This window comes from Balaenoptera physalus (genome assembly GCF_965194825.1).
Source record: "Balaenoptera physalus genome assembly, chromosome: 4".
NCBI classification, from domain to species: Eukaryota; Metazoa; Chordata; class Mammalia; order Artiodactyla; family Balaenopteridae; genus Balaenoptera; species Balaenoptera physalus.
The window spans coordinates 82,092,070-82,164,158 of NC_138891.1; the positions used below are offsets into that span (position 1 = coordinate 82,092,070).

At 37.5% G+C, this 72,089-nt stretch overlaps 1 long non-coding RNA gene and 1 pseudogene across 2 annotated transcripts; one reads left to right on the forward strand and one right to left on the reverse strand.

The window, feature by feature from the left end:
• Positions 1 to 26,519: 26,519 nt before the first annotated feature.
• On the reverse strand, positions 26,520 to 36,386 carry LOC309659898. The gene is made up of 2 exons (XR_014263034.1): positions 29,973 to 36,386; positions 26,520 to 29,642 (listed from the first exon to the last, which is right to left on the reverse strand). It is a non-coding gene; the product is annotated as an uncharacterized lncRNA (long non-coding RNA).
• A 1,667-nt stretch (positions 36,387 to 38,053) lies between these two features.
• LOC309659864 (heterogeneous nuclear ribonucleoproteins A2/B1 pseudogene) lies at positions 38,054 to 49,644 on the forward strand (annotated as a pseudogene). Its single transcript has one exon. The product of its transcript is annotated as a heterogeneous nuclear ribonucleoproteins A2/B1 pseudogene (transcript).
• Positions 49,645 to 72,089: the final 22,445 nt, after the last annotated feature.

A 72,089-nucleotide genomic window follows, 5' to 3' on the forward strand; every position in this document is an offset into this window, starting at 1 on the left:
GCCACATTTGTAAGCACAATGGACTCCCTTCTTTTCCCCCTCAGAGCTTACTTCTTTAAGCTGTTCACTTCTGTCTTAATGAAGGTTGAGCCTGATGGATGGAGCCCAGATCACCTGCCTGCACTTTAACTGCAAAGGAAGCAGGTAAGGTAAGTTTTCCAGGTCCTATTTTGGAGGAGAGCTTGTAATATTAGGAGTTCCCCAAATTTATTCATATTTTATGAAATATTCTGATCAGCCAGAAAATATGGCAAATGTTTACTGTACTCTCTTTCATACTTCTTGTTTAAATAGGATATGGGTTTAAGGTAGTGTTCCATGCTAATGGTGAAAGGAATAAGAAAAAAATGAAGAGAGAAGTTACCACAGATCTGGTCCTAACTGATTTAGATTCATGGGCAAAAATGGATATAAAACAGAGGGAAAAAGATCATAAAAGCCCTTTGAAGATGGGACTGTTTGTGTTTTGTTTTGTTTTTGTTTGTTCAGTTTTTTGTTTGTTTTTTTACCATTATCTTCTTAACCTAAATAAACTAAGTACTTTGTACATGATGGGTATTAAATTAATACTTTTTTCTAAGATGAGTAAACCACATTGGCACATGGAAAGGAGAATAGAACTAAATGCAACTTCTGGTTGTGAAAAAAAAGTGCAGTGGAAAAGTGTTATAAAAAGTGCTCACCCCTGGTCTGGGAGGATCCCACATGCCGCAGAGCAACTAAGCCCGTGCGCCACAATTACTGAGCCTGCGCGTCTGGAGCCTGTGCTCCGCAACAAGAGAGGCCGCGACAGTGAGAGGCCCGCGCACCGCGATGAAGAGTGGCCCCCACTCGCCGCAACTCGAGAAAGCCCTTGCACAGAAACGAAGACCCAACACAGCCAAAAATAAATAAATTAATTAAAAAAAAAAAAAAAGTGCTCACTTTATAATATGAATTTTATATGTTCTATTTAAATGAAAATGTTCTCAGTCGAATGATATTTACAATGTGTTTTAATTTAAGACTGTTATTTACACATAACTTTTCCAAATATACAGTTATTCCTGGCAGAAAGCAATATCTACTTTATCATATTACTCCTTCTACTGGGATATGTTACATTTGATTTCACCATATGAGTGTAAGAAAGCTAAGTCATGAGACACTTGGGAGAGTCAGGATAATTTAGTTCTATCACACCTGCCAGAAATGTAGGGTGGGGTTAAAGAATAAAAAGGAAAATTAAAGATAATTGAGAAGATAGATAATAATACCTATAATAGTATGTATTTATATTGGTATAATTGTATGTTCTTTGCATAATTGTACTGTTTGGACATTTTTGCTGACTTATTGTGGTAACTATAAAGGTGCCCCTCTCAGGTATCCCTTCAAGGGAACCTGCTATGGGTTGCATAGCTGAGAGACAGCCACTAGCTGCTGGGTCATCAGATTGACCATGGACCATGGGCACTTCTGTGCTGCTCCCAACCAGTGACTAAGCATGGCTAAGGGAATAGAATCAGGCTATTCCTGCCCCCTATGAGATTACTCTAATCAGAAACTTTGGCTTAGAGATTCCCTGTTAGCCTGGCTGAAACTTTCTCAGAACTGCATTGTGGTCTGAGGACATTTTTTTACAATCCTTCCTTCCCTCTCTTTTTTCCACAGGTGTCAGACCTGTGAGCTCTCTCCCAACCTACTTTATCCCTCATAGGCATTCTTTTTCCTCCAATCAATCTCTTGCTTTCCTAGTCCCAACTTAGTGTCCTGTCTTCTGCTCTTAGAACATCTGAAATGACACAGTTACATTAACAAACTACCCATCTCTTTTCAATTAAAATGTAAAAATAAAAACAATACCACTAGAAGATTACTAGTTGGATTAAAGTTTTGACTCAAGTAACCACACCTTTAAAAAGCCTAGCATTTAGGCCTACCAGGGCACCAGAATTGATGTAAACCTCTTTCACCTGGTTTATCATAAATACTGACAGTGTAAATAGGAGGAAATAACTAACACAAGGAGTTCTCATTAGCCCTGCAAGCTCATAAATAGAGTAAAATGTCATATATACTTCCAGCAGTAAAAAGGTAAGTGATTTATTTTATGAAAATTAGTGCCTTGCTCCTTATGGGTAGTTTTTATATGATGTTTATGTGAGCTAGGTTTTTTTAAGAGAACAGTGTAAGGAGTGATGAGGATGGTCCAAGCCATGGGTGACAATCTGGAAGCTGGAGGGCTAAATTGGGTCAGCGGATATGAGAGGTTATATAGGAGCTCTCTATTTTCTGCTCAGTTTTTCTATAAAACTAAAATCGCTTCAAAAATAAAGTTTCTTAATTTAAAAAAAGCTAATGATTATGAATATTCTTAGAAAGAGCCAGCCAGGTTAGAGACACTGAACCCATGCTATCCCTTGTGCCTTACATGAGCTTCTTCACATATTTACTGCCCGGATGTGAAGGTATTATAATGTTTCTTAAAATGGGCCTTCAATGAATGAAGTCAGTTAGAGTGGAAGATTTTGATGGACGATGTTTCTTTCAAGCTTGGATACACAGGTTGGGTGCAAATTTTGGAAGGCCATGAAAGCTAGACCAAGGAGGAAAGTTGAGTTTTGTTTGCTTGCTTGCTTGCTTTTTGGTTATCAGTGGGTCAAGTATTTTGAGCAGAAGAATGATATTCAAATGCCAACAACAAACACACACACACAAAGAATAAAACATTACTGGAATGAAATGCACAGTTGTAAAGCAATTTTCAAATGGTTTTTAGATTTGTTGTGTACAAAATTAGTAGAAAAAAGTAGTAATGGAAAAAAAAATAAGATGGATTTTATAATATGTTTGGCTGTATCTGAGTCATAATAGCCTTTAAATTCAAGACTGATGGATGGATCAAGAGGTAATGTAATCATTCAAATGAGAAAGGAGAATTAGGTTGGTTAGTCTCAAGTCATCTAGAAACTACTAGACAACTAGAAATTAACATCTTCCCTCTACTGAAAACCAGTCTTCCTGTTTAAGGAGTTATTAGAGGGCTATGAATCACAAAGATTTCATGTTTCAGTTCTGCGATCAGTCTTCTGTCTTCAAGTGTTGGAAACCATCATTAACCTTTGCTCTGGTGACTATTAAGTAAGCGGGGGCTGTTCTGAGGCTGTCAGGAGAGTCAGCGTGAGGATGACTTTTAGACAAGCATCAGTACTCTCTGCCCCATCCACACAGACTGACTTTGACTCTCTCAGTGACAGCCCAGAGGACAGCAGTGTTCACTGTAGCTCCAGGTGCTAGTTCTTGCTCTGTTCCTTAAAGTTCACTACAGAGAAAGAGGCATGTAAAAGTCACAAAATGAAAAGGAGGAGAAAGGCAGTGCAAAGTTTGTGGAAAAGGGCAGATGGGAAATCCTCCCAAAGATGAATTTGTTATGAGAATCAGATTTATAGGTGAAGTCAGTAAAAGCCCACAAGGGGAATATGTAGTAAGAACATTGATAATAAACTCATTAGGAAAGTCTCCAAAGAACATCTGAGCAGCGATTCAAATTCTAAGGATGCATAGGTATGATATTAGCTTCAGAGATGGAGCAATATGTAGGGCATTTGGGGAGTTACCAAGGGAAATTAGAAGACAGCTACTGAAAGGAAATTGCTGTAGGTAAACCAAGGATTGAGAATATGCACACATGGTCTTGAGATTAAAAACTAGCACTGCAATCTATTGGATCTGGTGTGATGCAGTCTTTGTAATTTCCTTTATCCCAATACCTAAATCAATTTGGCACTGACAACTGTGTGCTAGTCACAGATATTTGTAGAGTAGCTTCAGATTTCAAGCATCTATGCTAATGTTTCTTTTTGTTGATGAGAGAGTTAATTGCATAGGGAAGTAGGAAGCTGGAAGAAAACAAGCATATTAACTAATACCAGGATATGGTTATCATTTTTCTTGTCTGTTTGTACATTATTTGTGGACAAGACTGTAAAATAAAGAAGCTGTAGAGAAAATCCTCAGTCTTCTCAGTTTTGTAATTTCTCTTAAGCCTCTGCCTAGTTTAACCTTATGTTCACCTAACTTTCTTATCTCATCATTCATTTTTCTAGTTTTTGTTCCTATGTTAAAATCTGTTTTCTTTAATTTTTTTCCGGAAGCTTATACTCCACACCACCTTCAAGCATTCTTATCCCTCTGCCTTGCCTCTTTTTCCTTAGTTCAACTTCCCTTCCAAACAGGGAATTCTTATTTAATTTGAAAATATTAGTAAAAATGAGCATGAAAGGGAAAAGTGGAAATGCAATTCCAGGACTACATATTTTTTCCACTTTAATTGGCTTCACTTAATACTCTACTGTTTTCACTAGGATCTTAGTTGCATGTGCTCTAGAATATGGTAACCATTCTCATAACATTTCCTTTAAGACAAGCTACTCATGGCAATTTGCCAAAAACTCACCTTAAAATGTTTGGCTAGAGAATGCATGTGGGGCTTCCCTGGTGGTGCAGTGGTTAAGAATCTGCCTGCCAATGCGGGGACATGGGTTCGAGCCCTGGCCCGGGAAGATCCCACATGCTGCAGAGCAACTAAGCCCCTGCACCACAGCTACTGAGCCTGCACTTTAGAGCCTGTGAGCCACAACTACTGAGCCCGTGTGCTGCAACTTCTGAAGCTCGTGCGCCTAGAACCCGTACTCCGCAACAAGAGAAACCACTGCAATGAGAAGCCCGCGCACCATGACGAAGAGTAATCCCCACTTGCCACAACTAGAGAAAGCCCACATGCAGCAACAAAGACCCAACGCAGCCAAAAAAAAGTTAAAAAATAAAAAATAAAAAAGAATGCATGTGGAAATAACTCCCAGCCCCCTCCCACTTTCTTGTGCACAATAAGGCAAAGTTTATGTGTGTTAGTAATCACATGTAGTGTTTGTGTCATGTTTTCTCTCCACTGAGCCAAGCACATTAAGTGTTTCAAATGCATTCTCATTTTTTAGAACTGTAGTAGACGAAATTCTGAAGATGTGCCTCCAAAATTCTCATCCCCGAGTTATTAAAAAAATGAATCTAGGTACTGCTGTGAAGAGGCTTTGGAGATGGAATTAAGGTTACTAATCAACTGACTTTAACACAAAGATTATCTGGCTAAGATAATGCAATCCTGTGGGCCTTAAAACAGATGAGACAAGTAGAAGAGTCAGTCGGAGAGATGTGGCAGACTAGGAAAACAGACGAGGTACAAGGCAAAGGGGGAAATCAGAGAGAATCAAAGCACAGGAAAGATTCTATTCACTGTTGCTGGCTTTAAGGATACAGAAAGGGAGCCATGAGCTAAGGGAGGTAAGCAGCCTGCAGAAGCTGAAAATGACCCCTGACCAAAGGATAGCATGGGGACCTCCCTGCTACAACAATGTGGAACTGAATTCAGCCAACAATCTGAATGAGCTTGAAAAGAAATCTATCTGCAGAATACCCAGAAAAGAACACCTTGATTTTGGCCTTATGAAGCCTGGATCAGCTACACTGTGCCTGGACTTCTGACCTATAGAAACTGTGAAAAGTGAATCCGTGTTGTTGTTTTTTTTTTTTTAAATAAATTTATTTATTTATTTATTTATTTTTGGCGGAGTTGGGTCTTTGTTGCTGAGCTCGGGCTTTCTCTAGTTGCAGCGAGTGGGGGCTACTCTTCATTGCGGTGCGCGGGCTTCTTATTGCGGTGGCTTCTTTTGTTGCGGAGCACAGGCTCTAGGCCCGCGAGCTTAAGTAGTTGTGGCGCGCAGGCTCAGTAGTTGTGCCTCACGGGCTCTAGAGCACAGGCTCAGTAGTTGTGGCGCACGGACTTAGTTGCTCCGCGGCATGTGGGATCTTCCCAGACCAGGGCTTGAACCCGTGTCCCCTGCATTGGCAGGCAGATTCTTAACCACTGCGCCACCAGGGAAGCCCCCGTGTTGTTTTAATTGTTTGCGGTAATTTGTTACAGCGGCAAGACAGAATGAGATGAGTCCGACAAGCAGAACGTTTTTATTGAACAACTATTTTATCCCAAGTATTGGTGCTAGTTGTTAGACAAAAGACAAAGACAGTCTTTGCCCTTTCTGTGCTTTTATTCTAGTGCGTGGGACTATATATACGTACGTATATATGCATACACATATATATTTGTGTATATATCATGTCATTAGCTAGTGATGATGTGTTTGGTGAGTGCTGAAAAGGGAGAAAGGTATGAAACAGAATAACGTGAGTGGTAGTTCTTTATGGATGGCTTGTGCAAGCTCTTATATTGTGCTCCCATTTTCATCTGAGAAACATGGTATGTCTGATTAATTTTTTGAGTTATGTCTAAAATGTCTCAATTAACTTTGTAAACGTATGCATATATTTAAAATACTTCATCATAGATCGGAGAATGGAAAGCTCTTTTTATTTCCTAAAGATCATGCCACACTGAGATGTCCTCGTCAAGCAGAGTTTTAAAATGTGGAATGTTGCTCTGATCAGGGCATTCATAGAAACACTAAACTTCAGGTTATAGTTCCAAATTCATTTTAGTTGGTGACACCCTCTCCTGTAATTTCTGGAATTAACCAATTCAAAATCATTTTTCTTATTGATAAAAGTAATATATATTCATATATTTAATTATGTATATGAAAATATGAATTCATTCTATATATTTATTTGAATTTAATACTTCAGAAATTTAAAATTTTTGGTTGAAAATCTTTTCTTCATACAGTCAAATGAAAGATAATTTCTATTCTTCTCCCCACTCATCATATATATACACACACACACACACACACACACACACACACACACACACACACACATATGGAGACAATCGTCGGATTCTGAAATGAGCCCATAACTTCAAAAGTGTTAAGATCTTATGTAAAATCTCTTTATTTAACTCTTCCAATTTTAGGCAACGTAAACTTTCTTCAACATATTTTTCTCCGAAAACTAGCTCCTACCGGCAGGCTCTAGACTTAGTTACCACTAGTGCCTTTGCTAGTAACAACTTCAGTATTACAACACCCCCCAGTCAGAAATTGTGCTCTGGAAAGAAAAATAAGGTGATCTGAAACATGCAAAAATGAACATCTTAAAGCAAATCCTTCAACCAACCTCTAGCACTTAAAAGTTTAAATATTAGTGTCATTCTATTTGTGTGGCTTGGGGTAAAGTTGATGATGGTGTTGATTAAAATGCAGATATATCGTATAGCAAGGATAAATAACTCACTATGAACAATGGTTCATTACCTTTGCTTAATTTATGGGGTTACTTATGAAATTTAGAACAGGTAAGTTTTCAAAAAAATTAATTCAACTATAATTACCTAAACTGCACAAATCTTAAGTGGAGAGCTCAACTAATTATTACATTTATATGCACCCATGTAACACCAAGCAATAAATATACTGAACGTTTCTAGCATACCAGGAAACTCTTACGTGTGAGTTTTGCTTCAGAACAGGTATGTTTAAATGTAAATTGGGAGGAGGTGGTTGAGAAAAATGAGGACAGTCTTGGGCAGGGATTTCTGGGTACCCAGGTATGAACCTAGGGGCAGGACAGGAATAAAGACGCAGACATAGAGAATGGACTTGAGGACATGGGGAGGGGGAAGGGTAAGCTGGGAAGAAGTGAGAGAGTGTCATGGACATATATACACTACCAAATGTAAAATAGATAGCTAGCGGGAAGTAGCTGCATAGCACAGGGAGATCAACTCAGTGCTTTGTGACCACCTAGAGGGGTGGGATAGGGAGGATGGGAGGGAGACGCAAGAGGGAAGAGATTTGGGGATATATGTATATGTGTAACTGATTCACTTTGTTATAAAGCAGAAACTAACACATCATTGTAAAGAAATTATACTCCAATAAAGATGTTAAAAAAAAAAAAAGAATCTCAGATGGAGAAAGAAGGAATTAAAGACAATTGCTGCCCACTTCTGTACTCCACAGTGATATGGGAAGTCTGAAATAACAGAGGTGGAAACATTTTGCAAACATCGCATAGTGTGCTATTGAAAGATACAAGACATCTCCAACTTGCAAATAGGTTGTATCCCAAAATCTCATCTATAAATTCATCCCTGGAAACTTGGAAGCTACTTCTTTATAGAAGGAATGTTATGAATGTCATAAATGATATTCGGGATCCCAGGTTACTTATATAAACCTATATTAAGCATAATGTATCTGAAACATTGCACATTTAAAATAAAAAATCCACAACACACATAATTAAACAAAACAGAAAAAATGAATAATTATTCTTATTTATCTTGATGTTGCTTCTTTAGAAAAGCCTGGCTTAATTAGTGGAGATATGTGACATTAAGTTATTTAGGTTTTGATAGGATTTTAGGGGCATTTTCAGATACTTTAGATGATGTTTTTTTCCTTTATTTTCTTTTTCTATTTTTACTCTGAAAATATCCCTTCTCATTACCCTGATACAGGTGAATCACTAACCCTAGGCCTTTATTAATCTACCATTTACAACCAATAATGAGTGCATTAGGCAGGGAATTTAGTAAAAGGAGAAATGGTATCAATATTTTCTTCCTCCTTATTCAAAGTCTCGTTCCTCTTCTGGAGAAGAATTTGGAAGATGGATTGGGAATTATACCTCAAAGCCCTGCAACTACACAGGGCTTCATTGATCATCAAGGGTCCCAGTGTTGTGCTCAGAAAGATACCAGTGCATTTGTGCTAAGGTTATGGTTCCCACAGCTTACTCACAGCCATGACTGAACACAGTTAAGGTACTCATGGTCCTGGAAGACAAGGAACAGCTCTGCTCTGATGCCTGACTTTGGCTAGAGGACTCCCTGATGGCATTCCTCAATCTGCTTAAAACTGCAGGGCAATAAAGTAGCACCGAGGTCAAACCACATTTACTTCCAGGCTATTTTTACTGGACCCTTCACAGGAGATTGGGATAGCATTTTGGCTATAACAGTTTCCTCCCTGTCTCGGGTCTTTCTCACAGCCGATACCTGTTCCAGGATTTGTCAGTTTCTCTCAGACCAGTAATGGATTGCCAAGCATCATGAATGTCTTGTCCCATGACCAGGCTCAGCATGGATACCAGCATCCCATAACAGGTACGAGAGAAGACTGGAGTATCTTAGCTTTCATTCCTGCAGTGAATGTGACTGGATCAGGGATTTCAAAGACGGGAGCGTGGATGGCCTGTCTCATTCCCAACTCCCTAACAATTTGTTGTACCTCCTCTATAGATTTCCAGGGTCTCCAATGCCCAGGAAGTTCCCCCTCATTGGGCCAAACTCCCCGCAGGCTAGAATAACCCAATCTGCAAGGGAGTGAGTCAACTGAATCTCCCTTACTCACCTCCCAGGGCCATTCAGGTGCTGCTGGAGGGCAGGGTGTGTGGTGATTTTCTCTGCTTCCTGCCTGGTCAGAGAAATGCCAGCACACCCCATATCCCATAACCTCACTAACTATGCCTGGATACTTCCCCTGGCCTTTTGCTGGAGATGGGCAGCTATATCAATAAGCTCAGCAGGAGTATATTCTTTCATCATGAATGTTCCCTGAGTCGGAAGTTGCCCCGCTGGCTGGGGTTGTGGTTGCTGTGCTTCTGCTTTCCTTTGTATTAAAGGTCAGAGGGCACAAGGTGTTTCATCTGTTTCACTGTCATCAATTACAACATCTTCCTCACTTTCCCAGGGATTCCACCTCTTAGTGTCCCTATCAGGCTTTGTCACAAGGGCTCGGACCTTAATCTGAGGCAGCTTGCACCACCCCCCACCAACTTTCAAAACGGCAGGCTAAGGTCTCCAACTTATTATCCTGCTCTCCCCCTTTTCTGCCAGCCCCGAAGTGAACAGAGCAGAGGACACCCACACATCCTTCTCTAACCTCAGTTCTTCTTCCAACTTTCTAGCTTGAGCTTCAGCCTCTAGTTGGGCATCGGTGGCCAGCTTAACTACCACAGGAAAGGCCAGCCCACTGTAGCAGCCCTTTTTTCTCTACTTTGCCACAGTGCCATTGTACAGCTCTCTAACAAGCACATCAAACCAGCAAGCATTTTAGAGAAATCCTTGTTCACATTTTTTGGTCCACAAGCATCTAACCTACAGGCCACCCGTCTCCACACAAAGGTCCATGGCTAACTCAGGAATTCCCCTGAGGATGCCTCTTTCCCAAGACTCATTTCTTCAGTCTCCTGGCTGACTCACCAATCGTTGGTTTGAACTGTTTAGCTCCCCAGGAGAAATCTGAAATGCTCCTGCACAAGGAGGGCAGAGAAAACCAAAGAAAGAGGCAGACCACTCTAGAGTGGTAGGCGGCATGTTTAATAGGCAAGGAAACTTACTGTTACCAAGCTTGTCTTGGGGGTCTGCACCAGGAGTAGATCTCTACACTGGCCCACCAGAATCTTAAAAGTTTATAAGAGGCTTGAACTGAATTCAGTCTTGTATGCAGTCCAGATACTCTCAACAATACCCTGCTCTCTTAAGGCTGCATCCTTGAACATGGCTCTGGCTGTGGAAAAGTGGGCAGAATGTTGTTTCCAAGGAGAGAGTGTGGGGTGAGGAGGCTCCGATTGACCAGGTCCAGCTCTCAGGTTAACCTGCTCTTGGGTTCTTTTGTTGACCTCCTTCAACAATGTGTACCATCATATATTTAGCCAGTTATTTCTTGATAAACACTGAGGGGTCTTTTCTTTAACCACTTTTTCACTCGTATAAACAGTGCAATGATGAACATTCTGGTGTTGGTTTTCTAGGGTACTTCTGCTGGTGTATCTGTAGAAAACTTGTTTTTGAAAGAGGACATGCTGAGCTAAGGTATGTGAATTTAAATTTTTGATAGACTTTATTACATATCCTTCCAAAAAGACTGTGCTAATTAACACCCTCCCCAATAGTATAGGAGAGTATCTATTTCTAGCCCAGGCTTTTGCCAAAACTATTATAATTTTTTAATCATTTCAATCTGATAAAGCAATGATTGTCCAGAATGGTTTATTTAAATATGAATGAGGCTGAGCATCTTTTCATATGTGTACATTTCTATATAAATTACCTCTTTGTGCTTGATGCACATTTTTATTTTTGATTATTCATTTTTTCTTTTTGATATGTAAAATCTTTTTCTATATTAAAGAAAGTTTGCTTTTGTCATAGAGTTGCAAATATAATAATTTCCCCATTTATTTATATTACTTATTTCTTTCCTACAGACATCTCTAATCATTCTGAAGTCATGTTCAGTATTTTTCCCCACTCTGTATTAAAAAACATAGTCTCCCATGTTTAACTTTAGAAATTTTATTCTATTTTTTATTTAGAATTTTAAACCTTTACTACATCTCAGATTTATTTTAGTGTAAGTACTGAACCAAGAATACATCCGAACCCCACTTTGCTAGTACCAATGCTGGCCAGTAGTACCAAGAAAAGAAGTTAATAATATATATTTTATCCCACTTATTTGCAATACATTTTAATGTATATTAAATTTCTATATTTAAAAATTTTTTATCTGGAGATAGTAGCATATTTCATTGATTTGTCTAGCCCCAACCAGTAAGAAAAAGATTTTACTGATATTGATTTATTTTCAGTTTTACTAATTTTAAGGGTAGTCTGCTCTCATTTTTCCTTTTTAGAAAAATTTCCTGATTATCTTTCCATGTTTTTAAATTTAGACTAAATTTAGTATCAACTTTTTTTAAGTTCCAAGAAAAACATACTGTTACTATCTTGATTAAGACCACATTGAATTTCTAGATAAATTTGAGAAGGATGGATAGTTTTACAGTACTGAGCTTTCCTAATGTTTATTTCCTCCACAAATACAGTATATTTTTACATTTATTTGTCTTCCCTTATGTCCTTTGGCCATTTATCTTTTTTTCTATATTATCATTACAAATGCCATGTAAGTTTATTCCTAGTTTTATATTTTTGTTGCTATAACTTAATGGAATCTTTTCTTATATTTTGTGACAAAAAAGCCTTTGGTATTTGTACATTAATTTTGTGACTACATCACCTTACTAGATTCATATTTTTTTTAAATTAATTAATTAATTATTTTAAAATTTTGGCTGCATTGGGTCTTCATTGCCGTGCACAGGCTTTCTCTAGTTGTGGCGAGCAGGGGCTACTCCTTGTTGCGGTGTGTGGGCTTCTCATTGCAGTGGCTTCTCTTGTTGTGGAGCACGGGCTCTAGCTGCGTGGGTTTCAGTAGTTGTGGCACATGGGCTCAGTAGTTGTGGCCCGAGGGCTTAGTTGCTCTGTGGCATGTGGGATCGTCCCAGACCAGGGCTTGAACCAGTGTCCCCTGCATTGGCAGGCGGATTTTTAACCACTGTGCCACCAGGGAAGTCCCCATATGTTTTTCTATAGATTTTTTCAGTGACTTCTCTTTATTTTCCCAGTGGTAAAATCATATTAATAGCAAATAATAAGGCAGAAAATTTTCTATTCAGTATTTTTGTATATTTAATTCTCCAGCATCTATGTATAGACTAGTATTTCCAAAGTATTGTTAAATAGCAGTATTGAGTGTAGGTATCCATATAGTTTTCCTAATTTTAAAGGAAATCTTTCTAGTTTTTACTTTCTAGTTTTTACAATTTGACATAATTGTGGCTGCTTGCTAATTTGGTCACATTTATAATAAGTAATTATCTGTCTGGTATTATTAAGTGTTTTCATCAAGAATAAAGGTTTAATTCTGTTAAATATCCTTGCATAAGCTGGTGAAATGGTCTTATATTTTTTAAGGTTTGAGTTAATACTGGAATCAAATAAATAAATTTCATTATTTTAAAACATTCTTGCTCTATAAAGAGTACATGGTTACAGTTAGTTGTTACTTTCATGTATTGCATGGTTCTTTGTGTTAATATTTAACTTAACAGTTCTGCAGACATATTTCTGGGCAATATTTAGTTTTCTTTTTCGTTTGCAATGTGTTGCTTTTGTTAGGTTTGAGAGATTACTGATATATGGGTTTTATGAAATCTATTTGGAATCTTCCCTTTTTTGTCTATGAAGATGTTTCTTCAAGTGTGTTACACATGAACTATCAGTATTGCAACTGACTGGTGGTGTTTTATTTTATTTGTTTTAAAATTATGGTGACTATTTTTTATCTTTATTCGTTCATTTTTCTTTCAACAAACTAACCCTTGAATTGTCTTCTTTTTTATTTTCTGCCTTTTCTGCTGTGATATATTTAATTTGTCAATGTCCAACTTATCATGCTTCCCTCCTTTTCTACTCCTAACCTTTGACTTTTACTTCAGTGCTGGAATTTTGGTCTAATCCATTAAAGTTATAATATATATTTTCAAATGGTGTATTTTTTCTCCCAGTGTCTTAACATTTTCTTTCTTTTTTTAAACATAACTCACACATTTATTTTGCCATGACTCAATAATTCCATAATCCATGGTATTCAGTTTCTACTCCCAGTCCTTTCATAGTATAGTGTCTTCATTCCCAAGTTCTTTGTTTGATTCAGTCTTTGGTTTGATGCCTCTAACAAGTTGATTTTAAGAATTTATGTTTGCTATATTTCCTGATTTGTTTAAGAATGCCAGTCTTTACCTTTATATGTTCAAAATGATTTAAATGAGTATAAAACCTTGATTTTATAATTTTTCTCTTTATCCAATCAGAATTCAGAACTTATAGATATTATTCTTATGTCATTAGTATGAAAAAGTCTGAGGATGTTTTTTCACTCCTAGTAAGTAAACTGCTTTTTTTCTTCCCTGTCATAGTGCCAAGGGAGTTTTTTTTTTTTTTTAATTGAAGCCTAACACATTAACTAGGAAAGTTTCAATGAAAATGAGAGAAATTAACTATGAACTGGCATGAGCAAAAGAGAGAGATTTGAAATTGCACACACACTAACCAAGAAGGGGAGGAGTATCACTACCATTAAGGATGACTGGAATAAGTACTCAAATGCTGTCAGTTTCTTATTTGCTTCCATTCTGTGCTTTGTACCATGTGTTTACTTCATTATTTCCAAGTAAGGACTTTTGTGGGAGAAGTCTTTAGGAAAATTGGGAATATGATTATAAACAGCTCCAGACACAGAGTCTCAAAGCTTAGCAACAAGAAAGGAAAAGCTATTCTCTTCTAACTCCACCTTGAAAAACAGCATAAGCTCTCTGCCTCATCTGAAGATCATCTCCCATATGGACCTCTCAGTGTAGTCAGAGGTGTCCTGATGAGTATTTAAACCCAATTTTTGGTTTTGTTTTGTTTTGTTTTGCATTTCAAAACTGGGATGAGCTCGCTCTGGGGTCTTCCTTCTACAGAGCACTGAAAGTGATATGAGGGGGAATCCCCCACAAGAATTGATTGAAGAATAGTTTAAACTTTGAGTGTTATTTTAATCAGAAGAAGAAATAATTGTGCACTTCATTCAGTAAACTCATCAGGATATCACTTATGTGAGCTTTTGATTAAATTTTTTACTGGAATATAGTACAAACTTATAAATAAACTACAGATTTAGATGTTATTTCATTTCAGGATAACTTTCTTCTGTTATGTCCCTTCACATTTGCTTGGGACCCTGGTCTTCCTTGCAAATATATATCACTTTGTTATGCCAAGAAATTCAACCTTTTCTTCATTTATGCTCCTTCAAGACAATGCAGTAAGAATTTCCTAATTGCCAAAGGTTCATCAAAGTATTTTGTTAAGTAAAAGAGAGTGCATGATTTAAATATAACCATAATAATATTGTGTTTAAAAAATACCCTTCAGAACATAAAAAGTAAGTATTCATTTCATGCTTATGGATCTGAGGTTCAGCTGGTCTTGGTTAGGCTTGTATGGGTTTGATGGGGCTTAACTCCAAACTGCAGGTTGGGTTCAGATTATCTCTAAGTGTCTCTCATCCTTTTTGGACCCCAAAGCTACCAAAGGCATATTCTTCACACATGAAAGGTAGGAGCACAAGAATGCAAGCTCAGCTTCAAAGACCTTTTAAAGCCTTTGTTTGTATCACATCCACTAGCATCTTATGGTTAAAACAACTCTTGTGATGAAACCCAAAGCAAGAGTTGCCTAGTTCTCTCCTTCCATCATGATAGGACTGTGGATGTATATTGTTACTGCAGGGGAGTTAAGAATTGAGAAGAATGATTCAATCTTTCACAGCTTCTTTGTTGGTCATAATTACTCACATATAAAATATACTCATTCCTAGGCAAAACCCCCCAAAAAAGTTTCACCAAAAGGAGCAGACTCAAAGTTCAGAATCAGAAGATCTACATTATGCCCAGATGCAGTTCCTTGTGATTCATAAGCTAATTGAAATTTCAGCAGAATCTGAAGTACAGTGGTATAACAAGGATGGGAAAAAGCATCATAAACATTCCCCTTCAAAAAAAGTAATAAAGGAATGCACATACCAGTCAATTGTCCATAGAAATTTCATACTCCTGCTCGACAAATAGTGCCAAATCCACCCATCCTAGGAGCAGGCAATGCTCTTTGATTAGGTCCTGTGTCTGCTCTCTGGGCATGATTCCCTCACCCACTGTTCTCCATTGCTCCTTTTCTGTCATTTAGGAGGCCTTTCCATTTCAAAAAAAATCTTCTTGATCACTTCTGAAGAACACATGGGAGAATATGTTTTTCTTCAGAGCAGAGGAGGTTTTGAACCTGCTTTCCACATAGAGAAAAGAGAAGACTCAATGTTCTTTTTACATCTTGCACACTTTCAGTTTCTTTAGTCCAGATGAGAGAGATTTTGCCAATACAGCTCTCTCAAAAACTAAAATTTCTATGTATTTGATTTCATTCAATTTCACATTCCAATGGCTACAACCACAATTGTTTCATTGCAATGATAGTTTCCCTGGGTGTATAAGATATCTGGGAGACCATACTCTTAAACTTTCTAGGAGGCATTCCTCATTTTTTTCCAGCTGAAGAGGTCTACTAGATGCTCATTTAATTCTTTCAGAGGTTTAAAAAATAGTATTATAGTCACACATTTAATTTTAACATACTCTGATGCTATATTTTATTGGAAGTACCAGAGAATTATTCTTTCCCCTGAGGCTATATCTTAATAGCCATATATTTAATATAGTGAAAAGCAGTTTAACTTTCCAATTTTGCAGTCTTAGCATTCCTGGATTCTTCATATTCCCTCTCAACTCTATTTTTATCCTGGCCAGTTCTTTCCTGTCTTATAGAACTTTATCATATGCAGCCTGTAGCAGCCACGTTGGGATTTCAGCAATCTACTTCAAAATCTCCTCAATCAACATGAAAAGTTCATTAGGTATACTTTCTATTCTCCCCACTATAATGAGTGACAGTATTACCAAACATTTAGCTGCTACATGGCATAGGTTAAAATTTTTTCCCCTTTTTATAACTTCCTTTACAGTTTTTCTAGCCTCCTATTACAATATGCTTGTCACCTGCTGACTAGTTCCCAAAACACTGCCATCAGTTTTAGGTCTTATCATAGCTCTCATTGGTAACAATTGTGTGAGTGATGCTGCATAACCAACCACGCTAAAACTCAGTGGCTTAAAACAGTAGGCTTATTTCTTTATCCATGAAACTGTGGGTCATCTTTAATTCCATTGATCTAGACTGGGTTTGCCTCCAAGTTTCATATTAGAACCAGATTTGCACAATGTGGGTCTCATTCTCCATGAAGAGGCAACTATCTGAGGCATGATTTTCTCGTGACTAAAAATAAGAGTTCAAGAAGGCAAACCCAAATATGTAAACACATTTCAAGGTTTTGGTTATGTCGCATATACTAACATATTTTGCCAAAGCAAGTCAATTGGCTAAGCTCAAAGAAAAGAGATGCGTAATTATATTCTGCTCACCACAGAGGTATGCCAATGATATGGATATAGGCCAGCATTAAAGGGGCATGAATAATTTAGAACTATAATTCAGTCTACACAGATAATTTGTTTTTGTTTTTTGAGAGGAATTCAATAGACAAATTCTAAAATCATAATATTTTATCCCTGATGCATATTAATCAGGGCTTACTTGTATTCAAAATTCTTGAAAATAGAGACCAGTAAGAAGAACATTCTTGAATTTTCATGTTAAAGTAATACAGATTTCTATATATCAGTCTTTTCGTACATCTTTGTGACCTATCATATCACTATGACTCTGGCTTTTCTGTTTCCAGTGAGAGCTAATCAGGACCAGTTTAAGAGCAATTGTTGCATTCTAATATTTCATAGGATGAGAGCAAGAGTATAAGTCAAGATTTTCATACATCTTCCAAAAACTCCATAGAGATCAAAAAGAAGAAGAAATAAAACCACCCCTGACTCATGCCTACAGCATAACTAGGGCATGGAGAACACTACAAGCCCTAAGCCATGGATAAGTCAATAAACACCCAAATTGCACTGATGTACCTCCAGAGCCCATGCTTCTGAGGAGAGGTAGAGGTAGAAGGAGTTAGAAGAACAAGGGACCAAGAGTGATGGAACTCAGATAAAATTACCCCTAGAAAGAGACTCCTACACTTAATAAGAAAATACTCAAGTCAGGTTTGTTACCAGTAACTCAGAAAATAGTTATTAAAGAAGTGAAAGCAATTTTGTGTGCAGGACTCAAAGTGAGAGGCTCAAGAAGGCATTGCTTCTGGTGAAAAGGGGAAAACTTATAAAAGGGATTCATTATTTTGAGACTTGGTGGTAACAATGAAAAAGGAAACAAGAGGTAGATATTGAAGAGTATGATTAAGAAAGTCAAGGAAAGAAAGTGTGTATCATGGATTGTGTTTAGCCAAGGTTTGTAAAAGAATACCAAGGGTATATAAAAGTAGCTTGACTCTGTAGAAACAAACAGAATCAGAAAATCAGAAAACACAACTATCCCCTCTTGAAAGACTATATATCATTATATCAAGAGAAAAGAACAAAGTCAACTACAAAACTTAGTAAGCTATCTGAAGCCCTTCAGCCATGCCTGCATACAACTGCTTACTAGTCCCAGAAGATGACATCTCAAAATGAACAAGTGGTCGTCCCCATCCATACAAAGCTAGAAAGAAAACAGAAAATAACAATAAAAATTTGAGCTCATGAAAAATCCTGAAAGAATAGTAATGAAGCAGAAGGAAACTATAACATAACACTCCAACCTAAACTAAATGTTATTAAACAAGCACTTTTGTTTATGTAAGAACAACTTGGGACTTCCCTGGTGGCACAGTGGTTAAGAATCCTCCTGCCAATGTAGGAGACACAGGTTTGAGCCCTGGTCCAGGAAGATCCCACATGCCGTGGAGCAACTAAGCCTGTGGGCCACAACTACTGAGACTGCGCTCTAGAGCCTGCAAGCCACAACTACTGAGACCACGTGCCACAGCTACTGAAGCCCATGTGCCTAGAGCCCGTGCTCCACAATAAGAGAAGACACCTCAATGAGAAGCCTGTGCAACACAGAGAGGAGTAGTGCCTGCTCACCGCAACTAGAGAAAGCCCGTGTGCAGCAACAAAGACCCAACACAGCCAAAAATAAATTTAAAATAAAAACAAAACTTAAATCAGAAATTTTAAAACTCAAAAAAGTTGAAAAAAATTCAGAAAGCTGTGAAGTAGGATGATAATCAGGAATGAAATAGAAGGAAAAGACAAAAATTAATTTAAAATGAAGGCAGAGCATAAGGTACCCCAAAGGGAATAGATTAAGTTGAGAATATTGAGATAAGGCATAAAAATAGCTAAAGGAACATAAAGAAAGTGGTATGAAAGGATCAAAGCAAAAAAGACTGATAAATAAAATAGGAAAATGAAGACCCAAGATACATATAATTGGAGACCTTAAAAAATTTAAAAAAATAACAATGGAATAGAATCATTTTTAAAACTATTTTTCAAGAAAATTTCTAGAGATAAAACACCTGAATTTATTTATTAGAAGGACCCACTATTTCTGGAAAAATTGGGCCAGAAACAGATGACTCCAAAACATATCATTATACAATTCTTAGAAATTAATATTGAAGGAAACAAAACAAAACCAAACCTTAGGTCTCCAGACAAAAAGACCAAGTCATATACTAAGGGAATAAATTAATATTGGCATCATATTAACAGCAATTACAAAACAAAACAGCGGAGTAGCATTTTTCAGAAACTATAGGAAAGAAAGTATGAACCCAAGGATTTTATATCCAGCCAAGCCATAATGAAATATTAAAGTAATAATAAATAGGACTTAACCTTCAAGAAGCGGGGGATACTAGTCTCAAAAGCCCTTCCTGAGGAATCTACCAGTGAACAAGTTCTATCCAAACCAAATGATTTCTGGGAAGACTGGCCAAAAAACTGATCATGACCCTTGTAATACTGTAATATGACATGTTTTTGGTTTCGGTTTTATCCTATCATTTTATGTATATTTACTGTGTAACATGTCATATTCAGTGTGTCCCCATGGTTTTTTTGTTTGTTTGTTTCCTTTGAAAACAAAGTGGTGACAAGAAGGGAAATTACACAAATAGCAAATGTTCTATCAATGCAGATGTAATGTAAATAAAAAGTAGAGGGAGAAGATGAGAAAATAGAAAAATAGAAAAAGCTTATTGATTATTCCATAGTAATAGGGATCAAATGAAAACAAAAGTAAAAGTTAAATAGTTGAATGATAAATAAGGAACATTAGGCATTATAAAAAGGTACACATATCAAGCTAAACATGTGAACAAAAATAAAAATCTAAAATGCCTCCAAAATTAAAGAGTAAAAAATAAGACAGTGCCAAAAAGGTATCATTGTAAATATAAAATATTACAAAATAAATTTATAAATAAAGTATATGTATGTATAGTCAAGATCATTTTATAGAATTGAAACCAAACACCAGTCATATCATTAAAATGTAGATGAAGCCCTCAAACAAAATCTTAAAATATTGTGTACCAAAAATATGGATGGGCAGAAGCACATATTATGATTTTATCTCTGTGTGAAAAAAAACATAGTGATGTCTTTGCCAAAATTGCTAATGTAATCATCAATATATAGTCATAGAATTATAGGGTCTATTGTAAAGTAGTGCCATATCAGAGTGTCTAATATAATTAAGGGATTCCAATCCATCTCAGAATCCATCTCAGGAAGGCTAAAGAACTCAGGAGATTTTTCCTGGAAGGGGAAGAATGGTTAAGAGTGAAAATGACTATTTTCTATATTTGAAGGACAATTATTTAACAATGGGATTATATTTATTCTGTATGGCATAAGAAATATAATTAGACCCAATAGTTAGAAATTGCCTGAAGATTTTGGCTTAATATTAGAAAGTACTTTCCAACAGCCAAAGCTGTCTTTAAAAAATATTTTATAACTGGTAAGCTCACTGTTCATTGGCTATCCAGGTGACTAAGGAAGTACATATAATCACCAAGCACACTGAATAAAAGTTTAAATAAATTTAAAAATTTTCGATAAAATAAATTCCCAAGAGGGGTATGGGATGATGAATTACTAAGTACCTGTTAGTATGACTTGCACTGAATTATTTTTGTATTTTGTGTCAAGAGAAAATTTTCAAATAAAGGTAAAATCATAGCTTTCACACAAATATAAAGCATATGTTAAAGATTTTGTTAAATCATCATTAATGAAGGAATCAGGCAGATGCTAAAACCAGTTCAAAGGGAGATCCAAAGAACAGACACATGTATAGATCAGGAATATTAAAGTGAATTTGTAAATGGGCTCAAAACCAGCATCCTCCATGAGGGGAAGGAAGTATATTGAAACTCCATCAGACAGAATTTATTTGCATGTTTATCATGAGAATTATTTGCATTACTGTAATTTATCTGCACCTTACAGAGTTGTAAAATAACATAAAAGGAACGAAGAGTTTAGATATCCCATAGAATTAGATTTGGATAACCCAGAAGTCTATACTCTGAATAATGCAGTTTTCTATTGGAGACATCAAGTAATATTTTTTGCTTATTTTAAGTTTCCTTGCTCTCATAAATCCCAAAACTTACATCACACAGTCAAAAGTGAGGAAACATTCAGATAATTTATTTCTCTATATACCTGTTGCACTGCCACATAAAACAAATTCTTAATTAATACTTTTTAGAATGTGATATATTCAGGAATTCCCTGGCAGTCCAGTGGTTAGGACTCTGTGCTTTCACTCCCAAGGGTGCAAGTTCAATCCCTGGTGGTGCAGCCAAAAAAAAAAAAAAAAAAAAAGAATACGGTATATTCATAAAAAAGAAATTCAAGTAAAGTCTATTAAACATGTAAATGAGCTCAAATCATATAAATCATATAAAAAATCATCTTTAAATTTCTTTACAACGAGAATCCAACTCTCTACTTATAAACTCGATAAAAAAACAGCTATTTGAAAGCACTGTAGAGATGGCAAAAGCAGAGAGAAACAACTTTTGGAAGAAGAAAATACTGGTTGAATATATGTTTTTATGACTTTGAGGTAGGGTATAGTCATGTGCATGCTGCATTGGGTTGTGCAAACTTGGCTAGAAACATGAAGTGTTTCTGGTGTGAAAAATCAGAGGGCAAGGTTTTGGGCTATCACCACAACTAAAAAATAAAAGGAAAATCCTAAAAAGGAAAACACCACAGATGGGAAGACCCAAAGTCTATGTATAAACTCTGCCTAAATCTCTGGCTGATGTATGAACTATGAATGCACAGAGCTCACTCAAAAAAGTCCAATAAGACTAAAAGAACTGAACAGAAATTGTAGCTTCCACTCATCATGGGAGAGAGAGTTTAGAACTTGAATTCAGCCAACTTAATTGTTAAAACAAGCAGAAACAATTGGCATTCTTCAGAAGACAGCAACAATTCAGTTTCAATAATGCATCAATCACCAAATCCAGAAAATATAATATTCAAAATTACTATATAAATAAACAGAAAATAAGACTCACACTTAAGAGAAAAGAAGATCAACAGAAACTAAATCTGTGATGACCAAGACATTAGAATTACCAGACAGGCATTTTAAAGTAGCCTGTAATTATGCCCAGTGATGTAAAGAGTGTATTCTCACAGTGATAAAACAGGTAGAGAATCTCAGTGTAACAATAAAAACTGTAAAAAAAAAAAAAAAAAAAAACCCCAAAAACCCCTGTGTTAATTCTAGAACTTAAAAATAGAAAAACTGACATGAAAATTCACTGAACTGGCTTAACACCACAATAAAGATGACAGAAGAAAAAAATTATGGAATTTGAAATAGAACAATAGAAATTATCTAATCTTAAGAATAGAAAGAAAATAATTGTAAAACAAATGAAAAGAGCCTCAGTGACATGGGTAAATATCAAAAATTTTAACATATCTATATATATTTAGAGTGTGAGAAGATCAAGAGAGGAAGAATGAGGCAGACATTTAATTGAGGAAATGACTGGAATTTCTCCAAATATATTGAAAAACATAAATGTAAAGAAACATGAAACTCAGCAAACCCCAGAAAGGTAAATACAAGGGAAAAAGACCTAAGTGAATGATGGTCAAACTACTGAAAAGATAAAGAAAAAAAATTCTTAAAAGAAGCTGGGGGGAAAAATCCAAAATATTTATACATGGGAACAATGTTAAGAATGATGAATGACATATCATTATGAAGAGTGGAGAACAGAAGACAGGAAGACAGTGGACAGTTATTTTTAAGGTGCTGAAAGAAAAAAAAAAATCAGTCAATCCAAAATTCCATATCCAGTGAAAAAACAGAACTAAGAGATTTCATCCCCAACAGACATGAACTAAAGGAAATGTCAAAGGAAGTACTTCATTAAGTGAGATAATAATATACAGAAAGTCAGATTTGGGGGAAGGGTTGAAGAGTATCAGAAATGATGAATATGGATAAATATAATAAACTATATTTTTCTCTTAATTTATTTAAAACATATATTATTTTTCCCAGTTTTTTTTTATTGTGGTGAAATGCACATAACATAAAATTCAGCATCTTAACCATTTTTTAAAATGAGGTATAATTGGCATATTAGTTTCAGTTGTACAACACAAATATCAACCATTTTAAGTGTACTTTTTAGTGGTATTAAATACATTCATAATGTTGTGCAACCATCACCACCATCCATGCCTGTAGCTGGTTTCATCTAGTAAAAGTGAAATTATGTACCCAGTTCCTGGCAACCACCATTCTGCTTTTTGTCTTTGACTACTCTAAGTACATCATATAGAGTCAGACAGTGTTTATCTTTTTTGTGACTGGCTTATTTTACTTAAACATAGTGTCCTCAAGGTTCATCAACACTGTAGCATATATCAGAATTTCCTTCCTTCTTAAGGCCAACTAATATTCCATTGTACTGTGTACCACATTTTGCTTATCCATTCATCTGTTGATGGACAATTGGGCTGCTTACACGATTTAGCTAATGTGAGTAATGCTGCATTGAACATAGATGTACAAATATCTCTATGAGACCCTGTTTTCAGTTCTTTGGGATGTATACGCAGAAGGAGAATTGCTGAATCATAAGATACTTTTATTTTTAATTTTTTTAAGACTCACCATACTGTTTTACACAAGAGCTATATCATTTTACATTCCTGCCAACAGTATGCAAGGGTTCCAATTTCTCCACATCTTCACCAACACTTTATATCTTCTGGAATTTTTATTGTAATCATCCTAATGGATGTGAGGTAGTATTGTAGCTTTGATTTGCATTTCACTAGCGGTTAGTGATGTTTATCTTTGGAGAAATACCTATTCAAGTCCTCTTCCCATTTTTAAACCAAGTTGTTTGTTTTATTGTTGTTGAATTTTAGGAGTTATCTATATATTCTGCATATTAATCCCTTATTAGATATATGATAGAAAATATTTTCTTCTGTTCTGTGGGTTGCCTTTTTTCTCTGTTGATATTATTTTTTGATTAACAAAATTTAAAATTTTCATGAAGTCCAATATGGCTATTTTTTATTTTGTTGCCTCTGACTTTGGTGTTATATCCAAGAAGTCATTGCTACATCTGGTAACATAAAGATTTTACCCTATGTTTTCCTTTAAGAGTTTCATAGTTTTAGGTCACACGTTTAGGTCTTTGATGCATTCTGAGTTATTTTTGTATGCCATGTTAAGTCTTCTGCATGTGGATATTCAGTTTTCTCAGCACCAGTTATTGAAAAGATTGTCTTTTCCCCCACTGGGTGACCTTGGAACACTTATCAAAAATCAAATGACCATATATGCCAAAGTTTATTTCTGAGCTCTCTATTCTTCTGTTGGTCTATATATCTGTCTTTATGCCAATACCATACTGTTTTGATTATTGTAGCTTTCTAGGAGGTTTTGAAATCAGGATTTGTGAGTCCTCTAGCTACGTTCTTCTTTCTCAAAATTATTTTGGCTATTCAAGATCTCTTGAGAGTGCCACGCAGGCTCCAGGGTCCTGAGCGGTGCACAGGCTCCAGGGTCCTTAGTGCCACTATCGCCAAACCCTCCTTTGACCATGCAGGCCCCAGCAGGCCCACACATGCTGCCCACACAAAAGCCTCCTCTGGAATCAGCCCTGGGCACCTCCTGAGATGAGAAGCTGCCAGTGCTGGCGGGGTCAGAGTGCTAAAGTGTGGGGTTAGGAGAGTGGATTTGGGGAGAGGACTGCTGTTGGCTGTGCAGAGACAGCCTGAGGGGATGGGAGTGAGGTGCATGGCCAGGAATGCTCCTAGAGGAAGCATGGACTGCCTTGGAAATGAGATGCCACTGTTGAGTGGTGCACAAGGGGCAGGCCCACCACTGAAGTCTCCTTCCCCAACCACCAGCCCCTGCATCTGTGGGCACTGGGAGGGAATCCCACCAGAGTGAGCGCATCCCAGTCTGTTGCAACTTCTTGCTGGTCTCTGCTGCTGCAGGCACTTCGCACAACCCCAGTTGTGGCTGCCTTATCCCTCCATGGCCTGAATAAGTGTCCCAATCAGCCTAAGAGACCCAATCAGCCACTGCTTTCACCCCCTCTTGCCTAGGTGGGGAACAGACGCCTGAGGGTGACCCACACACAGAGGTGAGGCCAGATCCCCGTGATCTGCTTGGTAAACCCTGCATCTGTGGAATATCTGAATGGACAATGAGTACTCCCACAACTGAGACCAGCCTAACTTTAGCAGCTGTGGACTTTGGGGACAAGTACACACAGGAGTTGGGCCAGGTCAGTGTCTGAGCTGTCCCCACAGTGCCCACACTGAGTCCAGAGACCTACCTAGGGGTATTAGAGGGCCTCCTGGGGAGGCAGGGGTGGGCTGTGGCTCACTGGGGGGGCAAGGACACTGACAGCACAGGCCTCAGAAAAATATGATCATTACTATTTTTTTCTTTCTGTTTTTTGTTTTGTTCTGTTTCTTTTTTTTATTGGCTGCATTGGGTCTTTGTTGCTGCATGCAGGCTTTCCCTAGTTGTGGTGAGTGGGAGCTAATCTTCGTTGCAGTGCACGGGCTCCTCATTGTGGCGGCTTCTGTTGTTGGGGAGCATGGGCTCTAGGCACATAGGCTTCAGTAGTTGTAGCACGCAGGCTCAGTAGTTGTGGCTCACGGGCTCTAGAGTGCAGGCTCAGTAGTTGTGGTATACGGGTTTAGTTGTTCTGCGGCATGTAGGATCTTCCTGGACCAGGGCTCAAACCTGTGTGCCCTGGTCATTGGCAGGCAGATTCTTAACCACTGCACCACCAGGGAAGTCCCCTGTTGTTGATTTCGGTTTTATTACTTTTATTTTTTACTTATTTTTCTTTTCTCTTTTTATTTTTTTAAAAAATTTTAATGTATTTTCTTCTATTTTTACTTTGCTTTTTTGTTGTTTTGTGTTTTAGTCTTGTTATTGTTTTTGTTCTTTGTTTTGTTTTTTGTTTTTCCTTTTTTTTGATACTTTTTGTATGTTTGCTTTGTGTTTTCTTTGTTTTTATTTTAGATTACTTACTGTTTTTTGTTAGTTTTTGTTTTGGGTTCTTTTGTTTGTTAGATTGTTCTTTATTTTTTGTTTTCTTTTTTTTCTTTGGTTTTACTTTTATCATTTATCTTGGGTTTTGTTGGTTTTCTTTTGTTTTCTTCTTTCTTTTTTTGCTGTGCCACACGGCTTGTGGGGTCTTGGCTCCCAGGCCAGGGGTTGGGCCTCAGCCTCTGGGGTAAGAGCACCGAGTCCAAGAGAGTGGAATGCCAGAGAATTCATTCATTCATTTTAAAAATTCTTTTGTTTGTTTGTTCTCTTGTTTTTTTGTTTCTTGGGGGGTTAAGTTATTTATTTTTCTTCTCTTTTTTTCTTTTCTATCTGCTTCTTTGTTTGTTTCTGTTAGTTTGGTTTTGTAGTCATCATTAGTCTTAGATTTGCTGTATCTATTTATTTGTTTTCTTCTCTTTTTTCTTTTTTTGTTCTGTGTATGTGTGTGTGTTGTGTTGTTGCTACTGTGTGTTTGTTTTTCTCTTTGTTATTTGTCTTGGGTTTTGTTTGCCTGTTGGTTTTCTTTTCTTCTTTATTTTCTTTGTTTTTCTCTGTCCGCACGGTGAAGCTGGTGGGCTCTATTTTTTACTGGCCAGGGGTTGAGCCTGGGCCTCCAGGATGGGAGTGCTGATTCCAGGATGCTGGACCACCAGAGAATTCCCAGGCACAGGGACTATTAATTGGCGTGTGCTCTCCTAGAGGTATCCATCTCAATACCAAGACCCGCCTCCACCCAACTGCCTGCAGGCTCCAGTGCTAGATGCCTCACACCAAACAACCAGCAAGACAGGAATACAGCCCCACCCAATAGCAGACAGGCTGCCTAAACTCGTGCTAAGCTCACAGACATCCCAAAACACACCACCTGATGCGGCCCTCCTGATCAGAGGGAAAAGACTCAGCTCCACCCACCAGAGTGCAGACAACAGTCCCTCACTCCAGGAAGCCTACACAAGCCCCTGGACCAAACTCACTCACCAAGGGGCAGGAAACAGAAGCAAGAGGAATTACGACCCTGCAGCCTGCGGAAAGGAGACCATAAACACAGTAGGTTAGACAAAATGAGATGACAGAGAAATATGTTGAAGATGAAGGAGGAAGGTAAAATCCCACAAGACTAAATAAATGAAGAGGAAATAGGTAATCTACCTGAAAAAGAATTCAGAGTAATGACAGTAGAGATGATCCAAGATCTCAGAATTAGAATGGAGGAACAGATTAAGAAGATACAAGAAATGTTTAACAAGGACCTAGAAGAAATAAAGAAAAATCAGTGATAAACAACACAATAACAGAAATGAAAAATACACTAGACAGAATCAATAGCAGAATAACTGAGGCAGAAGAACGGATAAGTGAGCTGGAAGATAGAATGGTGGAAATAACTGCCAAGGAGCAGAATAAAGAAAAAAGAATGACAAGAAATGAGGACAGGCTCAGAGACCTCTGGGACAACATTAAGCACACCAACATTCGAATTATAGGTGTTCAAGAAGAAGAGAAAGGGCAAGGGCCTGAGAAAATATTTGAAGAGATTATAGTCAAAAACTTCCCTAACATGGGAAAGGAAATAGTCAACAAAGTTCAAGAAGCACAGAGTCCCACACAGGGCAAACCCAAGCAGAAACATGCTGAGACACATATTAATCAAACAAACAAAAATTAAATACATAGAAAAAATATTAAAAGCAGCAAGGGAAAAGCAACAAATAACATACAAGGGAATCCCCATAAGGTTATCAGCTGATTTTTTAGCAGGAACTCTGAAGGCCAGAAGGGAGTGGCAAGATATATTTAAAGTGATGAAAGGGAAAAACCTACAACCAAGATTACTGTACCCAGCAAGGATCTCATTCAGATTCAACAAAGAAATCAAAAGCTTTACAGAAAACAAAAGCTTAGAGAATTCAACACTACCAAAATAGCTTACAACAAATGTTAAAGGAACTTCTTTAGGTGGGAAACACAAGAGAAGAAAAAGACCTACAAAAAGGAACCCAAAACACTTAAGAAAATAGTAAGAGAAACATACATATTGATAACTACCTTAAATGTGAATGGATTAAATGCTCCAACCAAGAGTCACAGACTGGCTGAATGGATACAAAAACAAGACCTGTATATATGCTGTCTACAAGAGACCCACTTCACACCTAGGGGCACATACAGACTGAAAGTGAGGGGATGGAAAAAGATATTCCATGCAATATCAAAAGAAAGCTGGAGTAGCAATAATCGTATTAGACAAAATAGACTTTAAAATAAAGTATGTTACAAGACACAAGGAAGGACACTACATAATGATCAAGGAATCAATACAAGAAGAAGATAAAACAATTGTAAATATTTTTGCACCCAACATAGGAGCACCTCAATACATAGTGCAAATGCTAACAGTCATAAAAGGGGAAATTGACAGTACCAAAATAATAGTGGGGAACTTTAACACACCACTTACACCAATGGACATATGATCCAGACAAAAAATTAGTAAGGAAACACAAGCCTGAAATGACACATTAGAACAGATAGACTTAATTGATATTTATAGGACATTCCATCCAAAAGCAGCAGAATACACTTTCTTCTCAAGTGCACATGGAACATTTTCCAGGATGGATCGCATCTTGGTTCACAAATCAAGCCTTGGTACACTTAACAAAATTGAAATTGTATCAAGCACCTTTTCAGGCTAAAATGTTATGGATTAGAAATCAATTACAGAAAAGAAAAAAAACCTAAAAAACACAAACACATGGAGGCTAAAGAATATGCTAAATAATAACCAAGGGATCACTGAAAATCTCAAAGAGGAAATCAAAAAATACCTAGAGACAAATGACAATGAAAACACGACGATCCAAAACCTATGGGATGCAGCCAAAGCAGTTCTAAGAGGGAAGTTTATAGCAATACAATCCCACCTTAAGAAACAAGAAAAATTTCCAATAAACAACCTAACCTTACACCTAAAGCAACTAGAGAAAGAAGAACAAACAAGACCCAAAGTTAGTAGAAAGGAAGAAATCATAAAGATCAGAGCAGAAATATGAAATAGAAACAAAGAAAACAGTGGCAAAGATCAACAAAACTAAAACTGGTTTCTTGAGAAGATAAATAAAATTGATAAACCTGCAGCCAGACAAGTAAAGAAAGGAAAAAAGGGAGAGGACTCAAATCAATAAAATTAGAAATGAAAAAGGAAAAGTTACAACTGACACCTCAGAAATACAAAGCATCCTAAGAGACTATTACAAGCAACCGTATGCCAAAAAAATGGACAACCTGGAAGAAATGGACAAATTCTTAGAAAGTTACAACCTCCCAAGACTGAACCAGGAAGAAATAGAAAATACGAACAGACCAATCACAAGTATTGAAATTGAAACTGTGATTAAAAGTCTTCCAGCAAACAAAAGTCAAGGACCAGATGGCTTCACAGGTGAATTCTATGAAACATTTAGAGAAGAGCTAACACCTCTCTTTCTCAAACTCTTGCAAAAAGTTGCAGAGGGAGAAACACTCCCAAGCTCATTCTACGAGGCCACCAACACCCTGATACCAAAACCATACAAAGATATCACAACAAAAGAAATTTATAGTCCAATATCACTGATGAACATACCTGCAAAAATCCTCAACAAAATACTAGCAAACTGGGGCTTCCCTGGTGGCGCAGTGGTTGAGAATCTGCCTGCCAATGCAGGGGACACGGGTTCGAGCCCTGGTCTGGGAAGATCCCACGTGCCGCGGAGCAACTGGGCCCGTGAGCCACAATTACTGAGCCTGCGCGTCTGGAGCCTGTGCTCCGCAACAGGAGAGGCCGCGATGGTGAGAGGCCCGCGCACCGCGATGCAGAGTGGTCCCCACTTGCCACAACTAGAGAAAGCCCTCGCACAGAAACGAAGACCCAACACAGTCATAAATAAATAAATAAATAAATAAATAAAAAAGAACGTGAATTTCAAAAAAAAAATACTAGCAAACTGAATGCAACAGCACATTAAAAGGCTCAAACACCATGGTCAAGTAGGATTTATACCAAGGATGCAAGGATTTTTCAGTATATGCAAATCAATTGATGTGCTACACCATATTAACAAATTGAAGAATAAAAACTATATGATCATTTCAATAGATACAGTAAAAGCTTTTGACAAAATTCAACACCCATTTATGATAAAAACGCTACAGAAAATGGCCATAGAGGGAGCCTAACTCAACATAATAAAAGCCATATATAACAAACCCACAGCAAACATCTTTCTCAGTGGTGAAAAACTGAAAGCATTTCCTCTAAGATCAGGACAAGGATGTCCACTCTCTCCACTTTTATTCAACATAGTTTTGGAAGTCCTAGTTGTGGCAATCAGAGAAGAAAAAGAAATAAAAGGAATCCAAATTGGAAAAGAAGAAATACAACTGTCACAGTTTGCAGATGACATGATACTATACATAGAAAATCCTAAAGATGCCACCAGAAAACTACTAGAGCTAATCTATGAATTCAGTAAAGTTGCAGGATATAAAATTAATACACAGAAATCTATTGCATTCCTATACACTATCTATGAAAGATCAGAAAGAGAAATTAAGGAAACAATCCCATTTACCATTGCAGAAAAAAGAATAAAATACTTAAGAATAAACCTACCTAAGGAGACAAAAGGCCTGTACTCAGAAAATTATAGGATACTGATAAAAGAAATCAAAGATGACACTAACAGATGCAGAGATATACCATGTTATTGGATTGGAAGAATCAATATTTTGAAAATGACTATACTACCCAAAACAATCTACAGATTCAATGCAATCCCTGTCAAATTACCAATGGCATTTTTTGCAGAGTTACAACAAAAAATTTTACAATTTGTATGGAAACACAAAGGACCCCGAATAGCTAAAGTAATCTTGAGAAAGAAAAGTGGAGCTGGATGAATCAGGCTCCCTGACTTCAGACTATACTACAAAGCTACAGTAATCAAGACAGTATGGTACTGGCACAAAAACAGAAACATAGATCAATGGAACAGGATAGAAAGCCCAGAGATAAAGCCACACACCTATGGTCACCTAATCTATGACAAAGGAGGCAAGAATATACAGTGGAGAAAAGATAGTCTCTTCAATAAGTTGTGCTGGGAAAACTGGACAGCTACATGTAAAAGAATGAAATTAGAAAACTCCCCAACACCATACAAAATGGATAATAAACTCAAAATGGATTAAAGACCTACATGTAAGGCCAGACACTATAAAACTCTCAGAGGAAACCATAGTTATAACACTCTGACAGAAATCACAGCAAGATCTTTTTTGATCCACGTCCTAGAGTAATGAAAATAAAAAGAAAAATAAACAAATGGGACCTAATGAAACTTAAAAGCTTTTGCACAGCAAAGGAAACTATAAACAAGATGAAAAGACAACCCTCAGAATAGGAGAAAATATTTGCAAAGGAAGCATCTGACAAGGGATTAATCTCCAAAATATACAAACAGCTCATGCAGCTCAATATCAAAAAAACAAACAACCCAATCAAAAAATGGGCAAAAGACCTAAATAGACATTTCTCCAAAGAAGACATACAGATGGCCAAAGAACACATGAAAAGATGGTCAGCATCACTACTTATTAGAGAAATGCACATCAAAATTACAATGAGGTATCACCTCACACCAGTCAGAATGGCCATCATAAAAAAATCTACAAACAATAAATGCTGGAGAGGATGTGGAGCAAAGGGAACCCTCTTACACTGTTGGTGTAATGTCAATTGATACAGCCACTATGGAGAACAGTATGGAGGTTTATTAAAAAGCTAAAAATAGAATTACCATATTACCCAGCAATCCCAATCCTGGGCATATACCTAGAGGAAACCATAATTCAAAAAGATACATGCACCCCACTGCTCATTGCAGCACTATTTACAATAGCCAGGGCATGGAAGCAACCTAAATGTCCATCAACAGAAGAATGGATAATGAAGAGGTGGTATATATATACACAATGGAATATTACTCAACCATAAAAAGGAACGAAAGTGTGAAATTTGTAGAGATACGGATGGACCTAGAGACTGTCATAGTGAAGTGAGTCAGAAAGAGAAAAACAAATATTGTATAATATCACTTATATGTGGAATCTAGAAAAGGGATACAGATGAACTTATTTGCAAAGCAGAAATAGAGACACAGATGTATAGAACGGACATATGGATACCAGGGGGAAAAGAGGGGTGGGATGAATTGGGAGAATGGGATTGACATATATACACTACTATGTATAAAATAGATAACTAATGAGAACCTACTGTATAGCACAGGGAACTCTACTCAATGCTCTGTGGTAACCTAAATGGGAAGGAAATCCAAAAAAGAGGGGATATATGTATATGTATGGCTAATTCACTTTGCTGTACAGCAGAAACTAATGCAACATTGTGAAGCAACTATACTCCAATAAAAATTAATTTAAAAAAGTAAAGGCATTGAAGTTCACAGAGATTTGAGGTAATTTGCCCTAAATCCTGTTAAGAACAATTATCCCAAACGTGAAAATTAGGCAAAAAGAACTCTATGTGTCCTTTCAACATTATACTGGGGCTTTAGCTAATTGCAGACCACAGATTGTTCATTCTCTAACAGAGTGTACCTTTTACTTACTATTTAGTATTGATTAGTAGTAAACTCTGTGAAACTACCAGTTAACTGGTAGATTTTTTTCTGATAAAAATGCAAATGATTTTTTCCAGTAGAAAATATAATTCCAGAGAGACATTTCTTTCTTTCTTTTCTTTCTTTCCTTCTCTCTTTCTTTCTTTCTTTTGCTATATATTCAGTCTCTCCAATTCTTTTTTTTTAAAGATTTATTTATTATTTATTTATTTATTTTTGGCTGCATCAGGTCTTAGTAGTGGCACGTAGGATCTTTGATGAGGCATGCAGGATCTTTCGTTGTGGCGCATGGGCTTCTCTCTAGTTGTGGTGTGCAGGTTTTCTCCTCTAGTTGTGTCGTGCAGGCTCCAGGGCACGTGGGCTCTGTAGTTGTGGCACATGGGTTCCAGAGCATGTGGGCTCTGTAGTTTGTGGCACGCAGGCTTTCTAGTTGAGGAGTTCAAGCTCAGTAGTTGTGGTGCGTGGGCTTAGTTGCCCCGCGGCGTGTGGGATCTTCATTCCCTGACCAGGGATCGAACCTGTGTCCCCTGCATTGTAAGATGGATTTTTTACCACTGGACCACCAGGGAAGTCCCCAGTTTCTCCAATTCTTGAACCAGTATTATAATCCTAATGCTTCCCTCATTAATAGATTAAATGAATTTTGAAAAACAAACAAACAGACAAGATCCCTTGAGATTCTACATGAATTTTAGGATGAGTTTTTATATTAATTCAAAAAAAAATAAATGTTTTTTCATAGGGATTGATTGCATTGAATCTATTGCTTATAACAATTTAAAGCAAAAATTATAACACTGTGTTGTGTAATTTATAATATATGTATATATAATACATATAAAATAGCTTAATGTATGAGGGAAGTAAAATAAGATATTTATTTCCAAATTCTTACTTTATGTACAAAGTGATGTTACGTTAACTTTAAATAGACTGTGATAAGATAATGATGTCTTTTGTAATCCCTAGAGCAACCATTCTGAAAATAAAATAAAAAAGGTAAATCTAAAAAAAAAAAGAGGCATTAGGTTGAATTATAAAAACTATACAATAAGCACAAAAATGTTACAGAATAGAAGGAACAGAACATATTTTTAGACAGATGGCAAAAATAGAAAACGTTAGAAAAATGGTATACCTAATTTCAATCTTATGAATAATTACATTAAAGGTAAATGGACTAAAATCACCAATTAAAAGACAGAGATCATCATAATGAATGTAAAAACATATTCCAAATATAATCTGTCTGCAAGAAATAAAGATGCAGATAAGTTGACAGTTAAAGAATGAAAAAATAGATTTAACATAGAAACACTAATAATAAAAAAGCAAAAGCTAAATTTTATTTAAAGACAAATAATGTACGAGAAAGACAAACTGTATTAATAGAAGTATATTATGAGTTGAAGAATGCTTCATAATAATAAAATAATATTACATAAAATAGATATTCATAATGTTATGTTACCAAGAAATCATAAAATCAGAACTATATATACACCTAATAACTAAACTCTGAGAGAAACAGGAAGTAAAAAGTATACTATGTATGAGGTTTCAGTTTCTCCAACTCTTTCCAACACTTTGTATTTTCAGTTTTTAATGAGTTACTTATTATTGTGGGTGTGTCTTGGTATTTCTTTTCCTTTGTCTTTTTAATGCCTTAAAAAAAATTAAGACAGTGTTTTTTCAGAGCAGTTTTAGATTCACAGAAAAATTAAGAGGAAGGTACAGATATTTTCCATATATTCCCTGCCTCCACACATACATGGTTTCCCCTATTATCAACATTTCCTACCAGAGTGGTACGTTTGTTACAATTAATGAACCTACATCAACATATCATAATCACCCAAAGTCCATATATTACATTACGGTTCATTCTTGATGTTGTACATTCTATGGGTTGGGGCAAATATATATTGTATCCATTATTATGGTGTCATACAGAGTATTTTCAATGTCCTAAAAATCCTCTGTGATCCATTTATTCATTCCTCCTCCACCCAACCCCTGCCAACCACTGATTTTTTTTTTATTGTCTCCATTGTTTTGCCTTTTCCAGAATGTCATATTGTTGGAATCATACAAAATGTAGCCTTTTCAGATTGGCTTCTTTCACTTATATGCATTTAAGGTTCCTCCCTGTCTTTTCAAGTGTCATTTCTTCTTAGCACTAAGTGATATTCCATTGTCTGAATGTTCCAAAGTTTATTTATCCATTCACCCACTGAAGGACATCTTGATTGCTTCTAAGTTTTGGCAATTATGAATAAAGCTGCCATAAACATACGTGTGCAGGTTTTTGTGTGGACATAAGTTTTGAACTTTTGGGGGTAAATACCTAGAGGCATGATTGCTATATCATACGGTAAAGATATACTTACTTTTGTAAGAAATTGTCACATTGACTTTCAAAGTGGCTGTGCCATTTTGCATTCCCAGGAGCAATGCATAGGAGTTCCTGTTGCTCCACATCCTCACCAGCATTTAGTTTTTCAGTATTCCATATTTCGGCCATTCTAATAAGTGTGAAGTGGTATTTCATGGTTGTTTAAATTTGCATTTCCCTGATGACATATGATGTGAAGCATTTTTACATGTGCTTATTTGCCATCTGTGTATCTTCTCTTATGAAGTGTCTGTCAAGTGTCTTTGGCACAATTTGAATCAAGTTGTTTGTTTTCTTATTATTTAGTTTAAGATTTCTTTGCATATTTTAGATAACAGTACTTTATTAGATGTGTTTTTGCATATATTTTCTCCCAGTCTGTGTCTTGTCTTTTCATTCTCTTGACATTGTCTTTTACAGAGCAGAAGTTTGTAATTTTAATGAAGCCAGCTTATCAATTACTTCTTTCATTGATCATGCCTTTGGTGTTGTACCTAAAAAGTCATTGCCACCCAAAGTCATCTAGGTTTTCATCTTTGTTATCCTCTAGGAGTTTTTTAGTTTTGCATTTTAGGTTTAGATCTGTGATTCATTTTGAGTTAGTGTTTGTTAAGGGTGTAAAGTTTATATCTAGATTCTTTTTTATTTTTTATTTTTTGGATGTAGATGTCCAGTTGTTCCAGCAATGTTTCTTGTAAAAACTATCTTTGCTCCATTGTGTTGCCTTTGCTCCTTTATCAAAGATCAGTTTACTATATTTATGGGGGTCTATATCTGGGATCCCTATTCTGTTCCACTGATCTATTTGTGTATTCTGTCACCAATACCACACTGTATTGGTTACTGTAGCTTTATAGTAAGTCTTGAAGTCAGGTATTGTCAGTCCAACTTTGTTCTTCTCCTTCAATATTGTGTTGGCTTTTGCCAACATAAACTTTAAAATCAGTTTGTCAATATATACAAAATAACTTTCTGGTATTTGTATTGAAATTGCATTGGATCTATAGATCAAGTAAAGAAGAACTGACATTTTGAAAATATTGGGTCTTCCTCTCAGTTAACATAGAATATATCTCTATTTAGCTCTTTGATTTTGTTCATCAAAGTTTTTTTGTTTTCCTTGTGTAGATCTTGTACATATTTTATTAAATTTATATTCAAGTATTTGGTTTTCATGGATGCTAAAGTAAATGGTATTGTATTTTAAATTTCAAGTTGTATTTGTTCATTCCTGATATATAGGAAAGCATTTGACTTTTATGTATTAATTTTGTATCCTGCAACCTTGTTATAATCACTTATCAGTTCCAGGAGATTTTTGGCAATTCTTTTGGATTTTATACATAGAAAAATAAATTTATTTGCAAAAAGAAGTAATTTTATTTTTTCCTTTCTAATTTTTATTCCTTTCCTTTCCTTTCCTTTCCTTTCCTTTCCTTTCCTTTCCTTTCCTTTCCTTTCTTTTCTTTTCCTTTTCTTACTGAATTGGATAGAACTTCCAGTATGATGTTGAAAAGGAGTGCTGAAAGGGAACATCCTTGCCTTGTACCTGACCTTAGTTGGAAAGCTTTGAGATTCTCACCATCTAGTATGATGTTGTAGATTTTTTTTTGTAGATATTCTTTATAAAGTTGAGGATATTATCTTCTATTCTTAGTTTAATGAGAATTTTTATTATGAATGGCTGTTAGATTTTGTCAAATGTGTTTTCTGCATCTATTGATATGATCATGTGATTTTTCTGTTTTAGCCTGTTGATATGATGGATTACAATAATTAATTTTTGAATGCTGAAACAGGCTTTCATACATGGGATAAATCCCACTTGGTCATGGTATATTATACATTATTATACATTATACATTATTGGATTATACATTATTGGATTTGATTTGCTAATATTTTGTTGAGAATTTTTGCATCTGTGTTCATAAAAGACATTAGTTTGCAGTTTTCTTGTAATATCTTTGTCTGGTTTTGGTATTAGGGTAATGATGGCATCATAGAATGAATTAGGAAGTAATCTTTCTGCCTCTACTCTCTGAAAGAGATTGTAGAGAATTGGTATAATTGCTTCCTTAAGTGTTTAGTAGAATTCACCAGTGAACACATCTGGGCCTGCTATTTTCAGTTTTAGGAGTTTATTAACTATTGATTCAACCTTCTTGTTCTCTTTGTTTTTGGTTTTCCAGGATTCTAGTGATACATCCTCTAGCTCAAAGTTTCCTTCCTCAGCTGTGTCACATCTACTAATAAGTCCATCAAAGGCAGTATTCATTTCTATTATAGTATTTTTGATTTCTATTATTTCTTTTTGATTCTTTATTAGAATTTCCATCTCTCTGCTTACATGACCCATCTGTTTTTTCGTGCTGCCCACTCTACCCATTAGAGCCCTTAGCATATTAATCATAGTTGTTTTAAAATCCTAGTCTGATATTTTGAACACCCCTGCCATGTCTGGTTCTGATGCTTACTCCATCTCTTCAATATTTTATTTTATTTTATTTTTTTGCCTTTTGGTATGTCTTGTGATTTTTTTTCTTGATAACCAGACAAGAGGTAAGAGGAGTAAGAGGAGCTGCTTGTAAACAGGCCACTAGTAGTATGATGGTGAGGTTTGTGGGGAGGGAAGGCATTTTATAGTCCTTTGACTAGATCTCAGTCTTTTAGGGAGCCTATGCCTCTAGCCTGTGAACTTAACAGGTGTTTCTCAGGGGTTTTTTTTCTCCCTCCTTAGGTAGGAGAGGTTGGCTAGAATGGGCTGGAGTTGAGTATTTCCCTTCCCCAGCAGGTTAGACCCAGTTTAACTAGTTTCTTCTGAGGGCAGGCCTTGTTAAGAAGAACAGAGTGCTCTGGAGTATTTCAAAATGGTTCCTTTTCCCTTCCCCCTTCAGGAAGCAGGAGAGGACTTTTCTCTGATATTTACTGTAGGAAACTAGTCAAGCTCCTGGAGGTAAATCTTACAATATTGTGGGTCCCCCAAGACTAGATCCCTTGAAGTTTTTAACTCTCTGAGCTGACTGCCCTGAGCCTCCAGCAATTCATCGATCACAGCCAAGGCTTTCCTTCCACGGCACTGGCTCCTGCGGGGTTGCAGCTAGTGATTCTCTAGTAAGGCATGCCTCCCTGTATTGATCTATCTCTCCAGTCTTAGGAACAGCAGTTTGTCCTGTGTCCTCCCCTCTCTTGAGAATTCAAGGAGAGTTGTTGATTTTTCAGTTTCTTCAGCTTTTCATTTGTTGTTAGGGGAGAGTAACAACTTCCAAGTTTCTTATATGTGTCTTAATACACATCTTTTCAGCTAGTATTAAGTTCACTAAACAATTTTCCCCTGAGGGCAGGCCTGGTAGGAAGAACTGAGTGCTCTGGCATATTTCAAAATGATTTTTTTCACCTGTCAGAAGCAGGAGGGTGTTTTCTCTGATATTTAATACTGTCAGAATTTGGTCAGACTCCTTACCTGGAGGTACATCTCACAATATTGTGGGAGCCCCCCATGACTGGTTTCCTCTTGATGTTTTTAACACTCAGAGTTGCCCTCACTCTATCTCCAGCAATTTATCAATTATAGTTCAGCTTTTTCTATCCCAGCACTGCTTCCAGAGGCAGTTTCTCCTTGTAGGTCTCTGCTCCAGTAATCTGGTAATCAACAACTCCTTGTATTCAGCTATCTGTTTCTCTAATCTTGGGAGCAGTGGTTTGCCCTGTGTCCTCCCCTATTTCATGGATCCAAGAAGAATCATGTTCAACTTTTTACTTGTTAGGATGGAGTGATGACTTCCAAGTTCCCTTACATGCAGAACTAGAAATCAGAAGCCCCCATAATTAGGATTTTAATTTCCATTTTGCTAATGACTAATGATTTGAACATTTCTTCACATACTTATTTTTCATTCACATAGTTCTATTTTGAAATGCCTGTTCAAATATTTGCCATCTTTATTGCATTGTGTGTATTTCTATTGTTTTAATATATCTATCACATATATGTGTAAAGCTGTAATATATATTAGATATTAGACACATTAGTTATATAGGTATCTATATACATAAATATATCAATATACATGTATAGATATATCTATTTATGTACATAGATATGTTAGATGCATATAGACATATTAGATAGATAGATATATCTCTTGGAAACCTGTTCTCAGATATTTTGAAAATATTTTTTTCTTAGATTGTGGCTTGCCTGTTTGTTTTCTTCATAGTGACATTTGAAAACAAACATTTAAAATGTTGATAACATCTAATTTGTCTCTATTTTATTTTATAAAATCTTCTGTGTCATGGAAATTTCTTATAAAATGAGGTACATAGGTACCCTACGACCCAACAATTGCACTCATGGGTATTTGTCCAAAAGAAGTAAAAACATGTCCACAAAAACGTTCAAAGCTGCTTTTCATAATAGCCAAAATTTGGAAATAATCCAAATATGTATCATCAGGAGAATAGATAAACTGTGGTATATTCATACAATGGGAGACCTGGTCACCATTTAAAAAAAAATACTGATGCAGCCATGAATTTTGATGAACCTTAAAAATCATGTTCAGTGAAAGAAGCTTTACACATTAGAGTATGTACTGTATTAATTAGTCCATTTAAGTAAAGTTCTGTAATGGGCAGAAATTAATATATGGTGAAAAAATAAAAGCAGTGCTTTAAAAGTAAAGTTCTATAAGTCAAAAATTAATATATGGTAAAAAAAAAAATAAACAGAGTTTTCTCTGAAGTGTTAGAAATAGAAACTGACTGTAAAGAGGTATGAGGGAGTTTTCTGGGGTGACAGAAATGCCTTATAGCTTGACAGGTGTTTGGATAACAGAGCTAAACGTTCGTCAAAACTCATTAATGGCTTGTATATTTCACTATAGGTTAAATTACCTAAAATAAAGCAAAAATAACTCTAAACAAATACTGAAGTCTAGTTAATGATATAAATGCTAAACTGTTTAATGCTGATGTATCCTAATGTCTGAAACTTACTTGAAACACTTCAAAAAGTGAGATGAACTTATAGATGAATAGATAAATTGATAAACAGATCAATTGATAAATTAAAGTTTTGGATGAATAGATAAATGAACAGGTATGTGGTAAAGCTTAGCTAGCAAAATGTTGAGAATAATAAAATCTCAGTGGTGGATAAATGGATGTTTACTGTATAATCCTTTCAACTCTTCTGTACATTCAATAACGTATAATAAAATGCTGGGGAAAAATGCTCTTCCCATTGCAAATTATAAAAAAATAAAAAGAAAACCACTTTTTTCAACATTTCTAGACAGAAAGGAAAGTGAAAACCATAAATGCAAATTTTAATAAAATAATGTAATCCTTACATATCAGAATCTATTTTTTTACAGCGTTTTTCAGAGGAACCTTAAATATCTATATCAGTTGAAATGTATAATTAAAAATAAGTTTCTTAATTTCCCAACTCAAAACTCCAAACCTGTACAAAACATTAAAAAATAAAAATTAAGGAAAGACTTATTAAAATAAAAAGAAAATTTAATGAGGCAGAAATAATAAAAAGTTTAAAATAATATTAAATCCAAAAAGTTATTTTTTAAAAAGTTACAGATGAGCCGGTTTGCAGGGCAGAAGTTGAGACACAGATGTAGAGAACGAACATATGGACACCAAGAGGGGAAAACCGCAGGGGGGTGGGGATGGTGGTATGCTGAATTGGGCGATTGGGATTGACATGTATACACTGATGTGTATAAAATTGATGACTAATAAGAACCTGCTGTATAAAAAACAAAAACAAAAACAAAACAACAAAAAAGAAAAATCCTTTTTGTAGTCTGAATAGTTTCTTTCAAAAAAGATATCTGAACTCATTGTAAGGGCAAAGCAATAGGTAAGTATTCTGGTGTAAAACTTTAAAGTCCACGTTAGTGATCTCTTCATTGAATATTCAATTTAGTGAGGAAAACTGTATCAAAAATAGATAACAATGAAGAGAAAATTAAAAGTTTGGAAAAAAATCAATGTAGAGGAAATGTATAAGAAGTTTGATTACTGGATCAGGAAAGGTCACTCGGTTCAAAATGACGTTTTGCAGAAAAACTGAAAGTTGCTCAAATTGGTTCAAGGGCGGCAGCGGCTCCAGAGCAGTAGCAGCATCACCAGGTCCCTGGTGGAGGTGCTCCTACAGGTCTTGTTGCTGGAGCAGCAGAGGTTCGGTTCTCACCGCGGGGTCGGGACCCTCCGGTCCATGTTAGTCTTTGGAGATCTCCCTCATCCCCCTCAGCTTCGGGAAAATGGCTCAAGCGAGTAAGCCTGCGATGAAGAAAACTTCAACATCTGTTCCTTTGGAGAGGAATAAGAAAGAAAAGGAACAATTCTGTAAACTCTTTATTGGTGGCTTAAGCTCTGAAACCATGGAAGAAAGTCTGAGGAACTACTACAAGCAAGGGGAAAACCTTACAGACTGTGTGTTAATAAGGCATCCTGCCAGCCAAAAACCAGGAAGATTTGGTTTTGTCACGTTTTCATCCATGGCTGAGTGGATGTTGCCATGGCTGCCAGACCTCATTCCATTGATGGGAAAACGGTTGCGCCCAAACGTGCTGCCCCAAGAGAGGACTATGGAAAGCCGGGGGCTCTTGTCACTGTGAAGAAGCTGTTTGTTGGTGGAATTGAAGAAGATACTGAGGAGCATCATCTTAGAGATTACTTTGAGAAATATGGAAAAATCGATGCTATTGAGATAATTACTGCTAGGGAGTCTGTAAAGAAAAGAGGCTTTGGATTTGTTACTTTTAATGACCATGATCCCGTGGATAAGCTTGTGTTGCAGAAAGACCATAGCATCAATGGTCATCATGCAGAAGTAAGAAAGGCCTTGTCTCGACCTAAAATGCAGGGAGTCCAAAGTTCTAGAGGTGGAAGAGGAGACAACGTCGGTTTTGGAGACTCTCCTGGTGGTGGTGGAAATGTTGGAGCAGGACCAGGATGAGGAAGGAAACTTGGATGGGGAGCTGATGGATATAGAAGAGGACATACACTTGGGGATGGCTAGCATGGGTGTGGAGGAGGATCTGGAGGTGGCAATTTGGGGGTTAGCCCTGGTTATGGAGGGGGATGAGGAGGATACGGTGGTAGAGGATCTCGATATGGCAACCTGGATGGGGGATCCAGAGGTGGTTTTGACAGCTATGGAAGAAGAAATTATGGAAGTCATAATTACAATGATTTGGGAAATTATAAGCAGAAACCTTCTAAGTACAATTTACTGAAGAGTGGAAAACTGAGTGGTGTAGCAGGAACGTGGGAGGATCATACGATGGAGGAAACTCTGGTCCAGGAGGCGGTGGAAGACGTGGGCGTTATGCAGAGACCAGCTGATACTGAGCTTCTATTTGCCATGGGCTTGACTGTATAAATAGGAGACGTTGAGAGCTCAGAGGTAACAGAAGAGCTTTAGGTTATCGAAATAACGGTGTTCAGGAAACTCTTATCTCAGTCATGCGTAAATATGCAGTGATATGGCAGAAGACACCAGAGCAGGTACAGAGAGCCATTTTGTGAGTAGACTCAATTATGTAAGAACAATACCTTCCTGTGGAGGAAAGATTGTATGAAAAAATGCTTTTGAGACCGTTTCTTAGCTTTTGAATTGTCTCTCCAGTGGTCTCTGTAAGAATATGGAAGCATCCCCTTTGATAATGTTAAATTTCAAAGTTTTGTATGATATTTGAATCCTTTTTCAAGACTTTTCACAAAATTTTGAAAAGCTATTAGCTAGAATCATGGTGTAATGAGACACAACATCATTCTTCTAAAGAAAATTAGTTCATGTGTAGAGTTAAGAAACTGTTGTACCTTTAAGATTTAATAAAATAATTCTAAAGGTAAAACAGTAGTAGTTTGTCCTCTTTGATAATTTTGCACTTTTAGTTTTTACCTTTTAAATATTTTTCTTGTTTTATGATATCAGAGTTTGCAGGGTAGTGATATGACTTACATACATTATGAAATGATTACCAGAAAAAAGTTTTTCTTCTTGCGATGAATATTTGTAGGATTTACTGCCTTAACAACTTTGATATACATCCTACAGCTGTGCTAATTTTGGTCATCCTGTACCTTACATTTTTTGTAATGTTGAGTAACTTGTCATGTACCTATTGGTCATTTGTTTGTCTTTTTTGGATAAATGTCTATTCACTTCCTTAGTCCATATTATAGTTTGATTATTTGCTATTGTGGTAAAAAGAAAAAGTTGTTTTTTAAAAAGTTAACAAAAATAGACATGTAACCTAATAAAGAAAGCAATAAATCACATATATACAAAATAAGTAACTACAAGAAAAAATAGCTAGAGAGACAGAGAAATAATAAATGTCATAGCAGAATACTTTGTGTAACTCTATGCAGATACATTGTAAACTTAAGTAAGAGATAAATTTTCTTAGGAACGTTCAATTAAGTAAAAATAATTCTATTGCAGAAAGAGGTGAAATAGACTAGTTTCACAGGAGAATAGTGAAAGATCAAAAAAAAAAATTCCCCCAACAAAAGTACCCCGTCTAGGTGTTTCCAAAGGGGCATTGTAGGAAATGGTTACCATCTAGATGATCCTAATGCTATATAATTTTTCTCGAGCTTCAGAAGTGAACAAAAACTTTCACATTACTTCATGAGACAAATATAACATTAGTTCCTAAATCTGATGGTAGCAGAAAACAAAACAAGACAAAAAACCCTCCAAATATTCCTTGTGAACATTAATGTAAATATGCTAAATAAAATATTAGCAAACGGAATTGAACAGTTATATAGGAAAATAATACATTATGACCAAGTGAGATTTATTCTTAAAACGTAAGGTTGTCTTAATATTTGCAAATCTATTAACATATATCTTCATATCAATGAAGACAATTTCTTCATATTAATTCCGGGGTGAAAAATCATAGTTACTCAGAAAGGCTTGACACAGTGGATACCCATTTATCTGATAATATTTAATGGAATAAGAACGCACACATGCACACACACACACACGCACATGATAGAAGCAATCATACTGAGATCAAGAACAAGGCATAGATGCCTATTTCCCCACTATTATTTAACATTGTATGGGAATATAGACCAAAATGGAAAAGAAGAAGGAAAACTACACCTATTTGCAAATATTTGACAGTATTCTGAAAATGCAAGGGAATAAATTATGAAAAAAAAACTCATATAATAAACATTCTATTAAGTAATAGGATATAAAAATTAACATAGAAAAACCAATAGCTTTCAACTGCACAAACAATAGCCAGTAAAAAAGATATAATAGGAAAGAATCTCTTTTAAACTGCAACAAAATATAAAAAAGGCTTAGGAAAAAACACGAAAGACACAAATGTAGATTTGCAAAAGCAAAAACATTCCTTGTTTTTGGGTTCAATATCATATGCATGTCATTTTTCTTTAAGTTAATATATGAGCCTAATGCAATTTCAATAAAAATTCACATAATTTAAATTTGTAGCTACAGAAGTTAGTATGGAAAAATTCACGTGGAAAAGTAAACATGCAAGAATAATGATGAAATCTTGGAGAAGAGCATAGAGTGACAGGGCAGTGTATACTTATCAGATACTGAAACATATTATAAACTTTCTATAATCAAAACAGTTATGTATTGGCATATTAATGGATGGAAAGAACAGTAGAACAGAATAGAAAGTTCTGAAATAAACCCAAATACAATAGGATAAAGATGACACCTTAGTCACTGTAGAAAATATTGGCTTATTAATAAATGCAACTGGCCATCTGCATAGTCATTTGGAAGAGTAATATCAAATTTATATTTCATAGATTACACAAATGTGAACTCCAAAAGTATCAGAAGTCTAAATCTCTCTTTTTTTAAAGAAACCATACATGGAGTAGAAGAAAACATGGATGCATTTCCTTATAAGCTGGATAAAGGCAAAGCTTTCTACTTGAGTCTCAAAATCCTGATGCAATTTCTTTTATTAGACCAGTAAATATAAAACATAAAGAAGCAATTTTTACCTAGAAAATAAAGAGCCAAAAATACAATTAAAATATAAATTACAAACTGGGAGAAAATGTTTGTATAACATTTATCCTAAGAGCTAACTTCTGAAAAATATAAAGAATTATAAGAAATCAAGAAATAGCAAGTCCTTAAAGACAGGAAAAAAATAAGGAGCAGCATAAGATATGAGAAAATGGTCTTTAAATTCTTGAAAAGATGTACAACTTCATCCATACTACTATAAATGTGATTAAAGCTACCTTGAATTAAAGCTTCATTTCTGATTAGATTGGGAAAATTTTAAAAGTTTGACTACACACTTTGTTATTGCTCAGACTGTGGGGAAATAGGTACTTTTTTATATTGATGCTAGAAATGTTAAATTGTATAACTCCTATGGGGGAAAATTTGGCAATATATAACAAAACTGCACACCCTTTGACCTAGAAATCAGTTCTAGAAATTTACCCTAAAGGTACGCCTTTAGTAACACACTCATACAAAATGCATTACTTACTCATTATGACATTATTTATAGCAACAAATTATTGGAAAGTTACCTATATATCCAATAATTGGTGATTAGGCTAATCAACAAAAGTACATCCACAGAATTAAATAATACACAAATATAAAAAGAATAAAAAAAACTCTAAGTGATATAGTTTAAGCAGAAATATGGTGTATATATCTGTGAAAAGAAAGAAGGGAAAATAAAAATGTGTATGTTTGTGTTTATGGAGATGTATCTACTTATTTTTGTAAAATAAACACAGGAAGGATAAACCAGAGAATGATTAAATTTGTTACCTACAGAAGATATGTAGAAACAGATTAGAAAAAATAGGAAAAAGAATGAAACTTTGTTGAGCACTTTTATATAGATTTGACTTGAACCATGTTATTATTTTCATATTCAAGAAATATTAATTCAACAAAGAACTGCAAAAACTCTAAAATTGAATGCAAATATGAGAAAATATATAATTGCATATCAAATTGATCATACTCTGACTATATTGCCAGTGGGATAAATTCCAAGGACAAAAGGAAATCTTGACCTTTAATACATTTAGTTAGTGGTGGTAGTATGGGTGTAGTAAGTCTGAAACTGTTTCTCAAACATTTTACAAGTGAACAAATAAGTACATATATTGGTATTGATGGTACAACATTCATTTCCAACTGTGGAAAAAGGAAGTTGTAAATGTGGAATGGGAGGAAAGGAAGAACACTATAAGTGTTTAATTGAAGTTATCAATATGAGTTAATGCTTTTTAAGATACATATTTCCTAGCTCTGTCCACTGATAAAACTAATAGCAATAGTACCTCAGTAGCAGTGAGCATACTTAGCACCTAGATCTTGACTTTTATAAGTACCATTCTCTAAAAGGAGCCAGAGCTCCTTGGATAATGGCTGGCTCTGGGTCTGTGTCCAGGGAAACAAGGTGGGTCTGGTGCATTTTGTTATGTCAGAGAGTAAAAGTTCTCAAAAGTTAATAGGAGTATTTCAAGAGGACATAAAATCTTGTTTGAAGAGGCTCCATTGGCTAAATTTAGGATAATTTGAGCCTCAAAAATAAATAATGATGGAAATGATTTATAATACATGGAAAAAGAATGAATCCATGAACTATAATAATACTAGCTAATTTTCAAAGGGCCAAGGAGGAAGGGAGTGAAGGAAAATCTCTTTTTTAATAGAAAAATGCCATCTAATAAATATTGGAGGAGTGATAAAATTGGAAAATCATCATTTTGCAACCAAAATTTTAGGAATTGATTCAGGGATCAATCTTCAATGGATGCTAAAACCATTGGGTTTAAGATTGTTGAGGAGCAGGATAGTTGCACGGTCTCAACATATTACCACAGAGATTAGTTATGAATTATAAAGGGAAAAGATAATACTACAGAAGAGAAATTTGGTGAACTTGACCTTTACCAAATGATCAAATTTAATATCACTAGTAGCAGGACAAAATGACATCATCCATCTCCTGATATGATGTACTGAGAATGATACAAAACCACCTATGTAGTATTCTTGTTAAAGATGCTTAACCTGAATCTACTCATGAGGAAACAATCAAATCCATTCTGCAAACAAATGGCTTACTTTTCTCAAAAGTATCAGTGTAATGCAAGAGAAAAAAAGACAGTCTTGATTATAGTAGACTAGAGAGTTATAGCAATTAAATGCATTGATTGAGCCCTGGAGAGGAGGAAAAAGACATATGGAACATTATTGGAATAATAAGAGAAATTAGAATATGCACAAGATATGATAATAACAACAGATCAATAATAAATTTCTTTAATATAAGCATTGTATTACGATTATATAAGGGAACATCTTGGGTCTTAGGAGCTAAATGCTTAAATATTTAGAGATGGTAAAATGTTAAAAATTGGTGAATGTAAGTGAAGGATATAAAGGTGTTTGTTGTTATCTTTTAGCAAATTTTCTAAAATACAAAGTTGGAGGAAAAGAAAACACTAAAGGCCAAATTCCTAGACTGGACAATTTTTGTTTGTTTTGAAATTCAGGAAGAATATTAATCTACCCTTGAAATTTAGAAAAGCAAATTGTTTTTCTATGACATGCTGGTCCTTCAATATTATTGAGAACAAGGATAAAGATAAAAACCAGATATGATGTGAACAATTCTAAACAATGCCCTGGTGCTTGGAACTGACATTCTCTAAGCTGCAAATACTACATTCAGAGTATCATTTTGAGGTGAGCCTTTCCTATTTCCAGAAGTGAATTATCTTCCTTAGAGAAGATGGACACCATTATGTGAGGAACCAAATGAGAGCATCAAGGATTAAATAAATGTGCTTTTATGGTGGTTGGTAGTGGTGGACTTGGTGGGAGAAATGAAGCGGTACAAATATCCCCCTTCATTTTTTGTTTGAGTTCTTTTTCCTGCCACTAGATTAGTAAGATGCAGAAGACCTTCTGTTTCAGAGATGCCCTCAGTTCTGGAGGGCTGAGTAAAATATTAAGGCAGGAGCTTTAAGCCTAGACCTTAATGGAAAGTGGTAAATAGGAGTGTGGCAGACATTGTAGATTGGCCCAAGTAACATCCTATCAGTGTTGGCCGTGTGACAGACTTCTGGCTAATGACATGCAAGTGGACATCTGCTAGTGCTGCTTCTTTCTTCTTTATTTTTCTTGGCCAAATATGATATGATGGCAAGAGCCTCTGCAACCATCCTGCAACCACAATGAGAAGGCTAAATGGAGTCATCCCTGATTGCTGAGTTACTAAAACAATCCTGCAATCAATTACTTCTGGGCTTCTTATGTAGGAAAAATAAACTTATTTGTTTAAGCCACTATATTTGATTTATGATACAGTCCATCTCACCAGGGTAAGACCAGGAATTTGTGGCAAAAAACTCACATCGAATATGAAGAATTTAATTCAGCTTGAATGTCCCCTGTGTCACTGCCCTCAGAAACCTGTGTGACCAAATATAGTACACTGCCAGCCTTTAACAGGTATAAAATACCTTTAACGGGTATAAAATAAAAATTGCCCAAGGTAGAATTAATTGAGCTATGTCAGGTGAAAGGAAGAAGCAAAGACCCTGCAGAGGGAGAAAGGAGATAGTGTGGAATTTAACTTGGACCAGAGCTTCCCACATCAATCACTGGAATCACTAAAGTCTAGAAGGTGTTATGTGAGTCGGAGTGATGGTGAGAAAGTGGCCTCTGAAGAGTAAGGCTGAAGAGAGGATACATAGCATGGTCCAAGGTTCAGAAAGGGAGCTGTCAAGTAATTATCCGCAAATTATGCTGTTTTTGGTTGAGAATTTGAAGGGCTTTCTTCAGACTAGTCAATAAAATATTTAAAGTTATCATATGATAACTTGAAAATAATAATAAATCCTGATGAGGACAGCTGATCCTGAGACCTAACCAGTATTAAAGTTCTTGCCAAAGCAGCCCTGGCATTTGGCTTCATCACAAAGACAATCCTGTAGATGTGGAAGCATCTGCTCTCCAACTTACTGCTTATGTTAAAATGAAAGCTATTCAATAAAATATTTATGAGTATCTCTTCCACAGGTGACTGGATGGAAATAAAATGGCGAGAAACCAAATTTCTAATAAACATATGAATAGCCACTCAGTTGACCACTCTTTGACATGGACATCATTCATAATTCCTGATTCTTTTTCAATGTGTGCCTTCCTTGTCAGAAAATTGAAAACAAAATATTCTAGGTCTCTTAAGTGTCCAGAATAAACGAGTCCTATCAATATAGACAACAGCAATCAATTGGTGTGTTCTTCCTCTGTAAAAATTAGATTGCTAATCACTCATTAGTTAATCCACTGAACGAGTATTATGTACTTGATATTGTCATAGACTCTGTGGATAGATAAGCAAAATTGACCCTCTGAAAATGTATTTGTAGGTGATAAAAGGGAATGAAAAGGAGATTAAAAAAGAAAAACATGCTTATTTCTTTGTAACATGCATCAAGTCAGGCTAGTTGGATCTTTCCTCTCAGCCAATCTCAGTAGAGACTCATTTTTTTTAAAAAAAGTAATTAGGGACTTCCCTGGCAGTCCAGTGGTTAAGACTCTACACATCCACTGCAGGGGGCATGAGTTCAATCCCTGGTTGGGGAACGAAGATCCCGCATACCATAAATAAATAAAAAATTTTAAAAATTTGTAAAGGGATTTAAAAAAGTAAAAACAATTTGACCATTTAATAGTCTCTTTTGAAAAGACCAACAGATCACAAAACTTCTAGAATTCTAATTTCTTTGGCTCTTCAGGTCAAAATCTTTCATGAGTATTTCCTTTCACTCTATAAACTCATAAAACAAACTGCCCCTTCACATTATATATGCTGGATCTGAATACATTTTTCTTTCCACACAGCCTCAGTTCCTTATGGCATATCATCTTAGCCACTCTGGCTTCCTTTTTTATTGGGCAGTGTATCAAATGATGAGGTACTAGACATATTTTTGTCAGCATTTTATAAGCCTCTACAAAGAGAGACAAGATGTGTATTTATAATACCTTTTGCTCTTTGCCAACCAATTGTTAAGAATTTCCTTCTTGTTTGAGTGGCATTCATGTAGGATAATTCCAGGAATATTTCCAAATTCAGCTTTGTATTGCCCACCCAAGTTACTTAGAGAATTTGAATAGGGCCAGGTGAAGGCAGGTTGGCTTGCTCTTACTTTAAGCATGGCCTAAGTAAAGAATTACAGTTAAAACGAACAAAGGGGCTTCCCTGGTAGCGCAGTGGTTGAGAATCTGCCTGCCAATGCAGGGGACACGGGTTCGAGCCCTGGTCTGGGAAGATCCCACATGCCGCGGAGCAACTAGGCCCGTGAGCCCCAACTACTGAGCCTGCGCGTCTGGAGCCTGTGCTCCCAAAACAAGAGAGGTCGCGATAGCGACAGGCCCGCGCACCGCGATGAAGAGTGGCCCCCGCTTGCCGCAACTAGAGAAAGCCCTCGCACAGAAACGAAGACCCAACACAGCCAAAAAATATAAATAAATAAATTCCCTCCGAAATACCTGGTGGTTTCTGTAAAAAAAAAAAAAAAAAAAAAAAAAAAACGAACAAAAACTAAAATTTGGTGACAAAAGTTTAATTAGGCGCAGTTTGAATCTTGACTATAAACTCTCTCAAAAAACTTCACAAAGGGTATTCCAATTACAGTGCTTCCCCAAACTTCTAGAAAGCCTCTCTTCCAATGGCTTGCTAATTATTTCACTTTTCTGGCAACTGCCCACTCCCCGTTGCTTTCAGGTGTCATCTCCTCATCTTTCAACTTAGTAGTTCTCTCCATCTACCCAGTCTCCATAAACTTTAGACCCTCCCCATCCTCCTACACCTTGGCCTTTATTGTATGGGTAACATTAGTCATTTTGTTAATATCCTTTCCCACTTTACTTATACTTGGAATCTTCCCAATAAAGGAGAGCCTGACCTGGCCTAAAGAGGACAGTAAAAGGAGGGTAGATTGGTAACAATTATAACTTACTAGCATTTCTTTTGTCTTTGTCACAGCTGAGAAAATCATGGTAAGGGTGAGGGAAGGAGAAATAACATTTCTGAATACCTACTGTGTGTTAAGAACCATATTAGGTTCTTTTTATAAATATGTCACTAAGTAGAAGTGTGATCTTTAGAAATGTTAAGTGCAGTGATGTCCATAGTTATGGGCCAAGAATTTTGAGGGGGCTGTAGAGTAATTTTAAAGGAGTCCTCATGTCAATGTCCACGTCAAGCATGAAGTCAAGGAATCACTAGTTTGAAAAAAAAAAGATTCTCAACATTTTATTTTTATTTTTCTTGTCAAGACACTTTGATGCATGATTCTGTGACCCTTCTAAGGAGTAGACTTTTATAAAGATAAGCAGAGTAGTGAAAGAGATTCTGTTTTTGGTGTGCTTCCATTAACCTCACCCATTTCTCTCCTGCTCAATAAAGTAAATAAGGATGTGAAGGAGACACACGAAAATTTCTTAAATCCCTTCTTGTGTATATAAAATAAACATTAATTCTGTCACATTAACGATAAATTACTTTCATCAAAACTTAAAACAAATGTATTGTTTCAAAGTGTGTAAGTAGCAAGTGACCGATACAAGTACTCCTAAATGGTCTGTGCCACCTCACAAGAAACAGTCCACTTTATCCAGACATTTCACAAATATTTGCTGAGCAGTAACAAAGTGCTAAGAGTTTTTGTCAGTGGACCAACAGAAAAAGTACCTACCCTTGTGGAGCAGGAAGTTTCAGATACAAAATATAACATTGAGTAGTAAAATGTTTGTTTAAGAAAAAAAAAAAAAGCAGAGGGTGAAGGTTGTGGAGGAGATCATTGAAAGGATGTGGCCCCTAGTTGACCCAGGCAATCAGAGGCACCTCACCCCACCTCTGTCTCTGGAATATACATTCTGCCCACCATTCCCACAGCTGGAGCCGTTTTCAAGGACGCAGCTCTGAGAGAGCAGTGCGTTGTTGAGACCATCTGGAGGGTACACCTGACGGAACTGAGTTAAAGCCTCTATTTAAGATTCTGGCAGGCAGGTGTGGAGATCTGCTCATCTTTCAGCCGCTGAAGACAAGCTTTGTGTACAAGTTCCCTTGCTGCCATCCACCAATCTGGAGTCATCGGCCTCTTTCTTCCATCTCTCCTTGTCCTCCATGTATGGGGGCCAGTTTACAAACTAACAAGTGTGTTGCTACTTTAGAGAATGTGTTCCAGGGGGACCTCTCTGATGAAGTAATAATTGAGCACACACTAGGAGAGTTAAAGGAGTCAACCATGTGGGAAGAACATTTCAGAAAGGAGCCTCATCAGAAAGGCCCCGAGGTAAGCAAACTCTTGGAGAGATGGGGTGAGTGTGAGCAAATAAGGGCAGAGAGGTGAGGAGTGACCAGAGCAGGTAAAGGGCTTTGATCTTATACTGAAGTGATGGAAAGTCATTACAGTGCTTTCAGCAAGAGTGTAACATGATCAGATTAATGTTTTAAAAGGATCACTCTGGATACTGTGCAGAAAATAGCTCTTGGGGGCAGGAGTATAGGAGTTCAGGAAGCTATTGCAATAATCCACAAGGGAGATGTTGTGACCAAGAGGCCTTGGAAATGGCTTTTTAAAAGTACGTTCTAAGCTGCAGCTGTGGAAAATAACATCCTGATCTCACAGAGGTTCTACTGGAGTTAGGTATAGGGCAGACCATAAACTGGTCCTTGATATATTTGAGAATAACTGACAACTGTGGAATGGCCTTCTGAGAATGAGGGCAGTGGTATGGCCAAATGTACCCTAATGCTAACTGTAAATGATCACATAATTAGGGGTGTGTATAACTTTACTGAAATAAGCATAAATTCATCATAAGCGATCTGTTAGTTTAGTACAGCAGAAAGGAAGGGTAAATGGAAGGTAGTCCCATAAGACAAGTTTTGCACATTTCAAATACTTGTCTCTGGAATCCCTCTATTCCTTTGTCTCTTTTGGACATGTTCTCTTGCTTGATCACAGCCTACCCTTTCACACTTGATTCTGGGTATTTGCACTGTAGATTCCTAAAAAGCACTGGGGCTCAACAAACTCATGTTTACTATTATAGCTCCACAGGACATGTTCTCTGAAAGCAGGCAGATATATGCTGGAGGATTAAGAGCTGCAACTCTTTGGCCAACCATTGCAGAGAAAAACCACACATTCTGTAGGAAATGCTGTTGGCTCAGGCCTTACATGAGTCTGAGCATTTCAGAAGTGTGAGAATTTCTACACAAGGATGCCTCCAAATACAATTACTATTTTAAATCACATTATTTCATATGCAAGAAGTGTTGATACCTGCAAGAAGTATCTGACACCTCTGAGGTTGTCAGAGCCTTGATATTAGATAAGGGAGCTATGGTGTCAGATACACTGGCAACCTGGATTCTTGTCTTGAACCTAGAACCACCTTCCTGGGTGATTATGCACAGACAGAAATAAATTTGACTTTTCTAAGCCTCAATTCCCTCATCTAAAAAAGAATCTGGACTAACTGATCTAGAAAGTCCTTTCCTGCTTTAGCTTTCTATATTTTGGTTGAATACAATCTTGTGGTAGACTTAAATATCAAATATTGATTTGTTTTTTTCTCTGTGTATTTCCACCCTCTTCTTTTATTCTAACAGGCAGTTTCTCTATCTCAGCCTACACCAAAGTTAAAAGAAAGAGCTACAAGAGACATTTCTTAGAGGTCTCCAGACTAGGATTTCCTCTCCAAAAACCAGGTGAGACTGAATTCTATGATCTGAATGTTTGTTTGCCCACAAAATTCATATATTGAAATCCTGATTCCCAATGTGATTATAGTAGAAGGTGGGGCTTTTGAGAGGTGATTAGGTGATGAGGGCGGAGAGCTTATGAATGAAATTAATGCCCATATGAAAGAGGCCAAGAAAGCTCCTTTGCCTCTTCCACCATATGAGGACAGAAGTCAGAGGTCTGCAAACCAGAAGAGGTTGCTCACCAGACCATGCTGGAACCCTGATTTCGGACTTTCGGCCTACAGAACTGTAAGAAATAAATTTCTGTGTTTTTAAACCACCCAGCGTGTGGTATTTTGTTATAGCAGACTGAACAGACTAAGACACTAAGTTTGGGTGAAGGGAAAGAACAGAAAGGTTTGCAAATTTTATGGGAGAAATGCCGATGAGAGGTATGAAAGGCACTCAGCTTGGGGTGTATGGGGTTAGAGGGAAAAGGAAAATTTTCATGTTGAGCCTGGAAGTGGAGTGGTAGGTATTCTACATTTGAGATGTCATCTAGTGTGGGCTCCTGCTTCTTACACTGGATTCATCCATCTGCTTTAGACAGTCTGCATTTAACTGTTGTGAACACATGTAATTTTTCCCTCTGACCTGGGTTTAGACACCTTGTCTGAAGAGGGGAGCATAAGGGAGAGCACCGTCTCCTCACCAAGATGAAAATGAACAAAATAGTTGGAATTTCTACTGGTCCAGGCAGCAGTGGATACAATGTATTGATAGTTTAAAGTCCCTTTCTTACCAGAAGAGAAACAGACAAGTAGAAAGACGACTTGAAAGAACAACTTGATATAAGATATTCCCATTACTCCCAAATAATTTGAAGTTTATTTTAATATACAAAGATAAACTGGTGGCACTGGGCTGCTTTGAAAATAGTGTTAAGTCTAAGTTAACTGCTTAATAATTGTATGACGCCTGCAAGTAACTTCACTTCTTTGGACGCCAGTTTTCTCATTTAACAAATGAGGGAGTTGGAATCGACCATCTCCAGGATTCATTTTAGTTGTGATGATCTCTGGTGCTATGAATGGAATCTGATAAGGTATGGTCTATAAAGCTGGGGGATGATTTAAAGGTATTATGCCTGGACTCAATTCTTTCTTCTGGGTATTTCTTTTCTTCTAGGTTGAATTAAGTTTGAGTCAAATCCTCAGTAATATAAAATGTTATTACTTAAAGATATTCAGAGAGTTAAAAGAGAGAGTGAGAGAGAGAGAGAAAATATACCAAAATGGCATAAAAGTTGTGTTTGAGAGGTGGGTCTATGGGGAAATCTTTTTCATTCTTTTTATTTCTCAGTACTTCCTGGTTTTATTTTTATTAACTTGTAGTTCTTTAAAAAATATTTTAACTAAAAATTTCTACAGCAAAGAGAATGTTACTGATATCCTCTGCGTGTGTGTGTCTCTCTCTGTCTCTCCCTATCTGTAGTGAAGAATGGCTGAAATATTTTCTGTAATAATCCAGCTTTTACATTCAGAGGTCAGAGAACCTACTGTGAAGGTTTGGTATCTCTTTCAGACTTAGCCTTGAGCTTAACGATGTTCATGTTGAATTTTCTTGCCTCCAATGTGAAGGAACACATTCTGTAATTTTTTATACAGTGGGTCCTAGATGAATTTTAAAAATCCGATAATAGATTAGCCTTCTTTTTGACCTCCTCATACTTTATTTCCGGGCAGAAGGCAAGTGACTGGAAAACATATTTCACAAGACTCCTTTCTGCAATAGCAGAGTCCTAAATCCTTATGTGGATGCATTTACCTGTATAATGACTTCCTTTTTATATCAGAGTATGCCAAAAAATCCTGCCTTAGCAATTAGCGGCTTCCCTTTGTAGAGACTAAATATTATTGGACAGCTTTCTGTAATTCCTTGTCTTCATTTCTGGCTTTAGGTGGTCACTCTTGGTGCCAAGACCTCTACAAGGTATAATATAACTCAGGGATATTGTTTCCATAGCAACACGTCTTTCTAGTGCACTCGTAACAACAATTGCAGCCACTCCTGCCAACTTAAGCTTGATACCTTCAGATGAGAACAGATGGCTAAGTAGTCTACTTCAACTATCAGAATGATCCAGTCAAATCATCTTACTTCTCTCCAAAACTATCCTTGAATTCCAACTCTACTAAGGCATTTTTGATTAAGTGGGAGTGAGATGTGTTGAAATAGCTGGTTCTTACACAGCCATACAAATACGTTTCTGACCCTTATCCTTGCCACAGATGTAAGTAAATACTAGGAAATGAATGAAGCAGAAAGAGATGTGGCATTAACAAACACTTTAAAAACAGTCTCCATCTCTTTTCCTCTCTTCTAATGCTGCTAGGACCTCCTTGAGAGCAAGACCCTGACTAGTTATGTCTAATACATGGAAGTGTTTTTAAAATGCTAACTTAGATAAGCTACTTTCAAGTCAAATTACTAGTCTGCTCTGTATTTCAGTACTATAACTTCCTTTTACATGAATAATGTACTTCCACTGTCTTCTGAAACTATTAGGGTAAATTAGGTGCCAAAATTTGCTTAACTAATGCCACCAGCTTTTACAATGTTGGGCCTATTTTTGTGTGTGTGGGGAGGCAGCCGTTTACTTCACACTTACTCACTATCATGACCAAGTGCTTTTCTTTAGCCAGGGTCCCCTCAAAAGGACCAGGCCTGAATGTTATCAGTGTGGAAAGGGACAGCCATAAAATCACAGCTATTTTTTTTTTTTAAACATCTTTATTGGAGTATAATTGCTTTACAATGGTGTGTTAGTTTCTGCTTTATAACAAAGTGAATCAGTTATACATATACATATGTTCCCATATCTCTTCCCTCTTGCGTCTCCCTCCCTCCCACCCTCCCTATCCCACCCCTCTAGGTGGTCACAAAGCACCGAGCTGATCTCCCTGTGCTATGCGGCTGCTTCCCACTAGCTATCTATTTTACATTTGGTAGTGTATATATGTCCATGCCACTCTCTCACCCTGTCACATCTCACCCTTCCCCCTCCCCATATCCTCAAGTCCATTCTCTAGTAGGTCTGTGAATCACAGCTATCTTGTATTGTTATGTCAAGTTGACCCACGATGTGTGCATGGATAATTGACAAGAAGCTTTAACCTGGCAAAAAGCTACAGGTTTTCTGACAAAGAAAACTTTTTATCATTTTAAAATAACAAATACCGTATATTAACGCATATATATGGAATCTAGAAAAATGGTACTGATGAACCTAGTGGCAGGGCAAGAATAGAGACTCAGATGTAGAGAACGGACTTGTGGACACAGAGTGGGGGAAGGGAGAGTGGGACGAACTGAGAGAGTAGCATTGACATATATACACTACCATGTGTAAAACAGATAGCTAGTGGGAAGGTGCTACATAGCACAGGGAGATCAGCTCGGTGCTTTGTGACCATCTAGAGGGGTGGGATGGGGAGGGTGGGAGGGAGGCCCAAGAGGGAGGGGATATAGGTATACATACAGCTGATTCACTTTGTTGTACAGCAGAAACTAACACAACATTGTAAAGCAATTATAATCTAATAAAGATATAAAAAACAAACAAAAAAATAACTTTTCTTCAATTGGTCCTGTAGTCCTCTTCAATACCCCTCCAGAAATGTTTGGAATTGTATTGGAGTTGTCTTAGATTCAAACTTGTGTCTCCCCAGAACTGATTTCTATCAAAAAGACAAAGCATCGGGCTCCTTGGATTTGAAAGAAGATTTATAAAGGGGATGGTCACAACTCCCTAATTCTTAGCTGACATACACTTGCTGGTGAATTTCTAAGAAATACAAGAATGCGCCTAGTTTAGAGTAAGGAGAATCTGTAGTAATTGGATGTAGTTTTTAAAATGTTTTTGCTATTTTAGCTGTTTCTCTACGTCGGTCTAATAGCAGATGGATCAGTTTGTTATTTTGCAATGACAAAGTAAGAATGAGGACCTGTCAAAAACACGTTGCAGGCATGTGAAATAGGACGGGACATTTATGGTTCTTTCTTGCTTCTCTAGTTATCCACTTAGTATTTTGTTAATTGACTGGCCCAGAAAAGGGACATTCAGAGCAGGTGATAACTGGCAGAGTGACTGAAAACTGGTCTCTTGAACAGGCGATTTGGTTTATTATTATTAATGTTGTTAAAAATAATAAATAATAAAAGAATAATACCTTTAAATTTATATAGAACACATTTCCATTCTGAGGTCCTAGGCCCACTGGGAGCTCATGAAGTTAGTAATTGTGAATTGTTTATACTATTTCAAAATAGTCTAATAAGGATAATATTGTAGCTCAATTCTTTTACTGCATAGTATGTTATATATATTTATTAATAAATATATACAGTTCGATTTGGTAAAGCAGCTTTTAAACGATAAAGGCGAGTGACAGTAAGAGGCATCTTTAGAGGTGTAGAAGTCATTAGAATATTTTATAGCTAAATGACTCATTTTTTTCTCACGCCACTCTCTGAAGTTGGCAGATGGATATAGTTAGCTCCATTTATTAGACGAGGGAACTGAAATTTGTTACTTCTATCTGTATTATCTGTTCTCTCAGGTTTCATATACTATAGATCTCTCTTTCATGGTTTCTTCATTCGATAAGTACTTTATTGAAGTCAGGACTTGTGTTAGGAATCACACGGTGTCAAATCACTAGAAGATTAGTATATATAATGCTTAATGTTTGCCTATGATGGAGCTTATAGTCCAAACAGTGATAAAAAGTAACGTGCATGAAAAGTCAGAAAAAAAGGAGAGCGAGCAAAGTACAACTTGTCCATTTCTCTATCTCATAATATCTTCAGTGATGTCATATTGGTAACTTGAGAGATCCTACACAAATACCAAAAATGAAAAAAAAGATACAAAGAGTATAACAAAAAGAATAGTGTAAGGCAATGCATGATTATGAGACAAATGAATGATGGGGACAATATGAATTGGCAGGAAGGAGGGGTCTCCGTAAGTTTAGTTAGTGTTAAGGAAACAGTTTTATGGACATGAGCTTGGCTTTTAATGATTGTTCTAAATGAGAGAAAAGGAATAGAAAGACATTTGGGGCAGAATATCGACTCCGTCATGTGGCACGTCCTTTCCAATAAGATGCTACTTTTCAGTATGTTCTAACATCATATTTTTGCCAGTTTTTTAACTTCTGAAAAAAGGGTTCAAAGGACAAAGTAAATTGGAAAGAAATAAGTAAATGTATGAGATATGAAAATTTTAAAACAGATAAAGAAGAATTAAATCTTATCATTACCTTTACCCTCACTCTATGAAAGGAGTGAAGGAAGAATTGGACCATTTGTATCACATATGCTAAAATGAAGTTGGGTTCAGGTCTTTAGACATCACTCTCCCATACACACCAGAAACAGCAAGGAGAGCAAGTACAAGCCAGAGAGAGCTATTAAACAAGGGATAAGAAAGAACATGAGAGGAGAGAGAAGAATCCAGTGAAATGGACCAGAAAGATAATGGCAGCCCTAAAGCAAAATTTGGAAGAAAATGTCTGCTATGCAAAGGTCAGAAGCCAAAACTGGGATGGGATCTGCCAGTCACCAGGTAACAGGCGAGTACGGAATCTGAATCCAGTTTGCTCAGTCTATCAGCCTGGCCAGATGTGAGAACATTCATCAAGCTCTTGATAGTCTACCGCACCCATCCGTGAGAAATCTCATTTCTGGACATTCAGCAGTCCTTGACCTTGAAAGCAGTTCCGGACTGATAGTCAGTCTAACTTGATAAATGATGATTTCTCAACGAGAAATGCAATTCTCCCACTCCACTCTGACCACAAACACACACACACACACACACACACACGCACACACGCACACACGCACACGTATAGGGCATAAAAATGTATAGCTTCACACATGGAAAGACCCATGAATGTGTGACATTCTCATTCCACCAGCAAGTCACTGATAACAGTGGTGCACTTGATGCATTCAATAATTACAGATACCAACACCTGTGCCTGCCCCACTCTAAAAGCTCCCAGAGAAATCTTGGCTGTCTGACAGCAAGGTGTACAAGGGAGTCCCTGACAAAGAGCAAGAATACAAATGTTTATTACAAATAATGTCTAGGATTATGATTGTGTTCTGTGTAGAACTACGGTGGCCTGACCAGAGCACCTGGCCAAGGAATACCGAAATGTTCTGGGATTTTAATTTAAATATGTATTTTTTTAGTCCAAACAAGCATGATAATGATATGTTTGTCTCTTATTTTTACATTGCTCTTCTATATTTATTGTATTCTTGTTCCTACCACTAAATTGTAAACCCCTATGAGGACAGTGACTCTGTGTCACCTATTTCTATCTCTTGTGCATCTATCACAATTCTTTCTCTCTCGGAATGATATATGATCAATGACTGCTTGTTTTGATTTATCCATAGGCTTCCTTCATTCCTGAAATAATACAAGTAAAATGAATATATATGACACTTAATGTTAGTAAAAATTATTTCTAAAACTAATAGTTAGCATAAATATATTTTATAGATGGATAAATATAGGCACCTGTTTGTTAACAGACTATCAAATTTGGATGGATTACATGTGAGGCCTGCACATGAATTCTCTTTTTGTTGTTATAAACATTCTTTGTTCTGAGATATCAAGATTCTTGATGCATTTTGATACTATACATATAGAGTGACAAATATCTCTAGATTTGTTTGTGTTACAGGGAAAGATCTCTTATGCAACTGTACTTGCCCACCTCCTCAATTAACCATCACTCTGTTCCCTCTATTCTGACTGGGGCCCCCTGATTAGTAGACCTCCTTAACATACGATGTTCTTCTTTTCCCATCAGCTAAATTATATGTTTATTAAGTATGAATTATTTTTTCCAAACATATTTATGCTAGCTTTATGTGCTATGGTAATTACATAATTAAACTAATTACTATTTAAAACAAACAAATAATGGGAGCAAAAAGAAAAAATTGCTGTTTTAGGGAAAACTATGTTGAATGCTTTGGACATATTTGTTAAAGGTGAGCTGGGAAAAAATGCTGTTGAATTAGGAGGGGGTGAGATAACTGTAAAAGACTCAGGGATAATTGAAAAAATCTGGAAGAAATTCCATACTAAGATTTTTCATAGGTATCGTAAAGTTTTTTGTAAGAAAGATAATGGGCCTATGCAAGAAAAGGCCTTGGGTTTCCACTAAAATTGTGTTAAATAAATGTACATTTGTAAGCTTTAAGTTAAAGTGTTCGAAGCTATGCATATATTTTTAGAAAAATAATGATTCTCCTTAATAAATTTTTTAAAATGGACTTACTCTAATATGAGTAGGTATAGGGTTTCTACCCTTTATTGGCCCTTGAATTTGTTCAATTTCAAGTAGTACTTATTTCTTTTTAAAATAGTTCAGGAGATTTTCTCGAAACCTCAATTTTCAGGCATTCATTTATTCATTCATTCATTTTATTGTAACTACATGCTTAAAACAATAATTAGTGATGCAATGGCTACATTCAGTTTCATGATCTTTGTCCTCAGTTAGCTTGCAATTGAATAGGGAAGGTATGGTACCTATATTTACAACTATAGTCAGTTACTTATAGTTTAGAAAGCAAAACAGGGTTTCACTTCCAGAAGCATGGATGAAAGATGCATTTCTTTATTCAACAGCTATTTTTAGACATACCTCTTAGGTACCAGGAACTATGTTCAGTTCCAAGGACATAGTGGTAAATAAGATAGGCAAGTCCTTGCCTTGATTTGAGAAGATGCTCCTTAAATGTCCCATAGGTAGGCATAGGTTTTGAAGAAAATCATTGATGAGGTAGGTGGGGGGCTTGAGCAAAAGCAAGGAAAAACTCAAGATTTGTTGAGGGATTAGTGAATAATTTGGCCAGAGAATGAAGTATCTGTGGAAGTCTAGTGAGAGATAATGATGAAAATGTATGCAATCTCCCCTTTTCATGTAAGGACAATTCTTTGAAAATCATTGCTGTGCCTTTCTGAGCCTGTTTCCTCATCAATGAAGTACAGGAAATGGTCAGGCTCCATGTTCGACAAGGTCCAGGAGGTCCTACTGTTTTTCTATTTTGAATTCAAATTCCCCCCTTCTGGTCTTTGGAACAAAATCAACAGCCCAAAACCTTCCTTCCAAGTTGGGTTTGTTCTTAGGCTCTCATCTTGGGCTGAAATTAACATGGGGAGTGAGGATGAAGAAACGGAATTTCTAATCCCATTGCTCAGAGCAGGTTGTCAGGTCCTGCTATGGCACTACATTAATTGCTAAAAGTACAATGTAATAGGAAAGCATGAGAGAAAAGAAACCAGAAGCCTTTCTAACTCCATTTGGTTCCTATAATTCCTTGTTCTCAAGAGTGTGTTTTGCCCCCCGTGAGCCTTACATACAAAAGTGTCATCTAGATTTGGAATTTATAGCTTCTTCTCCTTTTATGTTATTTGCTTTTATAGTTTAGGCTTTACAAATTCTAAGACTATATCTATATAATGCCCAAAAAGATTTATTGGGCAACAAATTTGCTTGGCTATTTGCATCCTAATGGCAAAAGCAATTTCTTCAGCCAGAATAGTTTGTTTTCTTTTCAGTTGCAAATGGGGATATTTTAAGGGAAAAGAAGTTATTTTGGTTCAAAGGAGGATACTATAGCTCCTTATTTCTGACACCTGTCAACCTCCTGCCTCAGCAAAAGTCCTTCCCTCGTCAGGAATCAATGTCTTGACTCAAATGACCCCAGGCTGTATTATCTAGTCCTTATCTAAAATACAATAAACTTTGGAGTTTTTCTCTAGGTTCACGTAAATTAAAAATTATACCATCTACAGGAGAGAAAGTTTTATTGTATGGAAGAGTGTTGGTGGGAAGCTTTACCTTTAGTTATGTGCTAAGATAGAGCACTATATTAGGAATCAGAAGGATTAAGTCCTATTTTTGGTTTAACTATATGACTTTGGACACATTGCTTGAGTTTTGGAAGGCTTAGTCTGTTTTGTAAAATTGGACATGGGAGAGTGGGTTTAGGGAAAGCCAGAGGGTGAGCAGCGGTGCTTGAGATAGTGTCATGGATCACCTTCACTGAGCACTTAATGTATGTCAGGAACCTTATATATCTTATTTCAATAGGTACTCACAGTACCCCGAAGGAAAGAACTAGAGCTCAAAGAAGTTGGGTTATTTACCCACGTGTTGGAGGGGGTCATTGAGAGGACATAACCCCCGGTTGACCCAAGAGCTGAACCCAGGCAATCAGAGGTTCCTCACCCTCTCCCCTGTCGTTGGAATGTACATTCTATCCATTGTTCCCACAGTGGCAGCTCTTTTCTTGGTGTTGCTGAGACCATCTGGACCGGATACTTGGCTGGACCCAGTTCAGGGCCCTACGTAGACTCTTAAGATTCTGGCAGAGGGGTGTGGAGATCTACTTGTCTTGCAGCCACCCAAGGCACGCTTTGTTTGTAAGCTCTCTTGCTTGTTAAATCTGCCACCTACCAATCTGGGGTAGTCTGTATCTTTCTTTCTATCTCTCCTTGTCCTCTTTGGGGCCAGTTTGCAAACTAACACCAGGCTCACCTGGCCAGTGAGTGGGAAACCCCTTTTATGTTTGAGGTTACAGCTAGATTTTTCTTCTATAGCATACCACACTGCCTCATCTAAGGTCCCTTCAAATACTGAAGTTCTTTTCCTGGAAGCTCTACTATTTGGTTTCTTGACACATCAGGTTTAGCTTTGTCTTATTTAGTGCGGAATCTACAGAAATGGTACAGATGAACCTATTTGTAGGGCAAGAATAGAGAGGCAGATGTAGAGAATGGACGTGTGGACACAGCGGGGGAAGGGGAGGGTGGGACGAATTGGGAGATTAGGTTTGACATAAATACACTACCATGTGTAAAATAGATAGCTAGTGGGAAGCTGCAGTATAGCACAGGGAGCTCAGCTCGGGGCTCTGTGATGACCTAGATGGGCAGGATGGGGGTGGGGGTGGGGGTGGGAGGGAGGTCCAAGAGGGAGGGGATATATGTATACATACAGCTGATTCACTTCATTGTACAGCAGAAACTAACACAACATTGTAAAGCAATTTTACTCCCATAAAAAAAAAAAAAAGACACACTCCTACCTTCTGAAATTTTCACCATTGCTGTATTAATGAGCTCATGCACATGAAGGAGCTCCACAACCATAAGGTATTATTATTGTTAGATGAGCACAGTTACTTCTAGGCTTTTCAGTCTGGAGTTGGACTTGTTTCATTTCAGATGCCCACAAAAATCTGCATTCTTGTTCTTTATTTTCTAATTGTACATAACTTATGTAGCCATTTCCAAGATCTGTGAAAACTGCTCTGGCAGGCATTGGGACAGTCAAAAGAAACCCCCAGTCCAGATTGCAAAGTCTATTATGGAAGATATTGTGCATATCACCTTCTCTTGCCTAAAGTCAAGTAGTGGGAGTATAATATAGGCAGGCATGAATGGCAGTTGTATACTGCTACAGGATGATGATTCTCTAGTTTAAAGAGGGGGAAAAACAGCTCTAATGTTGGAAAGGCAAAAATAGGCAATCCATCTGTTCAAAACATAACAACAAAGCTTTCCTTTTTTTGGCTCCTTGTCCCAGTACAGCATCCTAAGGGGTCGCTGGACAAAAATGTGCTTCTACACACATTAAACCTAACTGTACTTGCAATAAAAGGTTTTCTTTTTCTTTTTTTCTTCTTTTTTTTTTCCTTGTTGTTTAGGATTTGCTAACACTTGATAAAAAACCTTTGAAAAGTATTCTAGTTAGAGATAGTTTTGCTGATTCAGTATATCATGCATTTGAATTCCCATCTTTTTTTGATTTTATTTTGGGATATTAGTATAAAGCTGTTCTTAAAAAAAAAATCTTTCTTATGATTGTTCTTATAGTTTTGGAGGAATACTGCATAGTAAGAGTGGTTTGAACACAGATATTGTGGCTTAAATATTCATCCACTCATTGGGGGAGGTAGTTGGGGGTCTATTGAAATAAAATGTGAAAAGCCAGCTTAGGTGTCTCTGGGGTACTTTTGAGTGGGAAAGGATGGTTTTCTTTTCTTGTAGGGGGACTTGGGGTCTGAACGAAAGAAGGATACTTGATAAAGGCATACAGTGCTACTAGATTTTTTTTTCTACTCAGAAGGAGAGAATCTACCTGAAAGGTGCGGGCGGGGCAGGGTGGGGGGCGACAACTTCTAGGAATTCCTGGACCCACCAGAACACAAATCTTTTGATAGAATGTAAATGACTTACAGTAATACCAGGAAGCTTCTCAGAGTAAATTACAACCCCGTCACTGAGAATTAGCAATGGAAGTTGACAGGCTATACAAACTTGGAGATTTTGTTGGAGTGGAAAGCAGCTGCAGGGAAGGGAATAAAATGCCCTCAGGTAAAAAGCTAAGAACGGCTTCTATGCCTGTGGTTAATTCTTTTATGGTCTGTGTTACTTTCTAACCCAAAGTAGCTTTTCAGAACCATAGTGATGATGCAGTGTCACATCATTACTACCTATTCAACAAACATGTCCGTATGTATGTGTGTCTCCCACTATGTCCATATATATGTGTGTCTTCCACTATGATATTAAAAGGATATCCTCCACACTGTTACATAAGCTGAACTTCACAGGATGAGGGTTATGTTTGCATTCAGAAAATTCCAACAAAACACACACACACACACACACACACACACACACGCGCGTCTTCAAATTCCATGTTCCTGAACTCTGACAAGGCATCAGACTGAACTGTGGCCCTGTCCATAACTGAATTAAAGCATCTGGGAATAGGGCCTGAATATCTACTGTTTATAAAAATTCTACAGGTGACTTTACCCAGCCAATTAGAGAATCACTTTTCTATCTTGTAAACAGTGTCCCTGAACTAAAGTCAAGGGTATGGGCAGAAATAGAATGGGATACTTTCTTTACCTAGAAAAGAATATTTGTGAGAAAAAAGTCTCTAATCATATATTACAATTTAAGAAATTTCTGATAAAAATATTTGGACAGTTGATATATAAATACATAAGTGTTCTCTGGCTCCACACAAACAAGTAATTACTTAATTGCTAGCTAAAGAAATGTCTGCTCTGAATCTTGCACTCTGCCAGGCTCTGTAAGGTATACAAGGTAATTGGAAGGTATGTTTATAATCAACTTGGAAATTGATACAGTACTAACATAGAAATTAGATTGATTTTTTAAAACAATACAGAAACAAATAGTAAGGTAGTATAGCTGGTACAGTATATGTTTCAGGCAAATGTCTAATTTAGGTATCAAGAAAAATTTTGAGATAACTACTAAAGAATTGTTGGAAGCCATTCTAAACACAATGTAAGGAGACCATAGTCTGATGTAACACACTTCTTGGCTTTGCCAAATCCAAATCTAAACTGTATGACCTTAGCAAGTCATGTGACTTCCCTGAGACTCAGTTTTCTTACCTAATAAAGGTGCTTGGACTAGATAGGCAGTCTCCACAGGGGTGGCAGAGTAGGCTGGGGAGATTGTTATCCCCAGGGGACATGTAGAATATCTGGAGATATTTTTGGTTGTCACAACTTGGGGATGGGAGTGCTAATGGCGTCTAGTGGGTAGAGGCCAGGGATACTGCTAAACAATCTACAATGCACGGGAGAGTCCCATGCAACAAATCATTATATGACTCAAAATACCAACAGGACTGAAACTGAACTTAAATATTTCTCACTGCTCTTAACGCTTTGTGGTTCTTAAATACTGTTTCTCAATCATTAGAAGGCACTAGAGTCACCTAGAGAAATTAGTTTAATGCAGATTACTAGACACCCCGGACATCCAAATATGTTAATTCATTAGGTCTGGTGTTGTGACTAAGTAATCTAGATTTTTTGCTTGTGCACTAAGTGATTCTGTTGCATCTGAGTCCTCAGATTACATTTTGAGAAACCTTACTAAGATATATATTGACACTGAAGAAATCTAGGTTGATTCTTGAAAAATAATACTGCTAGACATTATTTATTAAGTACATCATGAATCATACCATAGCCCTTGGAGACTTATTCAAGGTCTCACAGCTTGTTAGGGGCAAGGGAGGATCTGAATCCACTTAGTTTTAGCTCCTAAGTCCTTGCTTGGGCCACTGTGCAAACTGCCTCCTGAGAGTAGTATAATCTTGGCAAGACAAACAAGCAGCACATGAAGGAAATAGAGAGACTAAAAGAAGATTGGGCGGTCTGGAAGAAAGGATCTCCATTGGTTATAGAAAAAGGGAATGTAAATTATTAAAGGTAAGATGAAAGTTTCAGAGGACCTCGAATTGGAAAATGAGAAATCTGAATTCAGTCTGGTAGATTGGTGTTTCTCAGCCCTCCCTACTAATTAGAATCACCTGGGATCTTTTAAAAAACTACTGATGCTAGGGCCTCACTCTAGAGATGCTAATCCAATTGGTCTGGGGCTGGGTCATGCATCAGTAGGTTTTAAAAGCCCCCAGGTGGTTCTTATCTGTTCCCAGAAGACCATAGAGAGCTGCTGTAACTCATAGACAGATAAGAGTCTTAAAGTGTTAAAGAGGATTTAACCTGGTGGTAATGTATATACTAGATTAGAGCATGGAGGATGGAGGAAATGGGTCAACTGGGAGGCTATTGTAGGTACCTAGGCATGCGGAGATGAAAATAAAAACAAAAAACAACTAAAGGGATGGGTTAGAAACAGCACTGAAATCAGGAGACCTCCCTCAGCTCGGCTGACCTTGCTGTTACTGGCCTGTTTTGTGCCATGGGAAAAGTCACTTAACTTTTCTGTCGTATTTTGAAAGGTGTAATGCACACAAGACAACACATGTTGTCTATATCATGAAACGGTGGCAGTGAAGCTGGGAAAAGATAGAGATATCTTTGACATGTTTGTATTGGTGAGATTGATGACCAACTAAAACTGGAGAAGGGAGGCATGAAAGATACTTCTAAAGGTATGAGCCTGTGGAATTGAGTGATCCTTCTAACAGAAAAAAAAAAAAAAAAAAGTTGGAAACAGGGAATCATTCCTGAAGGAAAATGGCAGTAGGCAGAGATCAGAGGTTCTCAACCAGGGGCAGTTTTGCTCCCGAGGAGGCATTGAGCAATGCCTGGAGACATTTTTGGTTTTCGTTAGTTGTGTGTGAACGTGCTACGTCATCTAGTGAGTAGAGGGCAGAGATGCTGCTCGACTTCCTACAATGCACAGCACAGCCTCCTACAGCGAAGTATTACCTGGTACAGGGGCTTCCCTGGTGGCGCAGTGGTTGAGAATCTGCCTGCCAATGCAGGGGACGCGGGTTCGAGCCCTGGTCTGGGAAGATCCCACATGCCGCGGAGCAACTAGGCCCGTGAGCCACAACTACTGAGCCTGCGCGTCTGGAGCCTGTGCTCCGCAACAAGAGAGGCCGCGACAGTGAAAGGCCCGCGCACTGCGATGAAGAGTGGCCCCCGCTCGCTGCAACTAGAGAAAGCCCTCGCACAGAAACGAAGACCCAACACAGCCAAAATAATAATAATAATAATAATAAATAAGTAAAATTCTTTAAAAAAAAAAAAAAAAGTATTACCTGGTACAACATGTCAATAGTGCCAAAGCTGAGAAAACTGATACAGACCTTAAAAACAGAGTTGGAAGGGGCAAAGACATCATGATTGTGTAATTCGATTCTTTAGTTTCACTGAGAGTAAAATGAAGTTCAGAGATTAAATGACTTGGCGAAGGTTCCCAACAAATGGAAGCCACATTGTCAGAGCTGACATCCAGTTCACCTGACTACCAGTCAGGGCTCGTTAATGCGGAACCCATCTAACCCCTCACTCCATTTGGGCGTGGCCCGGAGAGTATTCGATTGGAAATGCTTGGTACCTGCCCCAGCTGGGAAGTCTGATTTGAGGGCCAAGTAGTTTAGTGGTGCGGTCTCCATCTTGGAGTAACCAGCAGAGATGTGTTTGATTTCCGAATAAATTTAGGAAAGAAACAAGAAAATGTAACAGAAAATCTAAACAAAGCAGAGCAGAGGACCCAGGGGCCTCTTGGAGTGAAGGTCAGAAACACCAGGGGAACTATTTTGACTCGGTGACTTTGGAATCAAGTGAAAAGGAATGGCTAACAGCGTGAAATGAGGCATAGAAGCCAGGTGGGATAAGGCTTCCAACAGCCATTAGACTTCTGAGGCGGAGGTCGTGGTGACATTTGGAGGAGCATTTCCATTAGGTGGTTGGGGGAAAAGGAGAAATTTCAGAGACAGAGAGAAAGAGCAATTGGGTAATGAAGAAATGTGGGTTGTAAATGCCAAGCGTCTCCTCGTGATAAAGAGATAATCCGGACCTATGGGATAACAAGGTCAAGTCAAGGACTCAGGAGGGCAGGAGCTTCACCTGTGATGCCAAGAGCAAAGGGGAATTGGCGGCTTTGGATGGACCTGGAGCGCACACACACAAGCCAACGCAGAGCTGCGGCGATGCCGGGATGTGCGCACTAGATGGCAGTAGCGGGGCCCCTTCGGCTCGGTTCGCGGTCCTATAAGACGCTGCTTGTTTAAGTACAGTCGCATTTAGTTGGAGCTGCAGGGGAGTGAGGGAGAGGAGGGCAGGAAAGAGGAGAGCCGGAGAGCTTGAGGGAGAAGGGGGCTCGCTGTGTTTACACTAGACACAGCTCCGAGCGTCCGTCCAGCCCCGGGCTCGCGCTCTTGCGGAGGAGAGCGAAGCCGTTCTGGGTCCGGCCGTCCTGCGGCAGGAGCCTTGCTCCGTCCGGGTTGCCGGAGCCGGCAGAGCCCAGAGGGACACCGACGGAACGAGCGGCGCGTTTTTCTAGAGAGCGCGAGCGAAGAGGCAGAGCCGGAGCGCGCGGGGGAGCATCGCTTCGAGCGCGGCGGAGACATGAGGACCTACTGGCTGCACAGCGTCTGGGTGCTGGGCTTCTTCCTGTTCCTCTTCTCGCTGCAAGGTAAGTGGGGGGGGGAGGGGTTCCCGGGGGTCCCCGGCCCCTCGCGCCCTCCTTCCCGCCACCGGGCTTGGGGGGTGGGGTCGGGGGAGTGAGGAGCGCTCGGAATCTGGACGCAACGAGGCTTATTTACAAGTGCTGCGGTGCGCTCCCTGCCCTCGCGGCTCCGCGCCCGCCTGGGTCCCGAGGCGTGCAGGAGTGTGCGGACAGACTTGCTGCATTATCCCTGTTAGTGGGGAGATTTGGAACCGGTGTGTGCGTGCGTGAGTGTGTGTGTGTGTGCGCGCGCGCGTGCGTGTGTGTGTGGGCGGGGGTGGGCGCTCGTGCGAGGGGTGGTGGCGGCGGAGCTGGGGTTGCTCCTCTGTAAACTCCAAGCGCCACCGCGGTGTTCGCTGTCCCCGCGTCCCCGGTGCTGATACCACTGTATTCCTCCTCTTTCAGGAAGGAATCAGCTTTAAGTTTAGGGGGAGGCAGGGTATGCACTTGGCACCGGGTACTTGTATCTCGGTGCAAAATAACCCCTACAGATTCGACTCCAAGGTGGGGGAGGGAAGCGGATGGAGGGCAGCAGGGGGTTGGGGGGAGAGAGAGAGAGACAGAGAGAAAGAATATGAATTCATGGGTTAATAGCTATGCTGACTCGGAATGGCCAGTATGTTTCATGCTTGGAGGACTAAATAGCTAGTGCTGGCTGTTTACTTTGAAAAGGTTTTTAGGTCTCCGTTTTGGGAGGTTGTGCAATGAATTCACGTAGGTTAAAAATGAAAACACATACACAGTGTGCGCATATTTCACTTACAAGCTGGCATACCATGTTGAACGTACCTACAGTACACGAAGTATTTCTAACATAAGAACATACTATTATCTTTTTAATTCACCTGCCTCACATTATTCCCACCCATGAGAGGAGCCTTGCACCATTAGCCGTAGAGAGTCTGTGCTGTATTGCTCTACCACTGACGGTTCTACTACAGCTTCATGTTTGGGGCATTCTGGAATCATTAGGACCTGCACCCGCTCGCCTTTCTCATGCTACTGCACACACAAGTCTATTCATTTACACACACATGTGCATGTGCACACACTCACACTCACAGTCTCATACACACACAGCCCCTCTCATGAACACACTGACGTGACATGACCAGACTGGCAATCCTACTCATGATTTTCTTCTGACAGCTGGTTGCTAATGTTACATTTGTGGGTTTCATTTTTCATTGCTGGGGGATAGTTTGTGTCGTTCTAGAACGCTCTTGCCAAATGAAAAGAGAAGAGACTCCCTGGCTGTTTACTAGTTGAAGCATTGCAAGTGAATAAATGCTATGTTGAAGCTACATTTTTGAAATAAGCTTAGGGGAGCAACTGGACTTCACCCGCAACACAATTACAAGTTACAGTTCCTAAAAACTTCCTCATCTTAGAACTCACTGACCCATTCCTACACCTTCTAAATTGCGAGGTCTTGTAATACACAATTCCCCTACTAAGCATGCATGCCTGAAAAATAGAATCTGAAACCAGCTTTGGCTTTTAATATTTTATTGCTTTGCGTTTATTTATTTATTTTTCTTTTCCCTCCAGAGCTCTCAGTACTTTCTCTGTGACTTCAGATACTGCTGCAATTCAGCTTTTTCATAGAGACATTAGCATCGTGACTGTACTATGCCAGCAGCAGAGGTTAATCCCTTTCCTTCCTATTCCATTTAACTCTAGGAACTTAGCTCTTCAGATACAATGCTAAGAATGAAGTCTCTAATATATGCTTCTCTTAAGTTTGAATAAAACTGTAAAATATTCATTACTCAGTCATGGGGTCACACGAGTGAAGGACAGATCAGAGTGCTGGGCTGATGTTAGCACTTCTAAGGGATGGGGAGGGTCTAATGGAGCACCAAACCAGATAATTATATTTCAGAAGATCTTCCACTTAAAAAAAAAAAAAAAAAGCTCTGCAGTATTCTTTGGAAATACCAAAGTTAACTATTATGGAAACTCTTTGAAATAGAGTATCTGGTATTATTTGGACAAAGTAGATAGTTTTTTCTTCCTAGAGAATATTGTTCTTTCCAAAGAGAATTTTCAAGGGTTTGCTCCATCGAGTTCAGTGAAATCATGGGAAACGGCCCCAGTTGTCTAGCTTTGGGGTCCCCTGATACTTGGCACAGACCAAGAAGTA